This window comes from Primulina eburnea, chromosome 8 (assembly GCF_022965805.1).
Source record: "Primulina eburnea isolate SZY01 chromosome 8, ASM2296580v1, whole genome shotgun sequence".
In the NCBI taxonomy this organism is placed as follows: Eukaryota; Viridiplantae; Streptophyta; class Magnoliopsida; order Lamiales; family Gesneriaceae; genus Primulina; species Primulina eburnea.
Window position 1 is genome coordinate 10,423,933 of NC_133108.1, and position 72,089 is coordinate 10,496,021.

At 38.7% G+C, this 72,089-nt stretch overlaps 2 protein-coding genes and 1 long non-coding RNA gene across 3 annotated transcripts; 1 reads left to right on the forward strand and 2 right to left on the reverse strand.

The window, feature by feature from the left end:
- Positions 1-19,899: 19,899 nt before the first annotated feature.
- On the reverse strand, positions 19,900-20,845 carry LOC140839004 (uncharacterized). Its single transcript, XM_073205631.1, has 2 exons — positions 20,198-20,845; positions 19,900-20,103 (listed from the first exon to the last, which is right to left on the reverse strand). The coding sequence occupies exons 1-2, from the start codon at positions 20,843-20,845 to the stop codon at positions 19,900-19,902; spliced, it is 852 nt and encodes a 283-aa protein (XP_073061732.1).
- A 628-nt stretch (positions 20,846-21,473) lies between these two features.
- LOC140838872 (uncharacterized) lies at positions 21,474-27,610 on the reverse strand. The gene is made up of 3 exons (XR_012119671.1): positions 27,430-27,610; positions 22,440-27,396; positions 21,474-22,341 (listed from the first exon to the last, which is right to left on the reverse strand). It is a non-coding gene; the product is annotated as an uncharacterized lncRNA (long non-coding RNA).
- On the forward strand, positions 26,985-40,309 carry LOC140838871 (nucleolar complex-associated protein 3-like). The gene is made up of 8 exons (XM_073205482.1): positions 26,985-27,481; positions 27,606-27,744; positions 37,382-37,558; positions 37,611-37,726; positions 38,345-38,488; positions 39,191-39,330; positions 39,414-39,511; positions 39,753-40,309. The coding sequence occupies exons 1-8, from the start codon at positions 27,474-27,476 to the stop codon at positions 40,122-40,124; spliced, it is 1,194 nt and encodes a 397-aa protein (XP_073061583.1). The 5' UTR covers positions 26,985-27,473; the 3' UTR covers positions 40,125-40,309.
- Positions 40,310-72,089: the final 31,780 nt, after the last annotated feature.

The following is a 72,089-nucleotide window of genomic DNA, read 5'->3' on the forward strand; positions in this document are numbered from 1 at the left end:
CTGCAAGAACAGACGTGGACCTAAAATGTCCCGGATCACCGAAGCCCTCCCGACCCGTCGGCCACTGTGTACTCTCGGTGTCCATGCGTCCACAAGACAAGACAGGGCTGAGCGGCCCCACAAGATATATAGCTTATCTCGAAAGAGATACAGCTCAACAGTAAAGGCTATCTCGAAGGAGATACGGCTCAACATGAAATGCAACATGCATCATAAATCGTGACATAATAGCATGCATCATATGACATATAACAATGCACCACATAATCATGCAACACATATAAGAATGTATACTCGACCAGGATATCTCGGATAGTACTTTCGTACCTCTATCACAGCAATCCTAATCCACTGGAATAACCAGACAACAGGTCTAGTCCAAGCCTATTCATCAAGTGAAAACCATCACTAAAACTTATCTACCAGACTTAACTAGATAATCCTGAGATAATACTGATACAATTCCAAACCTTCGTCCGTCGCTAGCCCACTGATGCCGCTAGCTCCCAACTAGAGCACAGCTCCGCTACAAGACCAGCAGCTCCCCGCTAGTGCCCGAACCTCGGAAAAAGACTAGAATCTCACAGAAACGACTGAAATGCTATGGAACTCTCTGAATTGGCGAGTCACAAATGAAGCCTCGCGCCTCTATTTATAGCCAATGTTCGGACGATCCGAACCATTTCGGAAGCTCCGATCCGGCACACTTCGGACGGTCCGAACTCTGATCGGACGATCCGATCCTTGCATGACTTCCACGAGTACAGCCACCTGTCTCGGACGATCCGAACCCCAATCGGATGATCCGAACCTTACCACGTGTCCAGAACCCTTCCACGTGTCCAGCCACCTGTCTCGGACGGTCCGACACCTGGCTCGGACGATCCGAACTCATCGGACGATCCGAACTTGTTCGGTCCTTCCGATCCCACCGAAAATATAATTAATCCGATAATTAACTCAAATTAGGAATCGGGTTACTACATTCTCCCCCCCTTAAAAGATTTCGTCCTCGAAATCAAGTTTATAGGATGAACAAAACTGAAATAACAACATTGTTATTACATCTCAATTGTTGCCAAACACAACTGATAATTGGATTACAACGGAAAACATACATACATCCATAGTACAACTACAGTACAACTCAAAAGAGCTCTGGATGCTCCGAACGCATACGACTCTCTAGCTCCCAAGTGGCTTCTTCAGTGCCTCTACGCTGCCACTGAACTAAGACAAGAGGAATGATCTTATTCCGCAACACCTTATCTTTGCGATCGAGAATCTGAACTGGTCGCTCCACGTAAGACAAATCCGATTCAAGTTGAACTTCAGATGGATGTAAAATGTGTGATTCATCTGCCACATATCGTCGCAAAAGGGATACGTGAAACACGTCATGAATCCCAGACAGATACGGAGGTAATGCTAACCTGTAAGCCAAATCTCCCACACATTCCAGAATCTCAAAAGGACCAATAAATCTCGGAGATAGCTTACCCTTGAGACCAAATCTCAAAATCCTGCGAAAAGGCGAAACTCGGAGAAACACTTTCTCACCTGGCTGAAAATAAAGAGGTCGCCGCTTGGTGTTCGCATAACTAGCCTGTCGATCCTGGGCAATCTTAATCCGCTTCTTGATTACTGCAACTTTATCAATAGCCTGCTGGACTAACTCCGGTCCCTCAACATGTCGTTCCCCAACTTCATCCCAGAATAATGGAGTACGACAACGTCGCCCATACAACGCCTCAAATGGTGCCATACCAATACTACGATGGTAGCTGTTGTTGTACGCGAACTCAATCAAAGGCAAATGATCCTGCCAAGCGGGTCCGAAATCCATAACACAGGCTCGCAACATATCCTCAAGCGTACGGATAGTCCTCTCTGACTGACCGTCAGTCTCCGGATGATAAGCAGTACTCAGACTCAGTGAAGTGCCCAATGCTGACTGGAAACTACCCCAAAATCGTGAGGTAAAACGAGGATCCCTGTCACTAACAATACTGACTGGCACTCCATGCAAACGTACAATCTCTTGAATGTACAAGCGAGCCATCCGATCGAAAGTGAAGTCACGGTTATAAGGCAGAAAATGAGCAGACTTGGTGAGTCGATCCACCACTACCCAAATAGCATCACTATTCCTCGAAGACAATGGCAAGTGAGTAATGAAATCCATCGTGATATGCTCCCACTTCCATTCAGGAATAGGTAGATTCAACAATAATCCTCCAGGTCGACGGTGCTCTGCCTTAACCTGCTGACAAACAAGACACTTGGAAACAAACTGATAAACACTGCGCTTCATCCCTTTCCACCAAAATCGTGTCCTCAAGTCTTTATACATCTTATTGCTTCCTGGATGGACACTCAACTTGCTTCGATGAGCCTGAGACAAGATCTCTTCCCTCAAATTATCATCCTCTGGTACTACAACCCGATTAGACAAACATAGAAGACCATTAGACTGATAATGGAAACCGCTATCTCCACCCGCTAACCGAGCTAATCTCTGAGTCTTCAGATCAGACATCTGAGCATCTCGAATCCGAGCGAACAAAGCTGGCTCAGATAAAATGGTAGCAACACGAATGCTCTCCATACCTTTCCGATGTTTGAAGTTAAATCCCAACGAACAACAATCCTGAATAGTACTAATCATAGCACTGGTCTGAAGTGCAGAGGCTCTCACCTTACGACTAAGAGCATCGGCTGTGAGATTCGCAGAGCCTGGATGGTACTTGATCTCGCAGTCATAATCTTTCAGTAGATCCATCCAACGACGTTGTCTCATGTTCAACTCAGCCTGAGTGAACAGATACTTCAGACTCTTGTGATCAGTAAAGATTTCAAACTTAACCCCGTACAAGTAATGACGCCAGATCTTCAGTGCGAACACTATAGCTGCCAACTCTAGATCATGAATAGGGTACTTCTCCTCGTGAGATTTCAGCTGCCTGGAAGCGTAAGCGATCACATGACCATTCTGTGTCAACACACACCCTAAGCCTTGAAAAGAGGCATCGGTGTAAACACTGAAACCATCAGATCCTGACGGTAACGCCAAAACAGGTGCAGAAGTCAGAAGTCGACGAAGCTCTCTGAAACTATCTTCGCACTCAGATGACCACTCAAATGGAACATCCTTCCGAGTAAGTTGCGTCAAAGGTCTAGCTACCTGGGAGAAATTCACGATGAAGCGACGATAATACCCTGCCAGACCTAGAAAACTACGGATCTCGGCCACCGTCGTAGGACGTGACCAATTCAGCACTGCTTCAATCTTGCTGGGATCCACAGAAATTCCTTCCTTGGAAATCACATGACCAAGGAATACTACACGATCAATCCAGAACTCGCACTTACTCAGCTTAGCATACAATTGCTTCTCGCGAAGAATCTGCAACACAATCCTCAAGTGCTGGACATGCTCCTCCACACTGTGAGAATAAATCAAGATATCGTCGATGAAAACCACAACGAACTGATCTAGAAAATCACGAAAGACTCGGTTCATCAGATCCATGAACACCGCTGGCGCATTCGTCAATCCGAATGGCATAACTAGAAACTCGTAATGCCCGTAACGAGTACGAAATGCAGTCTTGGAAATATCATCATCTCTGACTCTCATCTGATGATAACCCGATCGCAAGTCAATCTTGGAGTAAACAGAGGTACCCTGAAGCTGATCGAACAAGTCATCGATACGAGGTAATGGATACTTGTTTTTGATCGTCACACGATTCAGCTGGCGATAATCAATACACAATCGCATCGATCCATCCTTCTTCTTGACAAACAAAACTGGAGCTCCCCAAGGTGAAACACTCGGGCGAATATAACCTTTATCAAGAAGATCCTGCAATTGCTGCTTCAGTTCCCTCATCTCTGACGGCGCAAGACGATAAGGGGCACGAGAAATCGGTGCAGTCCCTGGCATTAACTCAATGCCAAACTCCACCTCTCTAACCGGAGGAAAACCAGGAATCTCATCTGGAAAAACATCAGGAAATTCACAAACCACTGGAATATCCTCTATACCAACACTACCTGTGGACGTATCAATCGCATAGATGAGGTAGCCTTCCCCGCCCGCCTCTAAAGCACGACAGGCTTTCAGAGCAGATACCACTGGCATCGGAGGTCGCGCTCCCTCACCATAGAAAAACCAACTAGAGCTCTCAGTCGTACGGAACTGAACAAGCTTCTGGTAACAATCCACAGTAGCTCGGTAGGTAGTCAAAATGTCTATACCCAAAATACAATCAAAGTCTTCCATCTCCAGAATCATAAGATTCGCAGTCAACTCGTTACCCTCAAAATCTAAAGGACAACCCATCACTAGACGCTTGGCTAAAACCGAATGACCCATCGGGGTAGAAACAGAAAGAATAACGTCTAGAGAAACATACGGTAACTTATGACGCTTAACAAATCGTGCAGAAATGAATGAATGAGATGCTCCGGTATCTATAAGAACAAAAGCAGGAATACCGCATAAACAAAAAGTACCTGCTATGACTCTCCCGGTCTCATCTGCAGCCTGATCCTGGTTCAGCGCAAACACCTGACCTTGGGCACGAGGTCGAAGATTCGAACTACCCACTGCCTGACCCTGCCTCCTCTGCTGAACAGTCGTCTGAGATCCAGAACCGGATCCTGCTCCACCTCGCAACTGAGGACAATTCTTCTTAATATGCCCCATCTCTCCGCACTGATAACAAGCTCCTGCGGCTGCTCGGCATTGCTCCGATGGATGGTTCTTCCCACAATGCGCACAAGATTCCTTCTTCTTACCAAAACGGAAAACACCGCTAGATCGAGATCCAGATCCAGAAGAAGACGAACCAGATTTCTTGAACGACTGAGATCGAGGCCTCAAAGTACTCGGAGGTCTAGAAGAAAGAATAGCCCTACCACGCTGGAGACTGATCTCTGCCTGGCGACACCGGTTCACTAACCCATCATAAGAAGTAGGATTATCACAGACAGTGACTCGGTCAAAGATCTCCTGGTTAAGACCCTGGAGGAAATGGTCATACTTGGCCTCAGAACTGCCACTGATATGAGGAGCGAAGGGTAACAACTCGAAGAATTTCTGCTGATACTCATCAACAGACATACTCCCCTGCTTAAGGTTCAGGAGCTCAATCGTCTTCGCCTGGCGAAGGGCTGGAGGAAAATACAGCTGCATGAAAGCTGCACGGAAATCGGCCCAAGTCACCCTACCCTGGGACTGGACTATCGGCGCAGAAGTCGATCGCCACCACTTGCGCGCACGGCCCTCGAGAAGAAAGCTAAGGGTCTCTATCTTCTGCTCCTCGGTGCACTGAAATGCACGGAAACAACTCTCCATGCGCTCTAACCAGTCCTCAGCATCATCGGGAGTCTCTCCACCGACTAGAGGCTTAGGCCCCATCTGAATAAAACGATGCAACTCAAAACGCCTAGGACCATCCCGACGATGACGATGCTCACGATGACGCCTATGATCATCCTGGTCGCCCCAACGACCTACACTCCCCTGACTACTCTCGTCATCAAAGTGGTCAGCCATCGCTACAAGATAGAATGGGGTAAAATGGTCAACGAAAATCCCAAAACAGAAATCTATATCCCAAAATCGTAAGCATGCTCTGATACCATAAATGTAGTGACCCGTTCCAGAATCACCTACTAGTTGAGAACTAAGCATGCAATTAACTTAATTAATAAAAATCAGAGATAACAGCGGAAATATGGTTAACAACAATAGTTTATACAACCCAATCGAAATCCAAAATACTCAACTAACTGAAAGTATCTGCTACAATCATATCAAATCAAATGGAAAACACTGAAAACTAAACCAACCAGCTACTCAATGTCCTCCTCCTGCTCCTCCTGAGCCATCCAACCTGAGGCCTGCCCCGTGGAAATGGGGTGTCCAAGATAAACAAAACCGAGGACGTGAGCGATAAGAACGCCCAGTACAAAAGCATGAGTATACAAACCTATATGAAATGCACATGCTATGATATGATACCAGGGTAGTCAAGAAACAGGAGTCACAAAAGATCTCAAAATGCTCAGTCTAGAGGCGCCAAGTGGATAGTGCCGCGCGGTACTACCTCTGGGTCACTGCATCCACTGCAAGAACAGACGTGGACCTAAAATGTCCCGGATCACCGAAGCCCTCCCGACCCGTCGGCCACTGTGTACTCTCGGTGTCCATGCGTCCACAAGACAAGACAGGGCTGAGCGGCCCCACAAGATATATAGCTTATCTCGAAAGAGATACAGCTCAACAGTAAAGGCTATCTCGAAGGAGATACGGCTCAACATGAAATGCAACATGCATCATAAATCGTGACATAATAGCATGCATCATATGACATATAACAATGCACCACATAATCATGCAACACATATAAGAATGTATACTCGACCAGGATATCTCGGATAGTACTTTCGTACCTCTATCACAGCAATCCTAATCCACTGGAATAACCAGACAACAGGTCTAGTCCAAGCCTATTCATCAAGTGAAAACCATCACTAAAACTTATCTACCAGACTTAACTAGATAATCCTGAGATAATACTGATACAATTCCAAACCTTCGTCCGTCGCTAGCCCACTGATGCCGCTAGCTCCCAACTAGAGCACAGCTCCGCTACAAGACCAGCAGCTCCCCGCTAGTGCCCGAACCTCGGAAAAAGACTAGAATCTCACAGAAACGACTGAAATGCTATGGAACTCTCTGAATTGGCGAGTCACAAATGAAGCCTCGCGCCTCTATTTATAGCCAATGTTCGGACGATCCGAACCATTTCGGAAGCTCCGATCCGACACACTTCGGACGGTCCGAACTCTGATCGGACGATCCGATCCTTGCATGACTTCCACGAGTACAGCCACCTGTCTCGGACGATCCGAACCCCAATCGGATGATCCGAACCTTACCACGTGTCCAGAACCCTTCCACGTGTCCAGCCACCTGTCTCGGACGGTCCGACACCTGGCTCGGACGATCCGAACTCATCGGACGATCCGAACTCATCGGACGATCCGAACTTGTTCGGTCCTTCCGATCCCACCGAAAATATAATTAATCCGATAATTAACTCAAATTAGGAATCGGGTTACTACACAATAGATCGTTGTATTTGCATCGTGATGATGATAGGCGATGTGAGGAGAATAGAAGAGTGGGCAGAAGAAGTGAACGTGATGAGGATAGGGAGTCTTTGACACCTAATTGGCGGAGGAGCTTGGGAGAGAAAATCATTGCTTTGGTAAAGTTGATGAATACATAGGAAAGGCGACCGTGAAGTTGGGGTTTCCAGTGCTGATGAAGCGAGTAAATAATAGCGTCTACAATCTTGAGCTTAAAGGTAAGCATGTTGATAATATCATCCTTGTTATTACTAACTTGCTTCGCTTTTGTGCAGGTAGACAAGATTTGAGGACAAATCTTTTTGAAGAAGGGGAGTATGATATGATTCTGGTTAGGCACCGTGTGCAAATGTTTGGGGGAAGTTTTAAGATGTGTTGTTGCTTCGGACATTCAAGCTTGATTGTGATAAAAGAAGATGAATCAAGCATATTCAAGCAAGTGGTGGAGTTCAACAAAGAATGCCTGAAAGACCTATAACAAGGGGAAGAAGTAAGAAGTTTAAAGATGCACTTCAAGGACTCATGATGAGCTATCAAGGAAGTCCTACAAGTTGGATGTCTAAATTAGAGGAGGTTGGGATTCATGGGAATAATATTGGAGGTCTTTGGAATGTAATTCAAGTGAAATTGCCGAAGGTCTAGCGCACCCGCGCTCCAAACAGGGCCGCACATGCGGTCGTGCTAAAAAAAAAAAAATTTTTTTCCCGAGACTGTACCGCACCCGCGGTCCAGTCTGCACCGCACCCGCGGTCCTGAGGCGCACTTCCGTGTCAAATTTGCTAGTTATCTTATTTAAGCCTTTTCACACACCTTTCTTGTTTTGTTTTGTCTATTTTAATCATTGTAAACATTATGAACGAAAATATAATTGAATGATATGAAAATTGTTTGAGTTTTTCTCAACTTTCAAAGCTTTAAGCTTTGTTCTTCTCAAAGAAGAAAACCAAATCAAACTTATCAAATATTTCATCTTTGTGGCGTTTGTCGATTGTTTCTTCGCTCAGATTGTCAAAACAAGTTCTTTGAAGGTTCGTTCGAGATTCAATTGTTATCCTCGTTGATATTTGTTGCTAAGATTTAATATCTTAGAGGTGAATATCACAAATCTTTACTTGTTTCAAAAGATCGGGACAACATAATAGATCCTTGTTTGTTATTGAGTTGAGGGTGCGATTCTGATAATCGTGTTTGCTTCTCATTCGTACTTGGATTCTCATCATTTTGGAGAGGATGTTATAGTCAAGTTACTTTTGAAAATGTTAAAGTTAGGTTTGGTTTACGTTTTACGATTTTATGCTTTGAATTTCTTTTGTTTGGATTTTCAAATAATAGTTCGTTGTTTTATTTTTAAATTGATGCAAAGTTATTTTAATCTAATTAGTATCAGCCAATTCTGTTATAATGGCTACCTAGTTGAATTTCATGAGAAATATTTGATTAAGAATAACAACAATAAAACTTACTGTCAAGAATTAGAAAGGGCAATACCTATAATACTCACTTGAGTAGTAACTATCTATCCTCATCGGCATGCTTTGTGGAAGTTAGATAAGCAAAAGTTATGACATAGAAGGCTGAATCACCTTAATTTTAGATCCATCAACAACTTGCATAAACTGAGTTTGGTTGATGGCTTTCCTGACTCAAAATTTGTCAAGAATCATGCATGTTATGCATGTCAGTTAGGTAAACATGTATGATCTATTTTTAAAAACAAAGATAAAAAATTAACTAGATGCTTAGAACTCTTGCATATGGATTTTTTTGTCCAATTCCTATAATGAGCTTAGGGGGAATGCAATATACTATTTTAATTATTGATAATTTTTCTCGATTTACTTGGATTAAATTTTTTATGTGATAAAGATTGCATCAATACCCAACTGACAAAATTTCTTAAATGCATTCAAAATGAGAAATCAAGTTCAGTAATCAAGATCATAAGTGATCGAGAAACTGAATTTACTAACAAAACTCTTGATTCATATTTGTAAGAACATGAAATTCATCATGAATACTCAGCTGCCCGATATCCTGAAGAAAATGGAGTAGCCGAAAGAAGGAACATAACCTTGAAAGAAGCTGCCAAAACTATATTTGATGATTCAGGAATCTCACAAATATTTTGGGCAGAAGTCATCAACACCGCATGCTACACTCATAATATCAATTATCAACAAAAAAACTTGTAAAACTCCATATGAGATATGGAGTGAGAGTAATCATAGTCTGTCATATTTTCTCATTTTTGGATGCACATGTTACATTCGTAATAATGATAAAAATCATTTGACTATGTTTGTTGCTAAATCATTTGTTGGTGTTTTTCTGGGATGTTTTATAGTGTGTAAAGCCCTTAGAGTATTTAACCAAAAAACTTTAAATGTTGAAGAAATGTGCACGTTGTTTTTTATTAAACAAAGCTGACAGACAAGCAAACTGACCATCTAGATAATGCAAGTTAAGATGAGATAAATATAAACAAGAACTCTTCAGTCACCGGACCAGAGATACTAGGCCAATCAGTTAGACTAAATGACATTCTTGATAACCAAATTTATCTTAACAAAAACGATTTGAACCAAACTGATGATGTTCAGAATGCTGACAACCGGACTGATGAGAACCAAACAGAGGTAAGTTTAACTAATAGTACTCCAAACAATATTAATAATAACCCTTTGGGTCCATGCTAATGAAAGAGTAAAAATCATCCACCCTCACTGGTAATTGGCAACACCTCAACCCTACTAATGACAAGAAAACAGTTGTTAAATGAGTTCTTACATTCTGCTTTTATCTCACAATTGGAGACTAAGAAAATTGATGAAGTACTAATGGACAACAGTTGGATATAAGCATTGCAAGAAGAACTAAATTAGTTTGATCGAAACAAAGTATGGCATTTGGTTCCAAGACCAACACATCAATCATTCATTGGAACTCGATGGGTCTATAGAAACAAATTGAATGAAGATTGATCTGTGATCAGAAACAAAGCTAGCTTCGTTGCAAAGAAGACATAGATTTTGATGAGACATTTGCACCAGTAGCTAGAGGTTTGATATGTTCACTACTGTATCCAACGACTAATCGACTTGATATCATGTTTTATGTACATATGTGTACTATATTTTAGTCTGATCCTAAACAGTTTAGTTTCATAGATTCCAAATGTATTCTCAAATAGCTAAAAGGAACTCAAAATGTTGGATTAGTTTATGCTAATGACTCATCTTTCAATTTATTTGAACTTTCTGATGGAGAATACACATGATGTATGTTGGATTCAAAATTTATAAATGGATCATGTCAGTTTCTTGGAGACCGATTAATTTCTTGGTTTAGAAAAAAACAAACATATATTGCAACATCAACTGCAGATGTTGAATACTTAGATGCTGAAAGTTGAAGTGCCCATTTTCTCTGGATTAAACAACTAAGACACTATGGTATCAATGTCCAAGAGTCACCAATTTTGTGTGACAACACTAGTGTAATTGCTATCACATATAATCCGATTTTGCACTCTCGGACTAAGCATTGACATCCGTCAAGATCATGTGTTGAATAAGGACATTAGATTGGAATATGTCTTAACTGAGCAACAAGCTGCAAATATCTTCATCAAACCACTTGCAGAGAATACGTTTTCTTATTTTAGAAATGGTTTAGAACTTAGTGAATTTTCTTAACTGTGTTATTATTTCACTCGAGAAAATTAAATCTCAAAGCCTTACTGATAAGAGATTAGTCAATTACTCTTTGATTCTTGCTAAGAGTCAGTTTAGTTCTGTAGACAAACTGACATATACACTCTTGATATAACTGATCTTATCATTTAATAGTTTGTTTAGTGAATTATTTTTTCCTCATTAAATCTTTTTAGGGTGACCTAACAACTTGATTTTATTTATTTCATCTAATTCATTGGTTGGTTCATACATTTTTTTTAAAAAAATTTGTTCATAGCCAGACTGCCACTTGTATAGTCTGTGAAATTCAAAAGGTCACTCAATATAACTACTAGTTAATCTCTTTTTCTTTCTTTATCGTCTTCAAAATTTCTTAAATCTATCTGCATTGCTTGCGTTCTGTTTATCTTTTGAATCTCTAACCATTTTCTTTTGTCAAGATTATACAACAAAATGGTTGCATCTACTACTTTCTGCTTATATCATGAATACCTTTGCCATCAATTTTGAGTCAATTTACTCAATGGAAGACTCTGCTGTCACAAAAGTTTTGAATTGAATCGATTCATCTAGACTCTTACTCTTTCGAAGATCTTATCTAGAAATTTATGTTTTAGATATGAAGAATTTCTATGACAAAGGTGTTTCACTGATGATGGAAGTATTGTAGTGCTTCTAGGATAACAAAGTCTTCTTATTGGCCAATGAATTTTCTCTACTCTATTCCAATTATCCTCTGAAGGGATTTATGCCTTATCTGAAGTGTCTCAAAAGTCAATTGATGGAATGCAGGAAAAGTTTTTTGCATTCAACAAAGCTATCTAGACATCAGAATTGAAGAAATAAATGTAGTTAAAATATCAGTTGCTTGCTGACATAGTGGAAAAGTGTCTGTTGGCCAAGGCAAGTTCATTTTCTTCCATTATTGGTCAGTCATTCTCTTTTAGACTAAAATATATGATTCAATCAGAGAAGCAGTCTCCTGGTTTGTATTTCCCCTCTCAAGGTTTTTTTAAGATGCTAGAATAAATATCAGTGACACAGTCACCATTCAAAAGTTCAAGGCTCTCAATGCCTCCAATATTTTATCTTTCAGGCCGAAGGGACAAGCCATGAACATCTCTACAGCTGGGTTTTTTGTTGTTAAGAAAGAGATAAGAGAGGAACTGGTTGAAACTAAGAAGACATCAAAGAAGAAATTCATTCAGACTGAGGCCCCAAAGACAAAAAGGAAACTGGTCCTGATGACCAGTGACTTCGAGACCCACACTTCTACAACTCCTCCAAAGAAGCCAAGGACTCTTAAACCATACTGGCATCTACTCCAGTCAAGAGCCTATATGCATTCCAAGAACCAAGCGTTGAGAAAACTCGTGACAAGACAACTGGTAAGCCGTGGCTGCCCATCCAAGGGTTATTCCCATGCCATATGCCTTCCCACCTCATAATCCATGCAAAGGAGTTGTGATTAAAGAACCGGTTGAGTACACCAAGTCAAGACTGGATTCCATCTTTATGAAGAAGCCATTTTCTGGGAAAGGAAAGGAAAGTGATTGATGCTCTAGAAAATGAGTCTACATATGTAGTTCAAACTAAAATTGACTTACTAAAGGATGAAGTCAATGAGTATGTTGAGAACAAGATTGAGTTCTTTGATGAATGAGTTGAGTTCAACAGTAACCTTCGCCAAGAAACAGAGAAGAAGGATATTCTAAATAAGTTTATTTATCTTGAAAACGAAATTTTGAAACAAGTCAAGACTATGGTGATTGCATAAGAACTTCAACTCAGAAACTATCTGATGGATCTCTTGAGAATTAAGAAGCTCACTCCAATATGTGCAGAACTCAGAGCCAACTATAATCCAACCGGTCCAATTGCTTTGATGACATAGTTGTAATTAATCATCTACACATGGATTTAACCACTCTGCAGGTTAAAGTCAAAGTTTGGGAGAATGACCATCAATTATTTATACTAGTTAAAACCAATCCTAAAGAAAATTTTGATAAGGTCCATGTCAACCCAACTGAAGACACAATACAAGAGGATGGATCTTCATCTAGTCAGTCATCAAAGTCCAGCCTCTTATCCTCTAATCAAGGAAATTTTCTCTTGCTACCAGTGATTAATTTTTGCATTCTATTGCACAACAACATAATAAGGATCTGCACAATGAAGAAGTTGAAGAACAAGCCCTGGTTCATGAAGCTTTCAACATTGCTAGATCAAATATTGAAACTTTTGCAGGATTACATGAACAAGATGGAGATGTGGTTTTGAACCAATCAGCAAGGCTGAAGTGTTTATGAGTAAAGTGCACACATTAATGGCTGAGATTGTTCCAGAGTTAAGGAATCAGATATGGATTGAAGACGCAGTCACTCAGTCTGATTTGCAAAATGAACAACATTTTCAAGCTCAACTGATTCTGCTGATTGGACAAGGACCATTCTCTAGTTCAAATTCAAATCTCTTCATGGTTGTATCTCAACATATATCAGTTAAGGAAATTACAAGTGTTGCTCTGTCTCCATAACTGAACATATCTAAATAACACATTTTGGAAAACATCACTGGTAGCCTGGCTTCCATCACCTCAAGTCTCACCATTCTACGGAGAAGTCAGATCAACTCTGAAAAATCTATAGATAGCTTTCCATACAAACTGTTAGCAGAATTAGCACACCTCTCGAATGAGGTTATTGGAATTTTAACTCTCTGAACAAACTGAAAAAGGATATGATGTGTTGTCGTTGAGACACCAAATTTAAATTCCTATTTTCTAAATAAAATGAGTGTAATTTTTAGTAGGGTCGAATCCACAGGGTACGAGAGATTTATTTTTTTAAGGAAATAACTTAAAAATGGGGGAGGAAAAATAAATAAAATATCATTTTCTTCTCGTGCAAAATCAGTTGAACTGAAATCAAATACCTGTTCACTGCTTGATTCAAGTTCTGCGTCATTGGCCATTAAGCACTTTGCTTCATCTTCATCGCTCGAAATGCTTGAGCTCTCAAAGTCTAACTCATCAGTATCAGTCTCTGCCCAATTTGAATTATTTTCTTCGGCCAACAAAACTTCTTGTTTTTTCTTGAATGATCTTTTATCATTCTTATCTCTTCTTCGGTGCTCAATTGATTTCTTCCCTTTTCTTTTGAATACCGACTGTCCTTCTTTGGTTTAGGACAGTCCGCGATGAAACGCCTGTTTTTCTCCATTTGTAGCAAGAGTTTGGTTCTTCCTTAGATATGTTTTTCTGATATTGTCGTTGGAAGGACATTGATTTTTTCTCATGAATTTTCCAAATTTTTTGACAAATAATGACATGGTGTCATTACTCAGCTGTTCTACGGTCTTTTCAGTTGAACCAATTGGTTCCAGTTTCGTGGCACTGAGAGCAGCTGTAACTGTTGGCATTGAACTTTCTCCTTTTCTTGTCCGCAGTTCAAATTCATAGGCTTTAAGATATGCAAACTAGTCGTGCAGTTCAACCTTGTTTAGATATTTCGATTCTCTCATAGCCATTGTTTTAACATCCCATTCTTTGGGAAGACATCGAACAACTTTCAGCACAATTTCTTAGTTTGAGTACACTTTCTCAAGTGCATTCAGTTCATTGATGATGTCGCTGACTCGTTCATCATATTAAGTCATTGACTCTCCTATTTTCATCTTGATGTTGTCAATTTTTTCATGGCGACTGAAAGTTTGTTATAATTTGTTTGCTCATTTCCTTCGCATAGTTGAATCAAATTTTCCCAAATTTCTTTTGTTGTTATGCACATGTCGATCTTACTGAAAGTAATCTTGTCCAATGTCTTGTACAGAATGTCCTTTGCTACATTGTCCAAGTTTGTTTTCCTCTTATCTTCAGCTGTCCATTTTTCTCTAGGCTTTTCAATGCGACATGGTGCTCCATCAGTTATTGCAACAGCTGTATTTGCTTTTAATATTCTCATTGGTCTGTCAGTTATGACGTACCACATATCATCATCTTGTGCAGCTAAGTGAGCTTGCATTCTGATCTTCCAGTCATCGAACTCTTCTCTTGAGAACATGGAGATTTTATTGAAAGAAGACATAGTGAATAGACGTATGAATAGAGGGTATTCAGAAACAAGATTGAAAACCGCTTTGATACCACTTGTAAAGATCAAATATATGAGTGAAAGTGTTTCGGAGGGGGGAGTGGTGTTGAATAAACACTTTAAGTTTTTCAAATCTTTTTCAATGGGGTGAATTGGTTTAGTGATAAACTTAATTCAAAAATCTTGTTGTCTATATCAATCAGTTAACTAATGTAGTGCATAAATAAACTGACTGACAGATTGAATGCTCATAATATTAAGACAGAGAACATGAAGATTTTACAGATGTTCGGAGACTTCAAATGCTCCTACCTCACCACTTTTATCACAAGAATAAGATTTTACTAAATGAATTTGATTAATTACTGCAACTGTAATAACCTACTTTAGTTTGGTCTTAAACACTGTCAAACTGAAACTCTTAGTATCTTTACAACTTTATCAATAAACTAATGATATTCTTTTCTTAGCACAACTGATCTCAAAAGATTGAATACAATAAAGAGATGTGCTAGAATATAGCCTGAAAGCTATGAATGTATCTGATAAGTGTGAGACTTTTCGTAACTGAACTTTTGAAAGTTTGAACTCAAAAATTTTCTCAGAATGAATCTACGCAAAGTCTTTTTCTCAGCTGAACTCCTAGGCTATTTATAGGCTTTGCTTCCAATGGTAATATTGAATGCATTTTAATGATTTATATTCGTTGGTTGATCTTTTCTGATTGTGTCAACATTCTTCTGACAATAGTACACTACAACATTCTGATATGTGGCGCTCCCACTATAGAGTACAGTCTGCTATGTACAAATTGTCGGTTGTTTGATATATTTTCAGCTGATGACGTGTTCAACTGATTATTAGTTGAGTATATAGCCAATTAGGTATGCTGCGTATAACTGATCTCTCATAACTGATAGTTCAGTTGTCTTCATACATTCGATTGACTTTGATCAGTTCGGTTTGCCTTTGATTATTTAACACATTAATTATCATTTCGGATAACTTCAGTTTGACTAGATTCAGTTAAACTGATTAGTTCTGCAATCTTCAATCACTTATTTGTCCAACTCCGAAATTATGATTCCAACATCCTCCCTAAGCCATGCACGGTTCCAGCCCTCGTTTCATACCTAAACTTCTTTGTTCGCGTCCCTTAATCATACTCTAACGGCAGCGTACCCTTTGGAATCCATAACATGACTCATATATGCGTATAAACGTCAAAACTTTGAAAATTATATGACTAATCATCAAATAAGTTGATCTAAACATTTTCCATGCTAGGTAACATAAATCATGCATAATATGATTGTAATGGTGGAAAAAGAAAGTTTAGAAACGCATTTGCGTTAAAAACGCTCGAATATACGAGCATCGTTGCAGGGAAAGATGGAGGCCAATCAGAGCGACGTTTGCGGCTGTGTTTTCTTGCTCGAAAGTGACTTAAAACTTTAGGAATACATGTGGTAGTGTGATTGTTGATGGTAGAAGCCAAGATGGTCTGAAAACTCCAAGTCTCCTAAGCTTGAGAACATCACGGCTGTGTGTGTTAAGTGAATTGTGTGCGTGAGTTAGTTTAGGGTTAAAGAAATCTCTAATAAATAATCTAAAAATTAATTAGGTAATTAAATTATCCCACAAATTTTATTTAAAATTTAAATACCATGATTAAGATAAACTCTAATTTAAAGATTAATATTTATTTTAAAAATTACCATTTTAAAAAAATCCTTAATTCCATGTAAATACTAATTAAATAAATTAAGTAAGACATAAAAATCATTATAAAATATTTCACAACAATTTCGAGGATTAAATCTTTAATTTTAAAAAATTTACATTTTAAACGCTTAAAGTCTTTTAAATCATCTAATGAATTAAATTTGACTTTAAAATGCTTAAGTTATAAATCATTTAAAATAAATAATTTCTTGGCTTAAAATAAAATATAAGTTTTAATCTTAGCACATTAGTCGACTCCGATCTCCTTTCCTCAATCCGACATTGAATATTCATATGAAAATCTTTAAATTATGCAATCAAGCAAAATTACACAAGTAATCATTTAGTCACTCAAAATATATCATTCATGCACCCAAAATAAATTAATTAAAATATTTTAGAAATTTAATAATTTTCATGCATACGATATACGTGGACTGATTTTCGAGCGTTACAAGCGCTCTTCAAACGACGACGCTCTTGTGAATAGAATATTCTCTCTCGATCTCTCGTCGTGCAAAATGTTTTTCCGAAACTAATTTATCCTCTTTATAGACTATTTTTTCTGCTATAGTTTATTCAAAAATGAATCTTACAAAATATGAAAACATAAATTTTATTAGAAAAAACTTTTTTAAACAATAATATCATATGATGAAACTCTTATCATAATTATCGAAGATCTAGAGAGACAAAACCTTTAGTTAATTATTTTACAAAATCTTATTAATAAGGAAAGATAATTTAAAAATAAATTATATTTTGGAAACCAATAATTATTTTTCCTTTCATAACATAAATTGAATAAAAAGAATTCAAAGAAAATTCTTTAACATACTTACTTTCAACTAAATATAATGGCATCAATTATATTATATGTAGTTCAACAATTCATATAAATCACACAAAATATTAATTGGATATTAAGTGTACATAAACCATAAAATCTCATACAAAATGAAAATTTCTAAGACATGATGGAGGTGGTAGGTTTAAAATTGAGAAAAATACTATTTACCATAATAAAAACCAAAAAGGGTCGAGTATGAATCGGGTATTGTAAAAATTGTTACGCTGACTCATATCTTTCCGAGTACAAAATATTATCAGGTGCATACACGTCTAGCATTACTCAACCCAAACGAGTTGGGTTTGGATAACTTTTTTAGCCGTATTCAAGAGCTTTGTGTGACACAAATCCGAGCTGACCTAATTGAGTGAATCAAACCTTTTCGGCTCGTTAGTAGGTGATACGTGCAATCCCTGCGTAGAACCGTACGATATCGTCGCAGGCTTGATATCGATTATCTACAGATTGGATATGGGCCAGTCCTCAAAATAGCACAAGGACCAAATCTGTATTGGGCCGTTATTGGTTCAAGTTTAATCCTGGACAACCGAACGGGCCTTAGTTATCATTATCGCTAGCCCTTTTCGCTTGGGTTTAAACCTTTTGCCCACTCAAATCATTCTGCTGAAATGCCTCTCCCAGTTCGTGGATAATCGGCGATTAACATGGGGAAGAAGCAGCAGAAGACAAGTCTACGTTCCGGCCGAGGAAATTGAAGATGAGGACTTGTAGTTCTTCAATGAGAATTTAGAATACGCTGGTTTTGTGTCCAAATTAGACACGCATTCTATCACCAATTAAGCAATTTTTTTTTTAGTTTTTTGGTGCATTCATCCATCGTTGGGTTACGTAGGTTGTTTACAGAATTGATTATTTTTAGTAGGTTTGGTTTCGATATTGTTTTGATGAAGATAAAAAATTAGGCATGTTTCATGGGTGGCTGATGCTAATGAGGGATCTCTAGAGTCTCCGTATGAGAAACGGTTGAGGAAGAAATTGGAACATAAAGGGAAAGAGTAGAGTGCCCTCGAGGTTGATCCAGTTGATGTGCTTCCGGTGAAAACTTTAGTTGGAGAACTCTACTATCGAAGAGATATACGCTGTTTATTCAATTCTTTTTTATTTTTCTTACTTTAGCTGATTGAATTGTTGTTATTCTCGTTCTGTTTAAATGACAGTTACAAAGGATTCTAAAACAGATGAAACTGAATCAAACGTAGGTGAAGTTACTGGTGTTTTGAAGCTGACCAAAGCGGAGAAGCGTGGAAAGCTTAAGATGAAAGAGGCAAAGAAGCAATCAAAAGAGGAAGTGCCACGTTCACCCCGAGCACCCCAAGCTGAAGTATTGGTATGCAAACAGGTTTTTTATTGGGTTCTGCGGCAATGACATTGTAATATTCAGCATCTTGGTTTTACCAAAATATAGTTGCATAGAAAAGTGAAATTTATCTGAAAATGATTCTAAATCATTTCGTTTTGGATAAGTGTCTGTTTCTCTATGAGCATGGTATTCGAACTGGAATGATAGTTATAATCAGAACTTCAAGCCTTGACACTACAGAGGCTTGAAGATGCTACACAAGTTTCTGATTTAAACGATAAACTAATGGGATGGATTCTTGTTTCTTTGTTTCCGTATCCTTAAAGATTATCATATGACAACTTTTTTGCATGAAATCTGAATCATTTCTTCTTTGGGTCACATTGTATAGTTACACACTTTTATCATGTGATGATATAATATTCTGTTTTATAAGTAAACACTCAATGGTTGTTTAAGCAATATTAGGCATCATGTAAAGACTATGTTGGTTGAATAGAATAAATGGCCCACTGCCCAGCAAGATTAAATGATTGATTCAGCTAGTTGGTATAGTTCAACTGTAATCATAGGATTCGTAGCCATGCCTAACAATATAATACAAGCAAGGTTATAAAATTCGCTAGGCGTTAGTCAGACGCTAGCCCAGCGCCTAGCGCCTAGGCCGCTTAGGCGGGGACTAGGCGCCGCTAATCGGATTCTACGATATCAAAACATAATAAATCATATACTAGAACATCAACACAATAATATCAAATTTAAAATACGTTCAAAATATTCCCAACATAGTCTAATGTGTCATCTCAATAAAATAAGAAAGAATTCAGATTTCTTCCAAAATTCACAATAAAATAGTCTAATGTGTCATCACAAATTTACTCCACTTCTTCTCCGAAATCTTCAACAACTTGTTCTTCATCGGACACAAAATCAATATCATCATTTTGACAGATTCAAAATCGTCTTCGTGAAGTTCTCTAACTCTAGAGCTTCTTCAGAGCTGTAGATTTTCATCTGCCCCAGTTGTTTCATCAACTAATTGCCAAGTTAGCTCGAACCTGATTCAACTTCATTTTTTTCCCCACCATCCACAATCCAACTTTGTACATTTGAAGCATCTTTTTCAAGAAGGACGTCGACATTCCTTTCTTTCTTTTTTTTTTGGTTGTTAAACAATCTAGCATTAAATTGGACAAATACTAGATTGTTCAACCTATGGACATCCAACCTATTTCTTTTCTTTGTATGAATCTAAAATAAAACCGAGAAAGTAATTAGTATAGTCAGGAATATGAACATACACTTTAAAAATTAATAATTTATTTTAATTAAAGTTTAAACTTACTCCTTCAAATGCACTCCAATTTCTTTCACACCCAGATGAACTTGTAGTTAATAAAAGAATCCTCAATGCCACTCTTAGCAAGTTGGGTGTGTGAGCACCATAGGAACTCCACCATGTACATGGATCAAATGTGTAGTCATTTTTTTCGCATGATTTTGCAGCCAATGCTTTCCCAAATAACCCAGTTTTATCTCTATATTTTGCAAATTTCTTGTTAATAATTGTATCTTGCAGTTCAAACTCATCGGCATACAAAACTTCTATGCATTCAAAAATCCCTGCCGCGACCTCTCCATAAAGATCAGTAGAACTATCCTTGTAGTAGTAGGGATTCAACAAAAATGCTGTGGTATGCAATGTTGCATAAAGTGTATCCTTCATTTTTGACTCAAGAATCACTATGATAGGTTGATAATTTGATTCGACATTGTTAAGGGCCACCTTGATATCTTCTTTAGCTCGAAGAAGCTCCCCATATAGAAACCCCATGGATGGCTTTCTATCTCCGTCAATCAATCGGAAAACTCTTACCAAAGAAGCAAATAATTTCAAACAAAGTGTCACACCATTCCAAAAACTCATGCTCATCACAATAGAGTAAGCCAATTTCCCTTTGTTTGTCTTTGGCCATTTACAGTTTTCCCACATATCACTTGTAAACATGGCCCTTAAACTAGATTTTTTTCTCAATCAAACTTTTCAATGTGAGGAAGTTTGATGCAAACCTGGTAACTCCTGGCCGGACTATGTCTCTTTTCTTCGTAAAACTTCTCATCAATGACAAAGTCTTATGGTGAGCATAAATGAAAATTGTAAGACTTTTCTTGGTCGATAATCTTTTTAAATTTTGGAAACTTGACAATACTTTCAAGCATGAGATTGACAGTATGAGTTGCACATGAACTCCAAAATATCCCTGGCCGCTTTTCTTTCATCAATTTAGCTGCAGCCATATTGTTGGTGGTGGCATTGTCTGTTACAATCTGAACAACATTATGAGTTCCTACTTGTTCAACACACTTGTCAACATACTCAAAAATAAGTCCAGCTGTATGTGCCTTGTCTGAAGACTCCTTAAACTCTAAAAATATTGTACCCTCCTTGCAATTAACACACAAATTTGATATGCTTCTTCTTTTTCTATCACTCCATGCATCTGTCATAATCGAGCACTCATTCTTTGCCCATTCTTCTTCGTGATTCTTCAACAGTTGCTTTGTTCATTCGACTTTAGCTTTAAAAAGTGGCTCTCTGACGCACTGCCTCCATTAGTTGCTTGAAGCTATCATTATCAAGAGCATTGAATGTGATTCCATTTTCATAAGCCTGTCTCCCAACATATTGTTGAACTTGTTGAGTTCTTTATTTGAAAAGAGCCTCATTTATATTTTTTTGGCGAAGCACTTTACTCCCACTTGAACTTACATTTTTTGGAGCAATCATCGATGCATATCTATGTATGGGGCCAAGTAGAAGAGGCTTTTTAATTCCATCTATCCCTTCAATTTCAGCTTCTTCTTCTTCGTCTAGAGAAATATTCACCTCTGCTCTACAACTTTCTTCTTCCAGTATTTTGTTTTTCTTTTTGTTCCTCCCTTTTAAAATAGCCTGTTTGCACCTATTACGATCTTCTTGAGATGCGATTCGACACCCAGATACATTTCCAAGTATATCTTTTATGTGCTCCTTGATTCTATACACGCCATCGGACATCATTTTCCCACACAACTTATATTTAACTTTGTCGAGATTCTCAGGATCAATCAACATACCAAACTCCCATCCGATGTCATTCGACTTTCTCTTAAAAATCCCAGATTCAGGCTGAGTGACGGATGCGGTCAACGATGGATTGCTTGCCATTGTTACTCTCTAAATCTTGTTGAATACGAAACACTTGAACCTTTTCAGCAATAGACCTGAAAATTTGATGTGATAACACCACACAAACAAATGATAGTACTAAAAAGCTCAAAGGCACTCCATATATTTTGACAATCCACTGCCACAGAATCATAAAATCTATACAACATGATTTTTAAAGAAAAAGAATCACCATGTTGACAATGCACGATCACAGAATCGCAATATCAAAAGGTGTAGATGCCGAAATAATTAAATGCACAGGCTGATTGAACCAACAGCTCACGCTGGGGAAAAAAATTCATTTTCGACTGAATTCTTTTTCCAATAGAAATGCACGGCCACTGAATCATACAACTTTCCAAAAGTTTCAGAACACATTTCCAACGAGTAATTCAAAATTATTCTCAAAACATATCAAGTTGATAACAAAAAACACCCAATACTTATTCCAACAATATCATTCAGCCATAAAAATTTTAGTTTACTGAAATATAATACTATAGACCTTTGAACTGCAGACAAAATTGAGAACAAACACCTTGAACGAGGAGTGCTTCTGGAGCGAACGAGGAGTGCTTCTGGAAAATAACGAGAAGAAGAAATGCAGCAACCCAGAAAGAAAAACAGCATAACTAGTGGGCCAAAATTTTATTTTTTTAAATGGGCTTCTTAGCGGATCATTAAATTTTGAAGCCCAAATATTTATTTTTTTAAAAAAATCAGGCCCACCTAGGCGCCCAACCTCCGTCTAGCGCGCCCAGGCCCACCTAGCGCCTGGGCTGTCCCATATAACCTTATCGGTGCGGTCGGCCTCCGCTTAGTGCCTAGGCCGCAATTTAGAACATTGTGAAAATGGAATCTCATTCAATTCTCTTGATAATGATAGCTTCAAGCAACTAATGGTGGCAGTGGGACAATTTGGACCAGGGTTCAAACTTCCAACTCAATATCAACTTAGAGAGCCACTTTTGAAAGCTGAAGTTGAAAGAAGAAAACAACTGTTGAAGAATCACGAAGAAGAATGGGCAAAGAATGGGTGCTCGATTATGATAGATGCATAGAGTGATAGAAAAAAAAGAAGCATATTAAATTTATGTGTTAATTGCAAGGAGGGTACTGTATTTTTAGAGTATAAGGAGTCTTCAGACGAGACACATACAACTGGACTTATTTTTGAGTATGTTGACAAGTGTGTTGATCAAGTAGGAGCTCATAATGTTGTTAAGATTGTAACAGACAATGCCACCAACAATATGACTGCGGCTAAATTGATGAAAGAAATTTGGCCAGGGATATTTTGGAATTCGTGTGCAACTCATACTGTTAATCTCATCCTTGAAAGTATGGGCAAACTTCCAAAATTTAAAAAGATTATCAACCAAGCAAAGTCTTTTAAAATTTTCATTTATGCTCATCATAAGACTTTGTCATCGATCAGAAGTTTTACTAAGAAAAGAGACATAGTCCGGCCAGGAGTTACCAGGTTTGCATCATACTTCCTCACATTGCAAAGTTTGATTGAGAAAAAATATAGTTTAAGGGCCATGTTTACAAATGATATGTAAGAGAACTGTAAACGGTCAAAGACAAACAAAGGGAAATTGACTTACTCTACTGTGATGAGCATGGACTTTTGGAATGGTGTGACACTTTGTATGAAATTATTTGCTTCTTTGGTAAGAGTTTTCCGATTGGTTGACGGAGATAGAAAGCCATCCATGGGGTTTCTATATGGGGAGCTTCTTCGAGCTAAAGAAGATATCAAGGTGGCCCTTAACAATGTTGAATCAAATTATCAACCTATCATAGTGATTCTTGAGTCAAAAATGAAGGATACACTTTATGCAACATTGCATACCACAACATTTTTGTTGAATCCCTACTTCTACTACAAGGATAGTTCTACTGATTTTTATGGAGAGGTCGCGGCAGGGATTTTTGAATGCTTAAAAGTTTTGCATGCCGATGAGTTTGAACTGCAAGATACAATATTAACAAAAAATTTGCAAAATATAGAGATAAGACTGGGTTATTTGGGAAAGCATTTGCTGCAAAAGAATGGGAAAAAAATGACGATACATTTGATCCATGTACATGGTGGAGTACCTACGGTGCTCACACACCCAACTTGCTAAGAGTGGCATTGAGGATTCTTCCATTAACTACAAGTTTATCTGGGTGTGAAAGAAATTGGAGTGCATTTGAAGGAGTAAGTTTAAACTTTAATTAAAATAAATTATTAATTTTTAAAGTGTATGTTCATATTCCTAACTATACTAATTACTTTCTCGGTTTTTTTTAGATTCATACAAAGAAAAGAAATAGGTTGGATGTCCATAGGTTGAACAATCTAGTATTTGTCCAATTTAATGCTAGATTGTTTAACAACCCAAAAAGAGAGAAAGAAAGGAACCTCGACGTCCTTCTTGAAAAAGATGCTTCAAATGCACAAAGTTGGATAGTGGATGGTGGGGAAGAAAATGAAGTTGAACCAGGTTCGGGCTAACTTGGCAATTAGTTGATGAAACAACTGGGGCAGATGATAATCTACAACTCCGAAGAAGCTCTAGAGTTAGAGAACTTCACGAAGATGATTTTGAATCTGAAGAAGAAGATGATGATCAAAATGATGATATTGATTTTGTGTCCGATGAAGAACAAGTTGAAGATTTCGGAGAAGAAGTGGAGTAAATTTATGATGACACATTAGACTATTTTATTGTGAATTTTGGAAGAAATCTGAATTCTTTCTTATTTTATTGAGAAGACACATTAGACTATGTTGAAAATATTTTGAGCGTATTTTAAATTTGATGTTATTGTGTTGAAGTTCTAGTATATGATTTATTATGTTTTGATATCATAGAATCCGATTAGCGGCGCCTAGTCCCCGCCTAGGCGCTAGGCGCTGGGCTGATGCCCGACTAACGCCTAGCAAGTTTTATAACCTTGCATTTTCATAAGCCCATCTCCCAACATATTGTTGAACTTGTTGACAACAAGTTCAACAAGAGATGATGAGCTCATTCAGTTATCCGAGTTATTAGGTGTGTTAGAGAGAACTAGATTGATTGAAGGGAGAGAAGATTTCCGCGTGTGGAGAGGGGATTCTTTTGGTTTTTTTTTTCGGTCAAATCTTTCTTCGAGTCTTTTTTTCCTCATAATCGTTTTCCAGTATTTCCTCTTTACAATCAGATTTGGAAGGTTCTCGTACCAAATAAAATAAAGGTATTTTCCTGGATAACGACTCAGGGCAAGCTACCGGCCTCGGAGATGATACAAAAAAGGTGGCCCTCCATTGCTATTTGCCCAAATTGGTGTGTGTTGTGTAGAAATGAGATAGAAACTAAGGATCATATGCTCATTCATTGTATATTCACGGCTGGTTTGTGGGTTACAGCTTTGCAAGAACTTGGATTGGTCTGGGTGATGCCGAAGTCAACAGCGGATTTATTTTCTATGGATTTAGGATAGTATGGTTGGAAAGGAATAGAATAATTTTTTATGACGAGGAAGAAACTAGAGAACATTGTTGGGAAAAAATCATCATCACAGTAGCTACGTGGATCAGCACTAATGATGACTTCAAGAATATCTCCATATTAGATCTATTGCGAGATTGAGCTTTTGTGTATCATTAAAACAACTTTCATCTTATGAATTTCAGGATGTAGTGGACAACTAGTCTACATGTGTAACTTGTCCTTATTATATCATTAATTAAATAATGTTTCTTATAAAAAAAAAAGAGCCTCATCTATATTTTTTTGGCGAAACATTTTACTCCCACTTGAACTTACATTTTATGGAACAATCATCGATGCATATCTACCCATGGGGCCAAGTAGATGATCTATCCCTTCAATTTCAGCATCTTCTTGGTCTAGAGAAATATTCACTTCCGCTCTACAACTTTCTTCTTCCAGTATTTTGTTTTTCTTTTTGTTCCTCCCTTCTAAAATAGCCTGTTTGCACTTATTACGATCTTCTTGAGATGCAATTCGACACCCAGATACATTTCCAAGTATATTTCCTATGTGCTCCTTGATTCTATACACTCCACCGGACATTATTTTCCCACACAACTTGTATTTAACTTTGTCGAGGTTCTTAGGATCAATCAACATATCAAACTCCCATCCGATGTCATTCGACTTTCTCTTAAAAATCCCAGATTCAGGCTGAGTGACGGATGCAGTCGACGATGGATTGCTTGCCATTGTTACCCTATCTTGTTAAATACGAAACACTTAAACCTTTTCAGCAATAGACCTGAAAATTTGATGTGATAACACCACACAAACAAATGATAGTAGTACTTAAAAGCTCAAAGTCACTCCATATATTTTGACAATGCACTGCCACATAATCACAAAATCTATACAACATGATTTTTAAAGAGAAAGAATCACCATGTTGACAATGCAGGATCACAGAATCGCAATATCAAAAGGTGTAGATGCCGAAATAATTAAATGCACAGGCTGATTGAACCAACAGCTCACGCTGGTGAAAAAATTTCATTTTCGACTGAATTCATTTTCCAATAGAAATGCACGGCCACAGAGTCATACAACTTTCCAAAAGTTTCAGAACATATTTCCATCGAGTAATTCAATATTATTCTCAAAACATATCAAGTTGATAACAAAAGACACCCAATACTTATTCCAACGATATCATTCAGCCATAAAAATTTTAGCTTTACTGAAATATTATACTGTAGACCTTTGAACTGCAGACAAAATTGAGAACAAACACCTTGAACGAGGAGTGCTTCTGGAACGAGAAATGCTTCTGAAAAATAACGAGAAGAAAGAAATGCAGCAGCCCAGAAAGAAAAGCAGCATACCTTGTCTTCGCCTAGGCGCACATACTATAGACCTTTGAACTGCAGACAAAATTGAGAACAAACACCTTGAACGAGGAGTGCTTCTGGAACGAGGAGTGCTTCTGCCTTCTGTAACGAGGAGTGCTTCTGGAAAATAACGAGAAGAAAGAAACGCAGCAGCCCAGAAAGAAAAGCTGCATACCTTGTCTCCGCCTAGGCGCGCCTAGGCCCGCCTAGCACCTTATCGGTGCGGCCGGCCTCCGCCTAGCGCCTAGGCCGCAATTTAGTACATTGGGTCTGTCACAGTTTTTTTTACTAGTACTTTTGTTTGTCAATGTTTGATGATTTTCTCCTTGATCATTTGTCAATGTGCAGAATACTATGTTATTGCAGTGTAACATTTTGTGGTGCTCATTCACATCTCAATAGTTGCCATAGAGTTGTGTCTGTGATACCATCTTGAACTAATAAGGAGTACCAAAACCTTTTTGTTTTCTAATTTCTCTCTGATTGTTTTGTTGAGGTCAAGCATCACCTGCTAATGAATATCACAGTAGTGTTTTTTAAAGATCATGCAAAATGTTGAAGTAATGTTTCTCTTTTGCCCTCTTTACAGTGAGCAATTATTTAACCATTTAGCTTCCTAATTTTGTGCAACACACATTTCTTAATCCCTTGTCTGAAAGCATGTGCCTCTTGTTTCTGGTGCAGAAAACTTTGCTGCTCAACTGTTAAGTCACTTGTCATAAATGCTGGGAAACATGGTGGTGAGGCTACTGTGGAGGCTGTTAAATTGATTGCAGAACTTATAAAAGCTCACAACTGCCTGTTACACCCTGATTCTGTTGAAGTGAGGAATAATTCTGGGATTTACAGTTTTGCGTAGTGTTAATATTGTGTTGTGGACATTACAATAGAGCTTGAAAAATATTAGCAAGTTGAAAACATTCCTGTTTTCCTGTCTTCCCCCACCTCACCCATAGTCAAGACTTATTTACAATTCAGAATAACGTATACCTAGAGCAAGTCATCTAACTTTTGCGCGAGTTCACGAGGATTAATTCCTTCCATGAGAAGATTATGCATGTTTAGGTGTTTAACGACAAAATTATCTCCATATGTCACCTTATTTCTTTCTTTCCCTTTTGATTTTTTGCAATTAATAGTTCATAACTAGAGTGATTATGGATTATCTAGTTAAAATAGTTCAAAGTGAAACGAAGAAGAAACTAATGGACTATGTTGCATGAGTACGGGTATCGTATCGAATACGATTCGGATACGGCGTATTGAATATATATATATATATATATAAATTTAGTATTAAAAATAGTAGAAATATATATATTTATATGAATATATTGTAGAAATATATATACACAATGTACAATTTCAGAAGAGTGATTTAAAAAGAAAAGTCTCAATTTTTTTTTACCGAATCTTATCCTCGTCGTGTCTATGGCATATCCTAGGTGTGTCCAAGACGTATCCGACTGATTAAACCTACAAAAAGTCAATGATAGGTGTGGTTTTTACGCGCTTTATTGCCTTAGTTTTAGTTGTGTTTGCATTGTGCATGCATGCATTTCAGTTATATTTTGTTCATTTTAGAGTAATCATTTGCATATTATCATGTCTCACTGTTGGGTGATGAATTTGCAGGAAAAATGGTCGGAAAACCAAAAATGGAGCAAAGTGTACAAAATAAAAGGCAGTGGACATAAAGAGCGGCGCCCGAGCGGTAATTTTCTACCGCCCGGGCGTGAAAGAGGAACAGCTGCATAACTTGACAGAAAGGTCGGCGCTCGGACGGTAATTTTCCACCGCCCGGGCGCGAGAGATGTCTTAGGAAGGCCAAATTACAGAAGAGTCGGCGCTCGAGCGGTAGTTTTCTACCGCCCGAGCGCGAATGCCGCACATCCCAAGCAAGTTTACAGAAGGTGTGGCGCTCGAGCGGTACTTTTCTACCGCCCGAGCGCCACCTATTTTTGGAAAAATATCATGCGCTATTCCTTGCCTTATTGGAGGGAGATGGCTGATATGGAAGGGGGTAGGCTCCCCTTAAATCCCAACAAATATTAAAGGTTTAGCTACTAAAATTCATGATTTAAAATAAACAAAACAAAGTTCAAATGCTAAAACTAAATAAGAAATACTAGAAGTGACGAAGAACGCGAAGAAGATGCCCGGAAAACTTCAAATATTCAATCCAAGCGCGAAGTGCTCTCTAAGACTTGTGGTGCTGAATAATCATGAAGAATATCTCTGAAATCCTCCCCAAAAGTCGTCCAATCCCCCTTCCATATCAGCCATCTCCCACCAATAAGGTAAGGAATCGCGCATGATATTTTTCCAAAAATAGGTGGCGCTCGGGCGGTAGAAAAGTACCGCTCGAGCGCCACACCTTCTGTAAACTTTCTTGGGATGTGCGGCATTCGTGCTCGGGCGGTAGAAAACTACCGCTCGAGCGCCGACTCTTCTGTAATTTGGTCTTCGTAAATGCTAGACTAAAACAACTATAAGAAAGGAAACAGAAAGCGGTAAAGAGATAAAAGTACAAAGAAGGGGAAACAGTAAACTCCCCTGTTCAAGACTCGTCGTCGTCGTGCTCAGGTGGTGGCACTCCAGCAGCGTCCCCCTGCTGCTGGTAGTCGTACTGAAAATGAACGGGGGAGGGGGTGGCATAGTCGGTGGGAAGGTGCCTGGGTCAATGCCCCCGTGTAGGAGCAAAGCGCGGATCATGGAGTCCATTTGAGCCGCATGGTCAATGAGGTATGAGTTGATCTGATTTTGATGCGTCATGAAGGCGAGGGATTCATCGATTTTTTCACTTTGGGGTCGCCTCCGGGGTTGTTGTGGCAGACGTCGTGGGACGGCAGTGCTTGATCCGCCGGTTTCCTCCTCCTGAGAGGGGAATTCACTGATTCGTTTAGCACGTTTCCGCTGGAGGTCGTCCACACAAATAGGCTTCATAGGCTGCAACCACTCCTCATCATCGCGAAATACAACTCCCGCTCTAGCACACAACTCAGAGATGATGGTGGGAAAGAACAAGCCGACATGACTGTTGTGGGCGCTCAGTGTGATTTGCGAATTTATAAGTTTTCCCACATTGATGTCGTATCCCTCGGTCAAAGCATAAAGCAGCACCGCCCGCTCTTTCTGTACCTCGCTCTTATGCGAAACCGGCATCATCCTCCGAGCCACAAATAAATACCAAAGGGCAACTCCAGCTTTCAAATATTTCTCGTCAAAACAGCTGGGCGAGCCGCCCAATGGTTTCCACATCGCGCCCGGATGGCACAATGTTGCGAGAATAGTATCATAATTTGGGTTGGCGACTAATGTCTGGAAGCGAGAGTCGTCAACTTCCGCTGTCTCCAACAGTGCATTGATCGTAACCGAGTCATACGGGACATGTCTACCCCTAACAAAAACCATACCATCTCTCCTCTCCGCCGCATTGGCATAGAATTCGCGAACTACTGGGACTACCGCCCCTTAGGTTGATTACCGAATTGTTCCCATTCACGCCGTTCCAAATCGACAAGAATACCCAAGTGTCTATCCTCAAACTGTCTCCGGACTCCCCTCTCGGCTATAGGGTTTCGGTGAATTTTGGTATGCTCGTATCTAGCCCTAGCCTCCATACTAACAAAACGATGTCTATCAAAGGCGGAAGATGAAGTAGAGGAGTCGGGGTTACCTCTTTGTTTCTTGGGAGCCATGATGTTGTTGATGGAGATGATGACCGGAGTTGTAGAGGGAAAAATTGCCGGATTTGCAAGGAGGAGTGCACCCACGTACCCAAGCGGTAATTTTTTACCGCCCGGGCGCGAAAGTGGAACAGCCGCATAACTTGACAGAAAGGTCGGCGCTCGGGCGGTAATTTTCCACCGCCCGGGCGCGAGAGATGTCTTACGAAGGCCAAATTACAGAAGAGTCGGCGCTCGAGCGGTAGTTTTCTACCGCCCGAGCACGAATGCCGCACATCCCAAGCAAGTTTACAGAAGGTGTGGCGCTCGAGCGGTAGTTTTCTACCGCCCGAGCGCCACCTATTTTTGGAGTTACCTCTTTGTTTCTTGGGAGCCATGATGTTGTTGATGGAGATGATGACCGGAGTTGTAGAGGGAAAAATTGCCGGATTTGCAAGGAGGAGTGCACCCACGTACCCAAGCGGTAATTTTTTACCGCCCGGGCGCGAAAGTGGAACAGCCGCATAACTTGACAGAAAGGTCGGCGCTCGGGCGGTAATTTTCCACCGCCCGGGCGCGAGAGATGTCTTACGAAGGCCAAATTACAGAAGAGTCGGCGACCGCCCGGGCGCGAGAGATGTCTTACGAAGGCCAAATTACAGAAGAGTCGGCGCTCGAGCGGTAGTTTTCTACCGCCCGAGCACGAATGCCGCACATCCCAAGCAAGTTTACAGAAGGTGTGGCGCTCGAGCGGTAGTTTTCTACCGCCCGAGCGCCACCTATTTTTGGAAAAATATCATGCGCGATTCTTTGCCTTATTGGATCAGTGAGAAGAGTTCCGAAATCTGGCCTATGATCTAGCCATGTCATACAAAGAAAAGACGAAGAAAACTCATGATAAGCGGATCATTGAAAGAGAATTCAAAGAAGGACAAAATGTTCTGCTCTACAACTCCCGGTTGCGACTGTTTCCCGGAAAATTGAAGTCGCGATGGTCCGGTCCATTCGTGATCTCGAAAGTTTATCCAACGGGAGCTGTAGAATTGAAAGATGGGAAGGATGGGACATTTACGGTCAATGCCCAGCGCCTGAATCACTACATGGGCGGCACAATTGAGCCACAACTTGGAATCACCCGGTTCCAAAACAATTCAAACTGAGACCGGCCGACAGTCTAGCTCTCGACTGTAAATTGAGAACTTATTTTCTTTCCCTTCTCTTGCATTTTAATTTGATTTTTCTTTCTTGTCATTATCTTTTATTGTTGTTTTGTTTTTTTTTTTATTATATAAAAAAAAATGACAGAAATTTCCGGCGAGCTCGGCGCTCGGGCGGTAATTTTCTACCGCTCGAGCGCGACAACTTGTTTCAAACGCAAGCTTCCAGAGAGCTCCGCGCTCGGGCGGTAATTTTCTACCGCTGCTCTACAACTCCCGGTTGCGACTGTTTCCCGGAAAATTGAAGTCGCGATGGTCCGGTCCATTCGTGAACTCGAAAGTTTATCCATCGGGAGCTGTAGAATTGAAAGATTGGAAGGATGGGACATTTACGGTCAATGCCCAGCGCCTGAATCACTACATGGGCGGCACAATTGAGCCACAACTTGGAATCACCCGGTTCCAAGACAATTCAAACTGAGACCGGCCGACAGTCTAGCTCTCAACTGTAAATTGAGAACTTATTTTCTTTCCCTTCTCTTGCATTTTAATTTGATTTTTCTTTCTTGTCATTATCTTTTATTTTCTTTTATTGTTTTGTTTTTTTTTTAATTATATAAAAAAAAATGACAAAGAAATTTCCAGCAAGCTCGGCGCTCGGGCGGTAATTTTCTACCGCTCGAGCGCGACAACTTGTTTCAAACGCAAGCTTCCAGAGAGCTCCGTGCTCGGGCGGTAATTTTCTACCACTGCTCTACAACTCCCGGTTGCGACTGTTTCTCGGAAAATTGAAGTCGCGATGGTCCGGTCCATTCATGATCTCGAAAGTTTATCCATCAGGAGCTGTAGAATTGAAAGATGGAAAGGATGAGACATTTACGGTCAATGCCCAGCGCCTGAATCACTACATGGGCGGCACAATTGAGCCACAACTTGGAATCACCCGGTTCCAAGACAATTCAAACTGAGACCGGCCGACAGTCTAGCTCTCGACTGTAAATGGAGAACTTATTTTCTTTCCCTTCTTTTGCATTTTAATTTGATTTTTCTTTCTTGTCATTATCTTTATTTTCTTTTATTGTTGTTTTGTTTTTTTTATTATATAAAAAAAAAATGACAGAGAAATTTCCAGCGAGCTCGGCGCTCGGGCGGTAATTTTCTATCGCTCGAGCGCGACAACTTGTTTCAAACGCAAGCTTCTTGAGAGCTCCGCGCTCGGGCGGTAATTTTCTACCGCTCGAGCGCGAAAAATGATTTCCGAAAAACAAGTCCAGAGAGGCTGGCGCTCGAGCGGTAGTTTTTTACCGCTCGAGCGCGACTGCGTTTAAAACGCGATTTCCCCTTTCCCCTTCTCATTCTGCGCAGCCCCCCCCCCCCCCCCCCCCCCCAAATCCCTAAATCTAATGTGCTCCCTCTCCAATTGTGCAGTCAATCCACTCCTAACCATCAAGATTCAGGCGGCTCGGCTACTCATCTTCATAAAAGAGGAAGATTTTTCCCTCTACAGCTCCGGAACCCATCCCCATCTTCACACATCATGGCTCCCAAGAAACAAAGAGGTAACCCCGACTCCTCTACTTCATCTTCCGCCTTTGATAGACATCGTTTTGTTAGTATGGAGGCTAGGGCTAGATACGAGCATGCCAAAATTCACCGAAACCCTATAGCCGAGAGGGGAGTCCGGAGACAGTTTGAGGATAGACACTTGGGTATTCTTGTCGATTTGGAACGGCGTGAATGGGAACAATTCGGTAATCAACCTAAGGGGCGGTAGTCCCAGTAGTTCGCGAATTCTATGCCAATGCGGCGGAGAGGAGAGATGGTATGGTTTTTGTTAGGGGTAGACATGTCCCGTATGACTCGGTTACGATCAATGCACTGTTGGAGACAGCGGAAGTTGACGACTCTCGCTTCCAGACATTAGTCGCCAACCCAAATTATGATACTATTCTCGCAACATTGTGCCATCCGGGCGCGATGTGGAAACCATTGGGCGGCTCGCCCAGCTGTTTTGACGAGAAATATTTGAAAGCTGGAGTTGCCCTTTGGTATTTATTTGTGGCTCGGAGGATGATGCCGGTCTCGCATAAGAGCGAGGTACAGAAAGAGCGGGCGGTGCTGCTTTATGCTTTGACCGAGGGATACGACATCAATGTGGGAAAACTTATAAATTCGCAAATCACACTGAGCGCCCACAACAGTCATGTCGGCTTGTTCTTTCCCACCATCATCTCTGAGTTGTGTGCTAGAGCGGGAGTTGTATTTCGCGATGATGAGGAGTGGTTGCAGCCTATGAAGCCTATTTGTGTGGACGACCTCCAGCGGAAACGTGCTAAACGAATTAGTGAATTCCCCCCTTAGGAGGAGGAAGCCGGCGGATCCAGCACTGTCGTCCCACGGCGTCTGCCACAACAACCCCGGAGGCGACCCCAAAATGAAAAACTCAATGAAACCCTCGCCTTCATGACGCATCAAAATCAGATCAACTCGTACCTCATTGACCATGCGGCTCAAATGGACTCCATGATGCGCGCTTTGCTCCTACACGGGGGCATTGACCCGGGCACCTTCCCACCGACTATGCCACCCCCTCCCCCGTTCCATTTTCAATACGACTACCAGCAGCAGGGGGACGCTGCCGGAGTGCCACCACCTGATCACGACGACGACGAGTCTTGACCAGGGGAGTTTACTGTTTCCCCTTCTTTGCACTTTTATCTCTATACCGCTTTCTGTTTCCTTTCTTATCGTTGTTTCAGTCTAGCATGTTTTTAGCTTTCATATTTTTAGTCTGCATTTGTGTTTGCATTTCTGTGTTTTGAGTCTTTTGTGCAATGGAGACATTGCACACGTCTAGTATGAGGGGGTCGTCGTATGTCTTCTTATTTGTTTACGTTCGTAATTGTCCTACATGAGTGTCAGTGATGGTGAAACTAGTAAATTGGTAGCCGACGATGATTGTGGGATGAATGAACTGCATGTTACTTAGTCTTATCACTCATTATGAATACCCTAGTGAATTGAAAAGTTCCATATGCGCACATAGTGTGAATTATTAGTAGTGTAAATGACAGTCGAGTTTAGGAATCTGTGGGAGAAACTGGAAAAACATGAGATGCAAGTCGAACTTGAGTGAATTTTTGTTGACAGTCGTGACCGACCAGTGACATGAAATAGAGTTGATCACTTGAGTCCACCGGAATAACTTTCGTCCCAATTGTGCATAATACCTCAAGAGTTATCCCTAAGCCAAATAAACAAACGTTCCATATACTCAAAACCTAGGGCGTACACTTGAGAAAATTATGCACTAAAAGAAAAAAAAAATAAGAGTGTTGTGAATGAAAAAAGGGGATGTAAGGTGTGGGGGAGCCAAAAAAAAAGAAGGGATGAAATCCTATCCCAAGGCTAAATAGATGGGGATGTAAGGCGTTGAGAAATGTCAGATAAAAATTCTGACAAGTGCATAATGAAAATGATCAGTGTACGTCCTATTTTTTTTGAGCCGTTTGAAACCTCATGATATTGACTCCCTAATTCCTGTTGTACAACCTTGAAATTGTGCCGCTTTGTGTTCACTTGTTGGTCACAACTAGAAACAGAACTCAGGATAGGGAAACTTGCATTGAACTGTTGATTTGGTGACTCGCAGTATTTGCAAATAAAACTGTCTGAAGCACGAGCTAGTGAGACCCACAGCACACACACGACCACACTTTCTGGTCAAATCAAAATGCTATAAGGTGCTTTAAAAGGGGTATTGATGAATTTTGGGATTTGATTAATTGGATATGGTTCACAAACTCGCTGAGGCAGGAGATGTCAGTTTGCTACTTCACCATAAGTTTCGTTATTTTAATTCTTTCATTTTGTGTTTGTTTCGTATTTTGGTTGTGGTTTGTAACCTATTTTGCTTGAGGGCAAGCAAAAGGTTAGTATGAGTGGGTTGATAGGTGTGGTTTTTACGCGCTTTATTGCATTAGTTTTAGTTGTGTTTGCATTGTGCATGCATGCATTTCAGTTACATTTTGTTCATTTTAGAGTAATCATTTGCATATTATCATGTCTCACTGTTGGGTGATGAATTTGCAGGAAAAATGGTCGGAAAACCAAAAATGGAGCAAAGTGCACAAAATAAAAGGCAGTGGACAGAAAGAGCGGCGCCCGAGCGGGAATTTTCTACCGCCCGGGCGGGAAAAAGGAACAGCCGCATAACTTGACAGAAAGGTCGGCGCTCGGGCGGTAATTTTCCACCGCCCGGGCGCGAGAGATGTCTTAGGAAGGCCAAATTACATAAGAGTCGGCGCTCGAGCGGTAGTTTTCTACCGACCGAGCGCGAATGTCGCACATCCCAAGCAAGTTTACAGAAGGTATGGCGCTCGAGCGGTACTTTTCTGCTGCCCGAGCGCCACCTATTTTTGGAAAAATATCATGCGCGATTCCTTGGACGGAGATGGCTGATATGGAAGGGGGATTGGACGACTTTTGGGGAGGATTTCAGAGATATTCTTCATGATTATTCAGCACCACAAGCTTAGAGAGCACTTCGCGCTTGGATTGAAGATTTGAAGTTTTCCGGGATCGTTCTTCGCGTTCTTCGTCACTTCTAGTATTTCTTATTTAGTTTTAGCGTTTGAACTTTGTTTTGTTTATTTTCAATCATGAATTTTAGTAGCTAAACCTTTAATATTTGTTGGGATTTAAGGGGAGCCTACCCCAAACTTTGATCTGAATTAATTTATGTTCGATTGTTGCGTTATTCTTGATTATACTATTGTTTAATTGTGTTGTTGGAGCGTAGCTAACTTTAACAACGTTTTTATATTGCGAGTGAGTTCGAGAGAATAACTTGTGATAGGAACGGGTAGTATAATCCGTGGATCTACAATTTACATAGATATATGAAATTGGATACGCGCCGATAGTCATAGTCCTAAGGGTCGAAAATTAGGGGATTTCACAAATCGAAATGCGATTCACTCTTGATAAATAATTAAAGACATTTAATTACTTCATTGAGTCGAATTAGTTTGGCATAGCTCGAGAGAGTGTGTTCAGTAGAATAGGAAATCCTGTCGGAAGCCTATAATCACTATCGAACGAATTAATTAATTAACGAGGGGTAAGTGAACCAATATTCCCAACAAATTCATTTCTCATTGAATTTTACTCAACATTTTAGATATTAATTCTCATTCGTTATTCATTGAATTGTTTTATTTGCATATTTATTTGAGCATAGTAGTGTTAAAACAATCAAATCCATTTTCGTCGCTAAATGTTCAATAACTGAAAATAACAATTGTTAAATACAGTCTTCAGTGGAACGATACTCGTACTCACGTACACTATATTATAACTTGACATCGTGCACTTGCGATTATTTTGAGCATATAAAACATATTTTTATTGAGGATTCCACAATGCAAGTTTTGCTCGATAAGTCAACGACACAGATTTTGCCGTATCCTCGTGTCGTATCCGTCAAAGTTTTTTTAAGAGTATCTGTGCTACATAGCTGATGGATAACTCAGTCAGAATAAAGCTTGTTTTACCAAAATGCAGCATCATATTTTATCAGATCACAAACATTATTTTCCTTTCGATATTGGCCATGTTACATTTCTGCCTTTAGGTTTCTATGTCTCTGTCATTTGATGAGGATCTTGGGAAGCCAGAAAATCCAGATTCTGATAACAAAGCCAAAAGCAAAAAGTCCAGGAAAAGAAAGGGGGTTGATGAGTCAAATCAGGTACCAGATAATGAATGGAAAAATACTAGGAAGGAGATGTTGTCGAAGACAAGGAAGGAGGTAAATGGTTCCCTCAAGAACATTATGTGGAGGTTATGACAGGTTAATGCAGACTTTAAAGCTGCTTCATTTGCTCAAGATCCTCAAGAAAAAGAAGGATGCATCGGAGACACTATCAGCTGTATTTCAAATATTCTTCTGCATCTTAAAGCATGCTGCGTACCCAGTGTAAGCATATATTTTGAGAGACATGGAAGCAACAGCGTGCTAGTTTTTTTATTTGCGTTGAGATTTGGTATTTTATTATCTGATTTTCTATATAGCCACCTATGTGGTTGACAGAGATTTGTTTGAAGTTTAATTTTTTTGCACTTCTAAAATTAGTTTATTGTGGCATATTTAATGTTACTTGAGCTATGCTTCTTGTTAAGTTGATTGGCTTCAAATTTTACCTAGTTTTCATTAATGTCGGTTTTATAATTCCTATAGCAGAATTGCTTAAATGTGAAATATGTACAATTTACTACACTAAACATAAAACCATATGTATCATAGTTTGGGATGCCGTAAAATGGATATGTTTTATATGCGAAAGTTTAGTGTGTACCCAAGAGGCTAGAATAGAGTTTTATTCAGTATATTGTTTTTAAGTACGGGGCCAAATAGCTTTTTCTGTGTGAGTCCTGTTTTTCTTATGTTTATATGTTTTGCTTCTCGTGCCTGGTGCATCGGGGAGCCATCCCTTGCTTGCTTCATGTTTGAATGGGATTGGAAAATTTTCCATTTAATTGATTTGGACTTGATGTTTGATCTCATGAATTTTCTGAGAAAACTGGCTGGAAACAGCAGTAAGATTGTAGATTCGTCAAAGAGTTCTTGTCAATTATCAGTTTCTGAATGGCTGCGTTGCTGCATTGTTGCTTTCAAAGTGATGAGGAACAATTTAGATGCCCTATTTTACAATTTGCTGCTAGAGTACCGACCAGGAAGGTATATACTTGCGATATTTTGATTTGAACACAACATCCCTTACTGTAAAAGAACATTGTCTGATTCTTGAGTATTGCCATATAGTCCTTCCCACCCTTTGTTGGTTTTATTTATTATGTGTTTCAAGTTACAAATTCAGTTAACTTTGTAGAGGAGAGGGGGGAGAATCATAGATAGGTAAGCTTAGTCATCTACCTTAAGCATATAAATAATTGAAAACTATAAAGATCTCAATGTCATTGAGACATGAAAAGAAGTTTAACAATGCAAACATGTGTTCCTGATTATTTTTTTGTTCTTGCTATATATTACCGCTTGATTTTTTTTTGCTGTTGCCTCCTTTTTTTGAAAATTAATTCAAGTTTTTTAAATGAGTTTGACAATTCAAATGAAATGTGCATGCACTTTCATCTTCTATCCTATTATCACCTCTAATAATGCGGTGGCTGTTTCTGATTGATCATTTTTTATCTCTTTCTTGAAATGATTTTTTCATGTGAATTCTGCTATTTTTCTGATCACGGTGTTGGCCGTACCTTAGGCCTTTTTCACCTTTTTTTTGGTTTTTAATTTCATCTTGTCTGAAAATTGGATGGAGAAAGAGACTGGATATTCATTCTGGCGCGAAGAGCATAATTTCTTTGTTTTCAGTTTGTCGGGCAACATGCTTATTTGTTCAATATTCTTAATTTGTTTTGACAGGGATGAGGGAGAAGTTCTTGCTGAAGCTCTAAAAATAATGCTGTGTGATGATAGACAGCATGATATGCAAAGGGCTGCAGCCTTCATTAAGCACTTGGTCACATTTTCTTTGTGCTTTGGATCAGCTGAGTCTATGGCTGGTCAGTTGTAACTGTGAACTTATACATCAATCATCAAAGTGATAGTGTATATGATGACGTTTTCTTGTTTGTTTAAATTTCAGCTTTAGTTACGACAAAGCATCCTCTCCAAAAAAATGTCAAATGCCGTAATTTGTTGGAAAATGACGCCGGAGGTGGTTCTGTTGCTGGTGCAATAGCTGTAAGCCCTTGTTTTCTCCTATTCTGGTAGAAATCACCTCTCCTGGACAAAGGCAGAACCTGCGCATTTTTTCCTACATGGGTTTGGGGATGAATTTGAATATTAACTGCTGCTTTTAGGAGCAACAATTTCTCCCAGTCCTATATGGCACAGCAATTAAAGCTGTTATGTCAAGTGTATTCTAATTTCGGACATGGAGTCACATTTTCTTGTTTTGTCCTCAATTTTATGTTTCTTGCAGAAATATCTACCTCATGCAACAGACCCTAACCGTAGTGATGCTCTTGCTTCAGTTCTTTGGGAGCTGAACCTTCTAACAAAACATTGCTATCCAGCCGTGGCAGCAATGGCTTTGAATGTCTCAACTACGAGCACTTCAAATAACCAGGTTTATCATTCCCATGTATCTCCTCAACAAGCTTATGCAGAATTATCTCTTGAAAACAAATCCAATCTGCCCTCTGGTGATGTAAAACAAGCTAACGGTAAGAAAAGGAAGGCAAACGTTCACGTTCCTGTTAAATCTGTTTCTTTCCCTGATCTGATGGATCAAACTGCTGAGAATGAGGTTATCAGGGACATTTTTTTATTGTTTTACGATCTTTTCTGTTGAGATACGATGCTTTTTAGTAGAGAATTAACATCAGTCATTCACCATGGACTGGTTTTACAGTTTCAGACTTCTTTTGTTTTGTTTTAGATGACATTAGAAGATGGATGACATCGCCTTACTCTTGTGTTAAACTTTGTGTATTCTACCAACTCTGGAAGTTTATGTTCGGGAAAAGAACAATTGAATGATGCTATTTATTATTATTATTTTTATTTTTGACGTATATACAATGGTATGGTGACCTAATATAACATATATTCCATTACTCTCGTGTCTTTGTTTCAAGTTGTCACGACTCTTTACCTGAGCATGTTCTGTTATCATCGAAACCAACAAAATTTGCCAGCACAAAAACACACAACATTTGAGACCATGGCTTTTTCGTCGGCTAACTTCACAGTTTCATGTTCTCTGATATAATTGGATACAAAAAAAAGAGGATTTTCATATCAATTTTGCAGTTAAAAGCTGTGTTTTTTTGTCCGTAGCAGGTGATGTCTATCCCTATCTCATAATTTTTCATTTCACCATTTTATGATTCCACCCACCAGGGTAAACTTCTCTCTTTTTAGTTAAATTTTCAGGATGATTTTAGTTAATTATCGAGTCAAAGGAATTTCAACTAGATCCCCCCCTCCAAAATAAAAAAAGAAACATTTTTTTTTATGAAGAATCAAGAGATGGACATGTGGATCGTATAAGCCTGCTACGCGAAGCAGTCTCTCTTTTCATAGTTTTATGTCGAATCAAAATCCTATCAATGGTAATTTCTTTGTGATTTCAGACATGCTGGTAACAATTTTTATAATCAATCCATATATTTTATACATGTTGATTGTGGATGCATGATACCACGTGTTGGATATTCAATAAGGTTTTTTTGATTTGACGTAACAACAAAGACTACATATTCAAAATTGGGAATCCATTCTATAGAGAAATGATGGAAGATTAATTGTTGGCATGTGGCTTCTGCATTAATAAGGCCACGCTTTTCAATCAAACTAACAAAGTCGCCTCATCCAAAGGTTGATTGGAGGTTTGGTCTCTTATTTAATTTTATTTAATATGGTTGAATCCACAAATGCACCTAATACCTTATATATTGCAGTACTAGTTCCTTCTTAAAGTAAATTGCATGTACTCTATTTATATATATACAACAGTGAAAATACTTTTACGTAAAATAACATTTTCATAATCATGCATAAACTTAAACATTTTCTATATCAATATAAACATATTCATATTCATATTCATATCATCATAAAACATATTTATATTCATCATATACGTATACTTATTTTTTTTCGTTGAATTCAGATAGTTAATTATGACTTTCTTATTCGTATTAGGGATCGATGGATCCATCTACATGTAATCATAATACTGGGCGACGGGGAAATCAGCGATACTCTCACCCGTCAATTGAGCATTGACCTTACATATTCACATATCATCGTACTCGCATTAGTCACAATTACTTCACATCCTTCAACATTTCATATTTACATCACTTTATAAAATCCATGCATATAAATATAGTTTTTCTTTTAAACCAAGCATGCAACATATCTTTTAGCGTCAACATTATAACATAAAATTCATAAGCATTTAAAATAATCGTTTCAACATATAAAACATCATTCATAGCACTGCCATGACATTTACTATATTCTAGGTGTAAAATGACTGTTTTATCCCTAGACGTAAGATTCTTTGAATTTGACTTTTTCTTACTTTCATTTACTCTAGACCATCCCAAATAATTAATTAAGCTTAGGTTAAATTTCCCATAATTTTATTTAGTTTAGGCTTTCCAATTTTTCTTTAATTATTAATTCGCGGAGCGTTTAGGTCCCTAATTAATTCAAACTTTAATATAAAATTCCCAAATTTGAAACTTAGACTTTTTATACTTAATTAGCCCTCGTGGACCATGACTATACCCTCGTTGAACCATGTTTCAAACCCTAGTTTCGAACCAACTTAGCATACCTCGAACCATCTTACGTTTTCATCGAGCCATGCCCGAACCAGCCCAAGACATCTTCGGACCAGACCTCCCATAGAACCTCATCAGCCCACTGGACCCTTAGGACTCAACTGTAGCCGAAACCGAAGCCATCTGTGTGAGCCATGCGTTGTGGTCGAGAATCATGCAAGCACTAGGACTCCTCAAAACCTTTTAGGACTCTAACCACCGAGCCAGCCCCTGACCCAGACCATTGTGCACCCTCTCAGGACCCTAGAGACCTAGCCTAGCCAGCCCAAAGCCCCTTGTCAGAGCCACAATTCCCTGCGCACAGCTGCGTCCTCTTGCTAACCCGCAAGCTAGGACTCCTTCCCAGCCATTGTGCTCGAGTACTAGCATGGCTAGGACTCCTATCCTGACCCAACTATGACCACCCAGCCATGGTCGCACCCAGAGCCCTATGACACAAAACGTGCAAGTTTTGGTTCCATCTTGTTCAATTCTCGTGTGCAGCTTATTTCATGTAACTTAGGACCCTTAAATCGTGTAAAAGTGTTGACTTTTTAATCCTATAACATGGCAGCCCCTTCATGTATGAAATTATCAAGTTTTTGGATCAATAACATGCTTCAAAACCCATGTTTATGAATAAAACGAAAATAAATAAAAGAGTAACTTGTTTTTCATGCAATTCATATTCAAATACTTAGTAGGGTGTGATAGATGAGAAAGTGAAAGAAATATAGCGTACATTTATGTATTTAACGCACGAAAATCCGTTGACGATGCGAAGAATGGCGACGAGAAAACCTTGGCTGAAAATACTCAAGGATTTCGAAGCTTTTTCCTTGAAATTTACGTGTGTGCCGTGAGTTGTGTGATGCTAGGAGTCTTGAGAATATTTTAAGGGAAGGAGGCGTGTACTATTATAGAGTTTGTGGTATGGTTTGGGTTTTATTTTGTTAAAATAATAAGTGTGCAAGCTTGGGCCCATTAGCAAACTATACTAGGCCCAATAAGCCCAATTGTGTATTTAAAAATTATTTCGTTTAAGACAGTTTGTGAAATTATTAGTCGGGTTGTCAAAATGTTGATGTTTTTGTTGAAACTCGAACACCGATAAAATTTACGTCTCGGCATATAAAATCACCTCAAAACTCCTTATTTTCAAAAATAATAAAAAACATGAACCTTATTTTAAATAATTAAAAACAATTATTTAATAAAAAAAATTCTATTTTTCAGCAATTGGTCTTCGTTCCTTTATCACATCTCGATTATCCTTTAAAAATACATTTTAATGCCTTCAAGTAGAAAAATACTTTAAAATCATATAAACATATCAACATAATCAATTTAGCAATTAAAATCAATTAATTAGCTATTTTTCATTTTCCCTAGATTTGCATGCAGTTGGATTACGTCATCTTAATTTTGGACCTTACAATTCCTCCCCCCTTAAATAAAATTTCGTCCTCGAAATTAGAACTTACTGAATAGCTCCGGGTAGCAACTCCTTGAGTCCCTCTCGGTTTCCCAAGTAGTTTCTTCTTCCGAGTGATTCACCCACTTGACCTTGACCATTAGAATGACTTTGTTTTGAATTCTTCTTTCTTGCCTTCTCAAGATTTGGATAGGCCTTTCCTCATAAGTCATATTTGGATTCAATTACAGAGGTTCATGATTTATTACATGTGAAGGGTTTGACATGTACTCTCGCAGCATCGAGATATGAAACACATTGTGTACTCCAGATAGCATCGGCGACAGTGCCACTCTATAGGCTAGTGTTCCAATCCTCGCCGAAATCTCAAATGGCCTTATGAATCTTGGACTAAGTTTGTCTTTCTTGCCAAAATGCAAAACACCCTTCACATGTGCTATTTTCACAAATACGTGGCCTCTCACTACAAATTCTAGCTCTCTTCGTCGCTTGTCGGCATAACTCTTCTGTCGACTTTGTGCAGTCATCATTCTCTCTCGAATTTTGACTAATAGCTCGGCACTCTCTTCGATCAAATCAGGACCAATTTCCATTCTTTCACCAACCTCATTCCAATGAATAGGAGATCTACAATTCCTTCTAAAAAGTGCCTAAAAAGGAGCCATCCCAATAGATGATTGATAGCTATTATTGTAGGTGAACTACACTTGTTACGTCCCGGGACGGGGGTTGGTTGACACCGGCGTTGCTCTCAAATTTACATTCGAAAACAACAAGCCTCAGAAGTACAAAATCCAGAAACCATTCTTTTATTCATAATATTCATTGTCTGATACAACTCAAAGAACAAATATTTTATGGAGGAAATGTAAAATCAAACATAACATCATCTTAACAGTTACAACGGAAACATAATTTAGAACAGTCTTCTTCACCAGCCCCAGAATTAAGTCTGCTCTTCCTCTTCTAACAATTCTTCCTCATTCTTATCTGAGATGGGTTTGGTGGGTGAGTGATATGGTTGTCACTCAGTAAGCGGGGGCGGGAATAACTCCCAGTTTTCGAAAACATTTTTAAACAGAAACAGTAATACGAATGACATACCAAAATTCTTATTTTTAGAACAAAAATCAGTATTCAGTAATCAAAAATCAGAAATTTATCAAGTAAGCACTGAGCACGTTCGTGAATTTCATGGCTAAACTGATATCAGTCCCCTATATGTTCTCTCCTCTAAGGGGTGAGACCAGTAATCAGTAATCAGTATTGTCCAGAATAAATATTCCTACCATTAGTTCACTAAGTTTCAGTACTTAAAAAATCAGAGATCAGAAATGCTTAAAACAGGAATTATCAAACTGGTTTCAAGATATTTATACATAGCCCACTTACAAAAATTTGATAGAAGTCTCGGTTGTTGAAGTCTGGAATTTGCTTGTCTCGTTACTGGATTCTACTGCTCTAAAGTAAGCTGTAACGCCCCAGATTTGACGACTGTCCTCACTATACCAAGACGAGTCTTTCCAGCGTGCTTATGTCCTCACTCACACGCACCCTGGGAAACTTCCCAGGAGGTCACCCATCCCAAAATTGCCCCAAGTCAAGCACGCTTAACTTTAGAGTTCTTATGTGATGAGCTACCGAAAAGAAGATGCACCTTCGTGATATGAGTAGTACCAATCAAATCTTTTAAGCCCTCTTCAACTGTTCAGTCCATTACATTGCCCAGTCTCGGAATCCCTCTCATTCCCGTGTGGGTCGGTTCATTCATGTTCCCTTCACCTAGAAGCCTGCCAGGAGCCGCTCATTGTCCGTGCAACTGATGGCACCGGCGTTCACCCCCCGCCCTCTTCGGCCCCGGGCCTCACATAACCTGGCTCTGATACCACTTGTAACGCCCCAGATTTGACGACTGTCCTCACTATACCAAGACGAGTCTTTCCAGCGTGCTTATGTCCTCACTCACACGCACCCTGGGAAACTTCTCAGGAGGTCACCCATCCCAAAATTGCCCCAAGTCAAGCACGCTTAACTTTAGAGTTCTTATGTGATGAGCTACCGAAAAGAAGATGCACCTTCGTGATATGAGTAGTACCAATCAAATCTTTTAAGCCCTCTTCAACTGTTCAGTCCATTACATTGCCCAGTCTCGGAATCCCTCTCATTCCCGTGTGGGTCGGTTCATTCATGTTCCCTTCACCTAGAATCCTGCCAGGAGCCCCTCATTGTCCGTGCAACTGATGGCACCGGCGTTCACCCCCCGCCCTCTTCGGCCCCGGGCCTCACATAAGCATTCTCTTAACTCAAATTTTCAAGTGATAACTCAGGATTTGTGTAACACCATTTCAGAGATCTGAGGGTGTCATTTATAGGAAATTTTCTGACTATTAGCCTCCCCATTAATGGTCATAATCTGACATTAACAGCCTTTATTCTATGTTAAATGCTTTGGTTACAAGTCATAAGCTGATTCAGTAACTTTCTGCTGGAATCTCGCGCTACTGAACTCTTCTGCTGCTGGATTCTGTCTGCTAGAAAACACCATCTTCTGAAACATTAGCTGCTGCTGGAATTGTTATTTTCTGCTGGAATTTTCCATTGCTACTGAATATTGCTAGCTGCTGCAAAAATGCTAGCTGTTGGAAATTCGGGTTCTCACATCCCTCCCTCCTTATGAGAAGTTTTGTCCTCGAAACTTGGCTACACCTGATTCTCAGAGAGGTAAGGGTGTTGTTCTCGCATCTTTTCTTCCAACTCCCAGGTAGCTTCTCTTTCGGTGTGATTGGACCACTGTACCTTGACATATGGAATAGTTCGTCGTCTCAGTACTCGGTCTTTGTTATCCACAATCCGAATTGGAATTTCCTCATACTTCAGTTCCTCATTTAGATTTCTCTCAACCAGAAGTAGTCCAGCTTCCAGAATATGACTTGGATCCTAAATATATATCCTCAGCTGCGAAACGTGGAATACATTGTGAATTCTTGACATGTCGGGTGGGAGTGCTAATCTATAAGCAAGTGTTCCCACTTTCTCCAGAACTTCAAATGGTCCGACGTATTTGGGATTCAGTTTCCCAGCCTTATTGAATCGGATTACACCCTTCATGGGTGACACTTTAACATATGCCTTCTCTCCAACTTCAAATTCCACGGATCTTCTTTTCAGGTCAGCCCAACTTTTCTGTCGATCTTGTGCGCTTTTTAGTCTTTCCTTGATGATAGCAACTTTATCCACTGTTTCTTGGATCAGTTCGGATCCAACGATGGATTTTTCCCCTACTTCATCCCAATACAGTGGTGATCGACACTTTCGTCCATACAAAGCTTCGTATGGTGCCATTTTAATACTGATGTGGTAACTATTATTGTACGCGAACTCAATTAAGGACAGATGTTAGCTCCAATTACCACTGAAGTCTAGAGCACATGCTCTCAGCATATCTTCTAGAGTTTGTATTGTCCTCTCAGTTTGACTATCAGTTTGAGGGTGATACGCTGTACTAAGAGTAACTTTTGTCCCCATAGCTTGTTGAAAGCTCTTCCAATATCGGGATGTAAACCTCGGATCTCTGTCTGATAGTATGCTAGTTGGAACTCCATGTAGTCGTACGATCTCATTCATGTACAATGTGTCTAGCTTGTCCAAATTATAGTTCATGCGGACAGGTAAGAAATGCGCAGATTTCGTGAGTCTATCTACGATTACCCAGATGCCATCATGACCTTGTCTCGACTTGGGCAAACCAACTAAAAAATCCATGGAAATATGTTCCCATTTCCATTCCGGGTTTTCTAATGGTTGAAGAAGTCCACCAAGTCTCTGGTGTTCTGCTTTGACTTGTTGGCAAACGTGACACTTAGAAACAAACGTTGCCACGTCCTTCTTCATTCCACTCCACCAGAAATTTTTCTTCAAATCTCTGTACATCTTGGTATTGCCAAGATGGACTGAAAATTTCGACTTATGTGCTTCAGACATTACTTATTGTTGAAGGTTATCGATGTTTGGTACGCACAATCGTCCTTTCATCCACAAATTCCTTTGTTATCCGTCTCAAAATCTGGTGATTTCCCTTCTTTAGCTTACTTTTTTAGTTTCACCAAAGTGGAATCTCTATCTTGACTTATTTTGATTGTCTCTCGAAGGCATGGTTGTGCTGAAAGTATTGTTAGGATCACCTTACTCATATTCTTTCGACTTAAAGCATCTGCTACCTTGTTGGCTTTGCCTGGGTGGTAGCTTATCGTCAAGTCGTAATCTTTCATGAGTTCAATCTACCGTCTCTGCCTCATGTTTAACTCTTTTTGAGTGAACAAATACTTGAGGCTTTGGTGATCAGTGAAAATTTCACACTTGGCTCCATAAAGATAATGTATCCAAATTTTTAGTGTAAACACCACTGCTGCTAGCTTGAGATCATTCATTGGGTAATTCTGTTCATACGGCTTCAACTGTCTCGACGCGTATGCAATCACTCTTCTCTCTTGCATGAGTACACATCCTAAACCTCATTTAGATGCATCACTGTAGATGGGGAAGTCTTTGCCTTCCATAGGTAATACCAGCACTGGTGTGGATGTAAGATTCTTCTTCAAAGTCTCGAAGCTTTTCTCACAATCTTCACTCCATTGAAATTTAGTGTTCTTCTGTGTGAGTTTGGTGAGAGGTATTGCTATTGAATAGAATCCCTCAACAAAATTTCGGTAATAGCCCGCTAATCCCGAGAAGCTTCGAATTTCTGTCACGGTCTTTGGTCTAGGCCAATATGCGATTGCTTCTATTTTCTTAGGATCCACAGATACTCATGCTGCTGATATTATGTGTCTCAAGAATGTGACGCTCTCTAGCCAGAATTCACATTTCTTGAATTTGGCGTAAAGTTATTTTTCTCTCAGCATCTGGAGGGTGAGACGAAGATTTTATTCGTGGTCTTCCTCACTTGACGAATATACCAGAATATCGTCGATGAATACCACAACAAATTTGTAATGCCCAAGATTTTGATTATTGTAATCCGGAATAATTTGAGATTATTGATTTTGGAATTGATATGATTATAGGTGCATTATGCTGAGACTTAAAGCATCTGCTACCTTGTTGGCTTTGCCTGGGTGGTAGCTTATCGTCAAGTCGTAATCTTTCATGAGTTCAATCTACCGTCTCTGCCTCATGTTTAACTCTTTTTGAGTGAACAAATACTTGAGGCTTTGGTGATCAGTGAAAATTTCACACTTGGCTCCATAAAGATAATGTATCCAAATTTTTAGTGTAAACACCACTGCTGCTAGCTTGAGATCATTCATTGGATAATTCTGTTCATACGGCTTCAACTGTCTCGACGCGTATGCAATCACTCTTCTCTCTTGCATGAGTACACATCCTAAACCTCATTTAGATGCATCACTGTAGATGGGGAAGTCTTTGCCTTCCATAGGTAATACCAGCACTGGTGTGGATGTAAGCTTCTTCTTCAAAGTCTCGAAGCTTTTCTCACAATCTTCACTCCATTGAAATTTAGTGTTTTTCTGTGTGAGTTTGGTGAGAGGTATTGCTATTGAATAGAATCCCTCAACAAAATTTCGGTAATAGCCCGCTAATCCCGAGAAGCTTCGAATTTCTGTCACGGTCTTTGGTCTAGGCCAATATGCGATTGCTTCTATTTTCTTAGGATCCACAGATACTCATGCTGCTGATATTATGTGTCTCAAGAATGTGACGCTCTTTAGCCAGAATTCACATTTCTTGAATTTGGCGTAAAGTTATTTTTCTCTCAGCATCTGGAGGGTGAGACGAAGATGTTATTCGTGGTCTTCCTCACTTGACGAATATACCAGAATATCGTCGATGAATACCACAACAAATTTGTAATGCCCAAGATTTTGATTATTGTAATCCGGAATAATTTGAGATTATTGATTTTGGAATTGATATGATTATAGGTGCATTATGCTGAGACCGAACGGGGCCAAGTAGATGAATTATACAAAATTGGACAGAACTAGTGGCGCCCGAGCGGTAGTTTTGACCGCCCGAGCACCAATGCATGATAAGTTTCGAAATCGGGCAGAACATTCGGCGCCCGAGCGGTACTTTCTTACCGCCCGAGCGCCGACGGGGATTCAAGAAAATAGGACACGTTTCTTCAGCATGCAAGTTGAAGTATAAATAGATATACATTAAGTGCATTATTTCAGAAGAAACGATAAGAATCGAGAAAAGGTTTCTAGAAAAAAGTGAAAAATCCTTACGCCTTTTGTGAGAAATCCGCCCGTCCGATTTTGAATCCGACTTCGGTATTGAGTTTCTATCGACGTAGGCTACAACTGGACATTGAGTATTGACAGGCTTTGAGTTCGAGACTCCGACAGAGTCAGAGTAACAGAAAGAAAGGTATAAATTAATGTCGAGTCGGGATTGCACAAATCGAGTGAGGTTTGACTCGAGTTTCTCTAAATCACATACTTAGTTTATTACATTGATATTTGTAATTGATGAGATTGATGTTTGTAGTCTATCGATTTATAGCAACTGCATGTATTGACTACTGAGTCGTTTAGTCATTGGCTGATTCGCCTAGTCACCAGCTGATTCGTCTAGTTATTGACTGATTCGTCTAGTTATCGACTGATTCGTCTAAACTTTGGCTGATTCGCTTAATTACTGGCTGATTCGTCTAGTTATTGGCTGATTCGCTTAATTCTTGACTTATTCGTCAATTCTGCGGTTGTTTCGCCCAAACACTGGATATATTAATTATATCGATGCCGTGTAGGAATTGATTCATTCCTATCGACTGAGATTCAATATAATTATCAATATCCAGAAATCGGGATCCCTAGGTTAGGGTTGAGTCGAGTTTGAGTCTGAGTATGATTCATTGCTTGATATTGATTTATGTTTCTGATTTGATACATGTTATGAATTTTTGTTATTATGCTTTTATATATGTTTTTATATGACTGCATATATATATTGTTTATACTGGGATTTATTCTCACCGGAGTTATCCGGCTGTTGTCTTGTTTCGTATGTGTGCATGACAACAGGTGAGACAGGTTCAGGGTCAAGAAGAGGATGAGAGAAGACAGTTAGCGTGGAGATCCGGACTTAGGAGTATATCTGTTACATCACCTGAGATATAGTAAAGAAACAGTAGATATTATGATTTACGTTTGTACAGGATTTGTACTTAGATCTGAATAGTGATCTTATAAATGAGATAAGACTTATTTCATATGCTGCGTACTCTTGTATTTTAAAAAAAAAATTTAGACCCTGTTTATTTTAATTGATTAATTATTCCTTGAAAGTGAATAAGATTTGAATTAAGTTCAGGTCCCCACAAAACTTGTCAAGAAACGGCTCAAACACCCTGTTCATTAGATCCATGAATACTGCCAGAGCATTTGTTAACACGAACGGCATTACCATGAACGCATAGTGTCCATAACTTGTTCCGAAGGTTGTCTTCTGAATATCGTCTGCTTTGACCTTTAATTGGTGGTAGCCTGACCTTAAGTCGAGCTTGGAAAAGACCGTAGCCCCTTTGAGTTGGTCAAACAAGTCATCTATCCTTGGAAGTGGGTACTTATTCTTGATTGTGATCTTATTCAGTTCCTTGTAATCAATACACAATCTCATGCTTCTGTCCTTCTTCTTTACAAATAGGACATGAGCTCCCCACGGAGATGAGCTTGGTCGGATTTGCTTCTTATCCAAAAATTCTTGAATTTGCTCTTTGAGTTCTTTCAACTTTGCCGGAGCTATTCGGTACGGTGTTTTTGAGATTGGTGTAGCATTGGGTACTGAATTAATCTCAAATTCCATTGCGCGGTCGGGAAGTTTGCCAGGGAGTTCTTCAGGAAAGACATCCTGAAATTCTTGTACTACCGGAATCTCTTCTAGTGTAAGTGTGGTTTCTTTCTTTACCTCGCTTAGCATAGCTAGGTAAACTTCTTCGCCACTTTTCATGGCTTTCCAAATCTGGAAAGCAGAAAGAAAATTCTTTCGTTCTTTGGTCTTGCCATGAAATAAAAGTTTCTCTTAGTGGGGAGCTTGGATGGTTACCGTCTTTCCATTACAGTCTACTAAAGCATGGTTCTTGACTAACCAATCCATTCCAAGAATTATATCGAATTCCACCTTGTTCAGTTGGATTAGTTTTGGCTTGAAATTCTGATTTTCTATGAGAACATCAATATCCCGATATAGATTGCGAGGTTCTAAAATCCGGTTTGCAGGAGTTGCTACTCTATATGGTTCTTCTAATTTATCAGGCTTAGTTCCTAACTTCTTGGCAAATCTCTTATACATGAATGAATGCGTAGCACCACAATCAAATAACACATAAGCAGGTATATTATTGATTGGAATGGTACCGGATACGACATCATTTGAGTTGTCAGCCTCTTCCTGAGTGATAGCATAGACTCGAGCATTTGGTTTGTTCTCCTTAGGCTTGTTTGGAGTTGTTCCTCTTGCTGGACCATTCCTTGGATCTGAAAAAAGGCATTGAGCAATGCGATGGCCCATCTTTCCACAAACGAAACAAGCTCCAGAATTCTTACGACATTCACCAGTGTGAGTGAATCCACAATTTTGGCACTTGACTCCTTCTCCTTTTCTGCTTGATTGGGAAGAAGTGGTTCCTTTGGCTGGAGTATTGATAAACAGGTTGCTTGTGAACCTAGGCTTCTTGAATTTCTGGTCCGGTTGATACTGGCTTGACTGAGGACGTTTTAGTTTGTTCTCACCTTCATGCCTCTTGATGTCATTCTCACCCCTGATGGCAGGCTCCCATCAATTCATCAAAATTATTGGGCTTGATAACGGCAAGGGCAGGTTGAATGCAGCCGTTCAATCTTTTCTTGAAGCGATGAATCTTCAAGGCCTCGTCTTCCATGATGGTTTGGGAGTAAGTTCCTAATTAATGGAACTTGGATGAATACTCCACCACTAATATGTTTGGTTCTTAAACCAAGCTTTTAAATTCTGACAGCTTCTGCACTCGAACTGCTGTTGGGAAGTAGTGCTTCAGAAATGCCCCTCGGAACCTTTGCCAAGTGATAGGTCCCGCCCTTACCAAAGCTGGTGAGACTCCTTCCCACCATTTGGCTACTTTATCCACAAGAAAAGGTGTAATCCAATCTACTCTGATCCCTTGTCGAACCTCAAATAGTCAAAGATGATTCTCCACCTCTTTCATCCAATTTTGTCCGACCTCGGGATCGGAGCTTCCATCGAAGTTCGGGACTCTTGCTCTTCGGAGGGACTCATAATACTGCTTAGTCTCATTCTGAGATGGAGGTGGTGGTGGTGGCGGTGGCTGGTTAGCATTAGGTTGACCAACCTTTGTAGCGTGGTTGCCACAATCGTGGCTATAGCCATCAAGTCCACCTGACTGAGGCCAATTGCTGGTGGTTGTTGTGGGTGTTGTTGTGCATCTTCATCATTTCGGTTGTCATTCTGGTTTCCATATCGAGGGTTGCGGTTGTTTCTCACTGGTCGTCCGTCTATTTCTTGCAATTATGTAAGTTCTAAGTTTGATGGCAGAAAAAGGAACTAAGCAAAGGAATCATAATGATCGAGTAATTGCTCCAAAAATTAAATATGAAACCAATCTATAGAAATAAATTTTTATTGATTTTCCAAGAAAGTGCAATTACAAATAACCTTTGAAAATGCTAACAAAATGCAAATAGAACAAGTGTTATTACAAAAAGCTACTACTGAATGTCTAATCTATCACTTCTCCTAAACCCAAATCCATAGGATCCTCATCAACTTCTGCTTCTTCTTCGGGGTCCTCCTCGGGTTCGTCTTGATGGTTGGCAATCATTGTTTCCAGATGTTCAATATGACCATGCAGAACTGCATTCTGGTTGCTAAGAACTTCAACAGTTTCCTGCAACTCTTGAATCTGAGCATCGGTTTGTTCACTATACTGATTATGCTGGTGCACGAGTTGGTGATTTTGATACTTAAGTATTTGGATCTTCGGAACTAATGTATCACATAACTCGACGAACTCTGCAATAGTCTCTTGGGAGGTTTCAAACTCTTCTTGAGCCTTCCTATTCCTCTCTTCTGCTTCATGCAGATAGTGAGCATAACGTTGAAGATCACTTTCTAAGTGTTCTGCTCTACGCTGTAACTCATCTTTGTCTAACTCCAAGCAGTAGTTATGTTCCTTGAGTTTCTCTCGCTTCCTCTCTAATCCCTTAATGTAGCTGCTTTTGTCAGCCATATCCTACATCCAAAAATGATAGTGAAGGTTCAGAAATGATCTCAAGAATACAGGTCGAGTTATACACAATTACTGGAATGAACAAAATCAGTACTGCCTATACATTTAATAGAAGAAATAGCTCAAAATTTTTCGATCTCAGAATTCCGTGAAAAATTTACTAAAAATCCTTCACATCATGAACATGAAGCGTACCAAATTTGGAGCAAAAATACTGAGACGTTTGGAAATGACAATTCCTCAAAGTTTCGAAAAATTGGAAAATTTTACGGAAATGATGATATCACTATCTTAACGAAGGATTTTGGGGTTCGTCGGCTGATGATAGAACGAAAGCTTCATTCTAAGTTAGGTTATCCTTGTCCAGAGCTTTTTAATCGTATATTTTAATACTCAACATTCCTCTTAGATCAAAAGTTATGGCCGTTTGAAGTTTGCGCGAAAAACACCTCAACGTCCATGCCATTTGCAAGGTCTACTGCATGCGCTTGCTGAAATTCACTTCCTACTGAAATTCTGCTGCTACTGCAACCAAGTCTGCTACTTTCCAGCATTGTCTGCTGCTTTCCAACACTATTAGAACCAGTCTGCTGCATTCCGAGTCTACTGACCCAGTCTTCTGCATTCAGATCTATTGGTTTCCTTCTGTTGGTTCTGGTTTCAGACTACTGGTCTGATCCTACTGTTTTTCGTCTACTGGTTTTGGTCTACTGATTTTATTTTTATTTTTTTTCGACTGTTTTCAGACATGTCTACTGATTCCCACTTGTACATCTATCGTTTCAGTAGTCTATTACAGTAATTTATTTTCAGTAGTCTATTACAGTAGTTTATTTTCAGTTTTCTTTCAGAACTTATTATTTCTAGTTCCTCCTCCCCAGATTATGAAACCTGGTTTTTTTTTTGCTCTGATACCACTTCAATGTCACACCCTGGGACGGGGGTTGGTTGACACCGGCGTTGCTCTCAAATTACATTCGAAAACAACAAGCCTCAGAAGTACAAAATTCAGAAACCAGTCTTTTGTTCATAATATTCATTGTCTGATACAACTCAATGAACAAATGTTTTACATCGAAAATGTAAAACCAAACATAACATCATCTTAATAGATACAGCGGAAACATAATTTAGAACAGTCTTCTTCACCAGCCCCGGAATTTAGTCCGCTCTTCCTCTTCTAACAATTCTTCCTCGTTCTTATCTGAGATGGGTTTGGTGGGTGAGTGATATGGTTGTCACTCAGTAAGCGAGGGCGGGAATAACTCCGAGTTTTCGAACCATTTTTAAACATAAATAGTAATACGAATAATATACCGAAATTCTTATTTTTAGAATAGAAATCAGTAATCAGTATTTAGTAATCAGTAATCAGAAATTTATAAAGTAAGCACTGAGCACGTTCATGAATTTCATGGCTAAACTGATATCAGTCATCTATATGTTCTCTCCTCTAAGAGGAGAGGCCAGTAATCAGTAATCAGTAATGTTCAGAATATATATTCCTACCATTAGTTCACTAAGTTTCAGTGCTTCAAAAATCAGATATCAGAAATACTTAAAACAGGAATTATCAAACTGGTTTCAAGATATTTATACATAGCCCACTTACAGAAATTTTCTAGAAGTTTCGGTTGTTGAAGTCTGGAATCTGCTAGTCTCGCTACTGGATTCTACTGCTCTAAAATAAGCACTCTCTTTAACTCAAATTTTCAAGTGATAACGCAGGATTTGTGTAACACCATTTCAGAGATCTGAGGGTGTTATTTATAGGAAATTTTCTGACTGTTAGCCTTTCCATTAATGGTCATAATCTGACATTAACAGTCTTTATTCCATGTTAAATGCTTCGGTTACAAGTCATAAGCTGAATCAGTAACTATCTGCTGGAATCTCGCGCTACTGAACTCTTCTGCTGCTGGATTATATCATGCTGGAAAATACCATCTTCTGAAACATTAGCTGCTGCTGGAATTGTTAGTTTCTACTGGAATTTTCCATTGCTACTGAATATTGCTAGCTGCTGCAAAAATTCTAGCTGTTGGAAATTCGGGTTCTCACACCACTAGAATTAATTTCAGTTTTCAACTTCCTTGGAAATCGATCACATATGCTCGAAGTAGATTCTTTAAGATTTTAATAACTCTTTTTGACTGACCATCGGTTTGAGGGTGCAATGTTATACGGAACAACAATTTGGTCCCCATCGCTGCATGCAAACTCTTCCAGAAAGACGATGTAAATCTCGAATCTCTGTCAGATATAATAGATATGGGAATCCCATGCAGATGAACTATCTCTTGAATATACAGATCAGCATACTGTATCATGGTGAATGTCATCTTGATAGGTAGAAAATGCGCTGATTTCGTAAGACGATCAACTATCACCCATATAGCATTAAACCCTTGATAGTCCTCGGAAATCCCACGACAAAGTCCATAGTAATATTTTCTCATTTCCACTCGAGAATAGGAAGTGGCTTAAGCTTCCCCGCTATCCTTTGATGCTCTGCTTTTACTTGTTGACATGTCAAACACTCGGTCACAAAACGCAGGATATCACGCTTCATGCCCGACCACCAATATAACAACTGAAGATCTTTGCACATCTTCGTGCTTCTAGGATGAATGGAATATGGTGTGTCATGAGCTTCCTTCATAATGAGCTACCTCAAAGAGTCGTCACTAGGAACCCATAAACGATCTCGATAGCGAACTATACCATCCACTTCAAAATACAACTTCCGGCCCTTGGCTTCATATCTAACTCTCCACTTTTACAATTGCTAATCAAATGACTGTCCCTCGCGGATTCTATCTCTCAAAGTCGACTGTCCTGTCAAGGTGGAAAGATTAGGGGCCTCGCTCCTAGCATATACTGTAAGCTCAAACCGCTGCATCTCGGACCGCAGTGGTCTTTGAAGAGATAAATGAGTAATAACTACTACTTTTCGACTCAATGCGTCCGCCACTACACTAGCTTTTCTCGGATGGTAGCTAATCTCAAAATCATAGTCTTTCACCAACTTAAGCCATCTTTGTTGTCTCATATTCAACTCTTTTTGGGTGAAGAAGCATTTCAAACTTTTATGGTCGCTGAAAATCCTGCACTTCTCCCCATACAAGTAATGTCTCCAAATCTTTAATACATAAACTACCGCTGCTAGCTCAAGATCATAAGTGGGGTAGTTTTTCTCGTGAACTTTCTACTGTCTCGACGCATAGGCTATAACTCGGTCATTTTGCATCAGAACTGTGCCCAAACCAAGTTTAGAAGCATCGTTATAAAGAACATACTCTCCTTGTGCCAATGGCATAGATAACACTAGCACTGAAATCAAGCTTGCTTCAACTTGTCAAAATTGTCTAGAAACTCAGATCCCCATATAAACTTTGCATTCTTCTTTGTCAAGGCGGTCATGGATACCGCAATAGATGAGAATCCCTGAATGAACTTTCGATAATAGCTAGCTAGTCCCAATAAACTACGAATCTCGGTTACGCTTTTCGGTACTAGCCACTCTCTCACTTCCTCAACTTTGCTTGGATCAACCTCAACTCCATCGCTAGAAATGATTTGGCCTAAGAATGCCACTCTATCAAGCCAAAACTCCCACTTGCTGAATTTTGCAAATAACTTCATATCTTACAGTACTTGCAGTATTGTCTTCAAATGACGACTATGCTCCTCTTTATTCTTCAAATAGGTCAAAATGTCATCAACGAAGACTATGACGAATTGATTCATATACGGCTGAAATACGTGATTCATGATATCCTTGAAGATCGCTGGCGCATTGGTCAACCCAAATGGCATGACCATAAATTCTTTGTGCCTATATCAGTGCGAAACACTGTCTTGTGAACATCGGACTCTTTCACCTTCAACTGATGGTATCCAGAACGAAGATCAATCTTTGAGAATATCGATACTCCTTGCAATTGATCAAATAAATCTTCAATTCTTGGCAGATGATACTTATTCTTGACAGTGACTCTATTCAGCTCTCGATAATCGATACAGAGTCGCATACTGCCATCTTTTTTCTTCAAAAATAATATCGGTGCTCCCCATGGAGAATAACTAGGGTGAATAAAACCCTTGTCTAGAAATTCTTGAAATTTATCTTTTAATTCTTTCATTTCAGCGGGTGCTAGACGATAAGGTGCTTTAGATATAGGTAATGTGACCGGCATCAAATCAATAGAAAATTCCATCTCACGGTCAGGTCCAATGCTAGAAACGTCCTCAGGAAAGATACTGACAATCTCAACATCCTCCAGCTTCTGACTGACAGGAGCATGTGCGGTAGTGACACATGCTAGAAATGCTTGACATCCTCTTCTCATAAACTTCATCATACACAGACAAGAGATAATGTGCGGCATTTTCTTGTTCCTAACCGCCTCAAAAACAAAAGATTTCTCACTAGGCGTTCGAATAGACACAAATCTCTGGAGAAAATCTATCAAAGCTCCATTCACTGATAACCAATTCATACTGAGTATCATGTCAAATTCAGGCATAAGGAGTACAATAGATTTGCCCGAACCACATCTCTAAATAAACGAAGCTCCAGATTCTTCACAATACTAGACATGATCATTTGTTCACCGGAAGGAATATAAACTTTGAAACTCAATCCCATATCCTCAGTGTTAGGATCGATTTGGGTGAAATTGATGAGCTACAATAGCTCGGTTCTTGAAATATTGAACACCGATGAATTAAATCGAGTTTGGTTTTCAAAAAAAGCAGAAGACACTCGAAATAATCCTTCGTAGAAACCAATTTAATATTTTTTTAAATCATTTAAAATATATGCAAGTTGAATGAGTAAAAATATTTTGGTTGAAGAATTTTACTAAACACTTGATATGAAAAATTTTGATATTTGAAGAACACAATGCTTCTTTTAAAACAGTGGAAATGAACATTAATGCAATAAAAAATAACCACGAATTTTTTTATGGATGTTCAGAGACTTTAAATGCTCATATGTCACCTATTCTTCCCCTTAGGAAGGATTCACTAGAAGACTTTGATTTATATAAATCTTTGTACAAACCCACTCCAGAAGGGCAGCACCCGACTAGAACTCCTAGCACTTAAGATTATAGGCAGCACCTCACAATCATCATATTGTTAATGTCTCATATGCAAAGACTAGAAACACAATGTTTTACGTCTTTATGTAAAGACTCACTCAACTAATATTAGAAGTTCAACTCTCTTGTATATGTGTGAGTGATTGTGTGTGAGTAATTTATACTTTAAAGTGTAAATCTCAAATGTATTCTCACACAAAGGCTTGTGCTCTCAACTAACTGATTTCTTAATGATAACTGCCCGTGCTTTAAATCCTCTTCATAAGCTCTTGTTTGATCTTGAAGATGTTGTATTTATAAGCTCCAACAATGATATATACGTTAGAAACAAGAATATGACTGTTTGTATTTCAACTGGTCAACTGGTTCAGTTCTGCTGGTCTGGTTCATTTTCAGCTGGTTCAACTTCAGTTGGTCAGCAGCTGGTTCAGTTCAATTAGTCAGCTACTGGTTCAGTTCCGTTCAGTTCAGTTGGTCAGCTGCTGGTTCAGTTTAGTTCAGTTGGTCAGCTGCTGGTTTAGTTCAGTTCAACAGGTGTGCTGAAATCAGCCAAGCTGATTTCTGTTTTTGTACAAAACCAGTAGCTTCATCGTTATTATCAGCATCTTAAACTTCGATTCAGACTTTGACTTCTGAAGATGATTTGTATATCATTGTCTTATCTTTCAAACGCATATTGAATCACTTCATTCCAATAACCGAGCTGAGAGCTATGACCAAAATACCGCAACTGCTCATACCCGACTGATTGTTGTTTTCGTGCAATCAGTTTTGTAATTCAGCGATCTGTTAAACCTTGATAACATCCGAATTTTCCCAGCATACGTGAAATACAACTTGTTAGAAATTGGGTTTTCTGATCAGTCAAGTTGACGAATTTTCATTTGAATCATCCAGTTGAGAGATAACATCAAAATACCGAAACTTGTCAGAAATTCAGTTTGTGCAGAATTCAGTTTCAGTTTGATTCTTGTGTTAATAACTTCACACTTGAGTAAATATGTTAGAAACACAATAACATGTTTTGCTAACATCAAAATCAAGATTGCGAACATGAAATGTCCAACAATCTCCCTCTTTTTTATGATCACAACTTGGATAAACAATCGATTCAACTAATATATTTCTCTCCCTTTTTGTGTGAATCAAAAAATCATATTTTCAAAATATTTTAAGCACAAAATTTTCTCCCCCTCAATATTTATAAATAATCTCTCCATTAAAATTTTAATGAGTTATCCCCCTATATTGCTGAAATTAAATTATAAAAGAAGAGGGATAACTAACCAATTTTCTTAATTGCTCATTTTCTACTGCAGCACATATGCTATGTCTTCAACGAATATGCTGCTTTTTCTCGAGCATAATTTGAAACTTCTACTCGTTTTAAAAATGCGGAAATATTTTTTTTTTAAAAGATCGTCATTACAAAATAACATTTAAAATAATCGTCTTTATTTGACAATAAAAATCTCACAGTTTAAAATGACCATCCTCAAACATAAACGTAACGGAGTAAAAATCGTAATATCCTCAGGGTACATAAAATGTTCATCTCCTCTCAAATCTCATAAAACATAATGCGGAAAGCATGTGGTCCTCGGGTCTGTCACCGCACCAGATCTACCTACTCAAGGTTCAGCACCTCCAGTCTCCTCATCATTAAGCTCACCTGCATCACACACGCCTAGTGAGTCTAAGGACTCAACACACCTGTACCAGGAATAACAAGTACATATATATAGCACACAGCAGTGAAAAATATCATATTCAACATATATTTCATGAACTTAAAATTATAACGTAAACGTGTTGTGTGAAATCATATCGTGTCAAAGCATGTCATCTCATATCATCATATTCGTAAATGTGTCGTGTCAAATCATGTCATCTCATATCATCGTATACGTGTCAAGACCGCACATTGTGTCATCAAAAACTTAAACATTTTCTTTTAATTGAATTCAGTTCATTTGTTGTGACTTTCATATCAGCTCTATCGGATCCATCTACGTATAACCACAGTATCGGGCGGCGAGAGACATCAGCGACAGCATTACCCGTCCACTGAGCCCGGGCCTTAGCTCATCATATCATCTTATACATATACATCGTCGATCACAACCAAATCCCATCCTTCAAAAATAGCATCATAATCATCACTTAATAAAATATGCATAAACATAACTTTTTTCCCCCTAAAATCAAGCATGCAACGTATTTATTATAATTGCGTAAAAATCGTAAAATGATGCATAAACATTTACATTATCATGTATTTGTGCTCAGGGCGCTGCCAGGACCAAAATCTCCCCCTGGGTGAAAAATGACCATTTTGCCCCTGGGAACCCAAAAATTATTGTTCCGCCCCTGGACCTCTAAAATTGACCCGAAGCTTACCAACTCCTTAAAATATACCAAAAAATATTTAAAAGCATTCCTAGACGTAAACTCTAGCCTATATTGTGGCCTAATCGATTCGTTTTAAAAACTTGGACCGGAGTCCCGGTCTTATCCCGAATCGACTCAAAACTAAACCAAATTTCTTCCAACTTTTTACCATACTTAATACACCCTCTAACAGCCTCTAAACTCTTCAAAATTAGTCCCCTAACTCACGGATAAACCTATTGCCTTATTGCAAATCCTCGACCACTCACATTATCCAACTACAAACCAACACATGTCCCCACCTCCCTCTACCTTCGGTTCACTCTCCTACCCCCACATGTCCAACCTTATGACTCACCAAGGGACTAAATGAACTCCCTAAACCAAGCTAATCCTATAAACTTGCTGCTGCACACGCCATTTCCCGAAGGATACTCGGTTCTCGCCTCAACCGCATTTCACGAGCTACCCTTCACAAGATCGAGCTTCACTCTCAACAACACACCCCATGGCTCCCTCTTAGCATATTACTAGACCCTACTGGACCCATAAAACTCACAGCTATACTCCCATACACACCACATCTCAACCCCTTTCGCAAATGCTCAAGAGGAGCCAATCCCAAAGGCACACTACTCTCGGCCCTTCTCCTGCACAAACCAGCAACCAACGAAACCCCCAAGACCTCCCCTTGACACTATATACAGCCCTTAATCAACCAAAATCGCAGGCCCTTGCGTACCATAAATAAAACGTGATTAGTGAGTCAAAAGTCCAAGGGTTTATGTAAATATTTCAACTAAAACGTGCACACATGATAGTTCGAAGGGTTTCCATGCATTTACACAAACTTTAACATAAGGCATGAATGATGCAAGTGTGCCTTGGTGATTTGGAGTGCAAGAATGAAACAAGGGAACCCGGATGACTTTTCCTTTGCAAGAGCAAGATCAAACCGAAACTTCTCCAATGAAATGCTCTGAAATTGAGGGAGAATGTAGTTGGGGAAAGGGTGACGGATAATATGTGTTTAGTTGGCTGAAGGGTTGGTGCTTAATTAGATATTTAATAATTATTTAATGGTCACAAATTTCATTTAAAAGCCTAAAAAAAGTTTAAGCCCATTAAACTCAAAGTGGGCTCGTTAAATACAAACACAACCTCGAAAAATATTTCGAGTTGGAAAGATATTGAAAATAATAGCCGAACTATTAAAAATTCCTCGGATTGGATAAAATTTGCGTACAGATAAAAATAAAGTCATGCGGGTAAATATACCCAATAAAACCCCATTTAAGAAAAATACACTTAAAACGCTTTAAATAGATTTATAAAAATAAATTGTTTAATAAAATAATTTTCCTGATTTTCCCGTCTCCTATCCTCGTTCGAACGTGAAATGTACCTAGAAACCCTAATGCGTGAACTTTTAAAATTTCATGAATTAAATCCTATCATGCATGAATTATGTATAAAATACATAAAATAATTAAATATAAATTAATGAAATGAACATGCATTTTAGGCTTTAAAACAATTTAATAAAATACCAAAGAAATGTAATAACTTGCAAGCACGTGGTTTACGTGGACATTCAAATTTTTGGGACGTTACATAATTAGGCTGCAAATTTTATACCGTTGTAATCCCTACGAGTCTAGTTTACAACGCAAAAAGTGGTTTGTCGTTTGGACACTCGAGCAAAGAAATATGTCATTTTTCCCACAGTCGCTTCAAACTGCACGAAAATTCAGTTTCTCATATAAATGTTCTAAAAAGTATGAAATTTTACAATTTTAAACATCAAAATCAGTTTCAAAGTTCTTTCAAGAACAACTCGTCCTGATATCAATTATTAGGATCGATTTGGGGAAAAATCGATGAGCTACAATAGCTCGGTTCTTGAAATATTGAACACCGATGAATTAAATCGAGTTTGGTTTTCAAACTAAGCGGAAAACACTCGAAATAATCATTCGTAGAAACCAATTAAACATTTTGTAAATCATTTAAAATATAGGCAAGTTGAATGAGTAAAAATATTTTTGTTGAAGAATTTTATCAAACACTTGATATGCAATATTTTGGTATTTGAAGAACACAAAAAATGCTTCAACAATGTTTTTTTTTTAAAGAAGTGGAAATGAACATTAATGCAATAAACAAATAACCAGAAATTTGTTTATGGATGTTCGGAGAAAATACTCCTACGTCACCCCTTCTTCCCCTTGGGAAGGATTCACTAGAAAACTTTGATTTATACGCCTCTTTGTACAAACCCACTCCGGAAGGGCAGCACCTAACTAGAACTCCTAGCACTTAAAATTGTAGGCAGCACCTCACAATCAGCATATTGTTTAATGTCTCATATACAAAGACTACAAACACAATGTTTTATGTCTTTGTGTAAAGACTCACTCAATTAATATTTGAAGTTCAACTCTCTTGTATATGTATGAGTGATTGTGTATGAGAAATTTATCATTTACAGTGTACATCTCAAATGTATTCTCACACAAGAGCTTGTGCTCTCAACTAACTAATTTCTTCATGCTAACTGCTCATGCTTTAAATCCTCTTCAAAAGCTCTCGTTTGATCTTCAAGATGTTGTATTTATAAGCTCTAACAATGATATATACGTTAGACACAAGAATATGTGTAACATCTACTATTTCAAAGATGTGGAAGTATTTTTTTTTAATTAAAGCTCACTTTTTGAAAATAAGCATTTGAATAAATTACATGCATGCAGTCCTACTGAAAATATCATTTAAAAATAATTGTAAGTACTTACCAATAAAATATCATTGAAATAAGTGAGTAAAAATCCTAACATCCGACAGTGAAAACAACAGCGTATAAAAATACTCATATCCTCTTAATATCATAAAATCATAAATGTGTGGAAAAACATGAGGTCATCGGGTCGTGTCACCCATCAGATCTGCCTACTCAAAGTTCAACACCTCCAGTCCCTTCGATATTGAACTCACCTGCATCACATATGCCTAGTGAGTCTAAAACTCAACACGCTTGTACCAGAAATAACAAGTACATATACATGGCACAGAGCAGTGAAAAATACAATAATAAACATACCTTTCATGAACTTTAAAAGCGTAACATAAACGTGTAGTGTAAAATCATAACGTGTCAAAACAGCTCATCGTTAATCATCATTCATCGTTATCATATCCTTTGGTGTATTCAGTTCATTAGAGGTGACTATCTTACATCATCATCATTTACGATGGATTCATAATACATAGAACCGCGTTACCCAGCGGTTGTCGGACATAAGTGACAGGATTACCAATCCACTGTGTCTAGGCCTCATCATCATCATTTACATATATGTCTTAAGCATTTACATATACTTCGATAGCCACAACTAATTCCCATTATTCAACACATCATCATTTTCATCACTTATCAAAATCATGCACATATGAAATTTTTCTTAAAATCAAGAATGCAACGTATAATTTCATAAAATCTTAAGAATCGTGATCATTATGGATAATCATTTAAAATCATGATAAATTGTGCTCAGAATGCTGCCAGGACTAAAATCTCACCCCGGGTGCAAAATAACCATTTTTCCCCTGTAAACCCAAAATTACCGTTTTAACCATGGACCACTAAAATTTGACCCGAAGCTTACCACAGTCCCCAAAATGTCCCAAAACATATTTATAAGCATTCCTAGACATAAACTTCAGCCCATTATACAACTTAACCGATTCATTTTAAAACTTGGACCGGAGTTCCGGTTTTAACCCGAATCGACTCGAAACCTGACCAATTTTTTCTCAAATTTCTAACATACTTAGCATAAATTTAAAAGGCCATAAAACCTCAAAAAAACAGACCCCTAAATGTTTGTAAATTAGGACATCCAGCTGCTGAATTTTCGTGGCATCCTATTTCTACAAACCCTAATGCACTACTTCTCATTTTTGCACTCTAGCCTACATCGATCGATCCAGCCTGGACTCAACCCTTCTTAGACCACCCTAGGACGTCCCTGAACCTATTGAACCCACGCAATCAACCCCATGCACTCTATCATCTGCTAAAAGCCGAGAACCACCAAGAGCTCCTACCGCGGCCTACCCTACTCCACCTTGCTCGATCGATCTATCCCACAACTCTAGCAAGGTTCAAGTCATCCCAGACAACAACAAGAAAAATCGATCGATTTTCTATCCCAGACAACAACAAGAAAAATCGATCGATCGGAATGACCCTCGCATAGCCGGAGCAATAGAATTTTCTATCGAGCCCCCACACAAGCCTCTACACCAATCGGCCCTCAACATTCTCAACAAACTCGATCAAGCTTCGACTCCATCATCTAAACCTCATCACCCTCGACCTTAAAAGCTCCCTATCAACCTATTACAGCATCCCCTTACATCACAAACCAGAAAAATCGTGAGTGAACAACAAAATAATGCAAGAAATACATATAATCAACGAAATCTTTCATGCACAAGGAAGGATAGAAAGTTTTCTTGCATATACACACTCAACAACATATAAAACGTGAGTGATGAGTAAATGAGTGATACAAAGCATGCTTTGATGATTTCTACGTAAGAACGTCGAAGAAGATAGCGTCAGGGAAGCGCCGGAGAATTTTATTTTGCAAGAAAAGCTATGGCTGAAGCCATTCAGCTGATGGAGGTGCTGAAAACGAGAGGAAAAATTCTGAATGGAGGGGGTGTCAGCTGGTGGGTTTAAGGTTAATTAGGTGTTATTTAAATAGATAAAAAAATAAGCTAATGGGCCCTAACTTTAAATTATAAGGGATTAAAAGAGTTTTGAGTTCAATAAGCTCAAAAATAGGCCCATTAAGTCCAAACACTTACCAGAAAAATATTTCGTTTTGATAAGTTTTTGAAAATATTATATGTACCCTCAGAAAGTCCTCCGTTTCGATATACTTTGCGTACCGCTGAAAAATATGCTCTGGGGGTAAAAATACCCAACAAAGCCTATTTCTTGAAAAATACCTTTTAAAAATCATATATTAATTAATAAAAATAAATCATGTAATAAAAATAATTTTCCTGATAATTCCCTGGTTCGTTCCTCGTTTGAGCGCGAAATGCATCTAGAAACCCTAATGCATGAACTTTTAAAATTTCATGAAATAAATTCTATCATGCAATAAATATGCTTAAAATGCATAAAATAATTAAACGCGTAATTTAAAATAAAACTCTAGTGTTGGAAACTAAATTTCAGTGATTTGACAAACTAAGTTTCGACCTTATTGGAATAATTGATCAAAGGCAAATGATCTTAACTGACTAAAATCTTACAACAGTTAGTTGTCAATAGCTGAAAATTAATGCGTACCAGCTAAATCTTATCTACGTCGAGCTGATCAGTTGGAAATTGATCAGTTGAAGCATAATATAATTGACTGATCAGTAAGGAACTGATCTGTTGAAAACAATCAGTTATGAGTTTTCCAACAAAGTATCCTTCAGCTGATCCCTCAGCTTACACGTCATCAGTTGAGAACGAAAATCGACAAATAGTACAATAGACTGCAACTAATAGTGGAAAGCCGCATTTCAGAGATTGCAGTGTACAAATGTCAGAGAATATCGACGTGGCAATCAATGGATATAAAGATTCAAATGTTATTTAATATTACCGTTGAGAGAGAAGCCTACAAATAAGTGAAGAGGGCAGCTGAGAAATAAACACGCGAACTACTATTCTATTCAAGATTGTTGTTACTCTGCTAAAATATCCACTCGTATTCGAATATCAAGAGCTCACTCTTATCAGATATATCAGTAGCAATCAAGGCTATATTTACAAGCTTGTTAGCACTTTGAAATCTTGTTAGATTCATTCAGTTGTGTTATATTCAGTCATGCACTGTAAAAGTTATTGTGAACTAAGAGTTTCAGTTTGGCAGTGTTAAGTCCAAACTGAAGTGGGTCAGTACAACGTGTGTATTCGATCAAAGTCTTTTAGTGAAAATCCTATCTTCGTGATAAAAGGAGTGACATAGAAGTTACTCTATTCTCCGAACATCCAGAAATAAATCGTGTGCTTTTTACTTAAATTACTATCTGTTATTCTATCTTTCAGTCAGTTTACTTCTACAACTGTTTTTCAGTTAAACTGATTTTTATCGACTGACGAGATACTGAGTGTCAGTTTGTCACTAAACTGAACCCAATATTCGAAAAGAATTTATTATTCGTGAGTGTTTATTCAACCTCCCCCCTTCTAAACACTTATGACCTACTAACCAATCCTTTCAAGTGGTATAAGAGCGGTTGTATCTCGTCTCAGAATATTTCTACTCAAACTATTCATTATGTATTCCTTCAACAAGATCCCAATGTTTTTCAGAGAAGACTTTGATGATTGGAAAATCAGGATGCAGGCTCACTTAGCTGCACAAGACGATGATATGTGGTACGTCATCACTGATGGACCAATGAAGATTTTGAAAGCCAACACAGCAAATGCAATCACCGATGGAGCACCTCATAGAATTGAAAAGCCCAGAGATGAGTGGACTGCTGAGGACAAAAGAAAAGCAAATTTGGATAATGTGGCAAAGGATATATTGTACTATAACAACAAGCCAGTTCAGAAAAGATATCGGCTGAAGAATCAGTTGAACAAAGCTAAATCTCATGTTGTCTCATCTGCACACCACACACCAAGCACACACAAATCGAGAAAGACCATCTGGAATACAGCAACTGGACAATCAGTTAGACTAATCCAAGTCTGGATTCCTAAAGGACTAATCAATTTTGGACCCAAATAGAAAAGGGTACCTATTATATTTTGTGTGTGATTGCAGGTAACAGGTACAAGCAAGGAATCTATCTGGTACTTGGATAGTGGATGCTTACGACACATGACAGAAGATGCAAATTTGTTATCTCAACTGATCAAGTACACTGGTCCAAACATCAGTTTTGGAGATAATACCAAAGGTAAAACTGCAGGTAAGGATAAGCTTAGCCATGGTAACTTTATCATTAATGATGTTTTATTAGTTGAGAATCTCAAGTATAATCTGATTAGCATTAGTCAGTTATGCGATAATGGATTCTCAGTTTAGTTTGACAAACATTCTTGTTCAGTCAGAGATACAACTGATGAGGTCATACTAACTGGCAAACAGTGTGGAAACACTTACAAGTCAGTTGGAATGATCAACTTTATGCACCAGTATGTTTTATTGCTTCAAAATCTTCTAAAAACTGGTTGTGGCATAAGAGATTAAACCACCTGAACTTTAAATCTATTGCATATCTGAGTAATCACGATCTTGTCATTGGTTTGCCCAAAATGGATTTTACCAAAGATAAAATTTGCTCAGCATGTCAATTTGGTAAACAAGTTAAATCTTCTTTTAAAAACAAGGGTCGTAAATCTTCTTCCCGATTCTTAGAGCTGTTACATATGGATCTATTTGTTCCAATACCAGTCATGAGCTTAGGAGGAATGAAATAAACTTTGGTGGTTGTAGATGATTTTTCAAGATTTACTTGGGTTATTTTTCTCAAATTCAAAGACCAAACTGTTGCACAACTGATCAAACTTTTCAAAAGAATATTAAACGAGAAATCCGTTGGAATTGATAGAATCAGATCCGATTACTTGGGTTATTTTTCTCAAGTTCAAAGACCAAACTGCTGCACAACTGATCAAACTTTTCAAAAGAATATTAAACGAGAAATCCGTTGGAATTGATAGAATCAGATCCGATTGAGGAACTGAATTCATCAATCAAATTCTTTCAAATTTTTTAAGAAAATGCTGGAATTAAGCATGACCTCTCAGCAGCTAGAACTCCTCAGCAAAATGGTGTACCTGGGAGGAGAAATCGGACCCTTAAAGAAGCTGCTAGAACAATACTTGCTGATTCTGGTATTTCTTAAAGATTTTGGGCAGAGGCAGTAAACACTGGGTGTTATACTCAGAATAGATCGATGATTAATAAAAATTATTTGAAAACACCTTATGAGATCTGGCATGGACGAAAAAGTGTGCTTTCTTACTTCAAAATATTCGGCTGCAGATGTTTTATTCTTGACAATGGCAAAATCATTTAAAAGCCTTTGATGCTAAATCTGCAGAGGGAATATTTCTGGGATATTCATCAGTTAGCAAAGCTTATAGAGTCTTTAACAAGAGCACATTAAAATGTTGAAGAATCTATACATGTTGTTTTTGATGAAACTGCATTAACTGATAAGCCAACTGATCCAGTTGAGCTAGTTGATCGATTTACAGATATCAGTTTGGAGGATGATCATGAAGAAGAGAATCACATCAAACGAAACATCCTTCAAACACCTGAACCTGAAATTGTGGATCAATCAGTTGAACAGGAAGTAGTTCATGAAAATCAGTTGGAAGAGCAAAGAAATGATATTCAGTTACCAACTGAAATAGCTCCAAGTGAAACTGAAAACATTCAGTTGTCTACTGAAGAAATTGCTGATACAGAAGCAACAAACGCTGAACTCACATGGAAAAAATCAAATCCTCCAGAATTGATGATAGGTAATCCATCTGACCCGGTAAGAACAAGGAATCAAATGCTCAATTTATTCATTCATTCAGCTTTTGTATCGCAATTGGAACCGAAGAAAACTGATGAAGCCCTTGCTGATCCAAACTGGACAAATTCAATGCAAGAGCAGCTGAATCAGTTTACCCATAACAATGTCTGGAACTTAGTTCCAAGACCAGTTTCAAAAACTGTTATAGGTACAAAATGGGTGTACAGAAATAAACTGAACGAAGATGGTTCAGTTGTTCGCAACAAGGCGAGACTTGTAGCACAAAGATATAGGCAAGAAGAAGAAACTGATTATGATGAAACATATACACCAGTTGCAAGACTGGAAGCTATCATAATATTCTTTGCCTATGCATCATTCAAGAACTTCAAAGTCTACCAGATGGATGTAAAGAGTGCTTTCCTGAATGGCCAGTTGCAAGAAGAAGTCTATGTTAAACAACCTCCAGGTTTTATCAATCATCATTTTCCTGATCATGTCTACCATTTGAACAAAGCTTTATATGGTCTTAAACAAGCTCCAAGAGCTTGATATGAAACTCTTTCAAAATTTCTAACTGATCACGATTTTTCTGTTGGATCAGTTGATAAAAACATTATTCAAATTTTCAAAAAATGATCACATTTTACTCGTTCAAATTTATGTTAATAACATCATATTTGGGTCAACTAACCCCAAATTATGCGAGAAATTTGCTAAGTTGATGCAGGAGAACTTTGAAATGAGCATGATGGGTGAACTAACATTATTTCTTGGACTGCAAGTGAAGGAACTGGAGACATGCACTTTTATTAATCAAACTAAATACACGAAGGAGTTGCTGAAGAAATTTGGCATGGAATCGTGTTCAGCTGCAAGTACTCTCATGAGCTCATCAGTGAAACTAGACACTGATCAAGGGGAAATATCAGTTGAGGCGACACTTTACAGAGGTTTAATAGGTTCATTATTGTACCTAACTGCTAGTCGTCCTGATATTGTATTTGATGTCTGTATGTGTGCTAGATTTCAGGCAAACCCTAAGCAATCACATTTTTCAGCTGCCAAGCGTATTTTAAAATATCTTAAGGGCACAAAAAATGTTGGGTTATGGTATTCTAAAGACTCCCCTTTCAATTTAGTTGGATATTCAGATGCAGATTATGCAGAATGTAAGCTTGATCGTAAAAGTACAAGTGGATCATGTTAGTTTCTAGAAGACAGACTGATCTCTTGGTTCAACAAGAAGCAAACATCCATAGCAACTTCCACAACTGAAGCAAAATACCTTGCTGCTGGAAGCTGCTGTGCTCAACTGCTCTGGGTTCAGCAACAACTGAGAGGAGTTGACGCTAAAGAAACGCCCATATTCTGTGACAATACAAGCACGATTGCTATTACCTACAATCCAATTCTTCACTCAAGGACCAAGCACATAGATGTCAGGCATCACTTTATCAGAGATCATGCCTTGAAGAAGGACATCATACTAGAATATGTCTCAACTGAACAACAAGCAGCTGATATCTTTACCAAATCATTGCCCGAGACTAAGTTTTCTCACTTTCAAAATATACTTGGATTAATTGATTTATCCTAATCAGCTTTGCTGTTGATATATCAGTTGTTAATTAATTTGTGTCATCCATCAGTTCTATTGTCATTTACTGGTCATTCAGCTCGTTTTTATCCATTTAAATTTCAACAGATGTTAGTTAATTTTTTTTAGTTATTATGTTCAGTTCGTGATTACTTATCAACTGATGAGATTAACTCTTGCAGGAAAATAAAAGACAAAAATAAACAAAATAAACATTTAATTTATTTGAAGAAATTAGTACGGATTACATCGAAAAATTCTTCTTCTACAAAAGACCTTCACTTGTTCAACCAACGGGTTAAATCTCCATTGGAAGTCTTAAGGAAGCTATCGGAGTCAGCTATTCGCTCAAGGATCTTCCTTTCCTTCTGGAGCATCAGCTGGTAGACATAGTCATCTTCGAAGATGTCCACCATATCAGCAACGTGCAAGCGTTCCCGATACTTCTCCAGTTTTGCCACCAGTTTGGGGGTGGTAGCCATTCCACACTCCTGGAGGAACTGGAGTTGTAGAACCCGTAACTTAGACTACGTATAAGCCATGCATAATTCTAGTATTTAAAATTAAAATGATTTTATTTCATGAATATTTAAATGCTTTTCCTTAAGTTAATTATTTTATGCAGTATTTTGA

What these genes read in the sequence shown, in the direction of transcription:
- LOC140838871 (XM_073205482.1), top strand. An exon ending in TGTCGAAGACAAGGAAGGAG is followed by an intron (nt 37,559 to 37,610) that starts GTAAATGGTTCC and finishes AGGTTAATGCAG; the next exon opens with ACTTTAAAGCTGCTTCATTT. An exon ending in CTAGAGTACCGACCAGGAAG is followed by an intron (nt 38,489 to 39,190) that starts GTATATACTTGC and finishes TTGTTTTGACAG; the next exon opens with GGATGAGGGAGAAGTTCTTG.
- LOC140839004 (XM_073205631.1), bottom strand. Translation starts at nt 20,845, where the DNA reads ATGTGGGAAAACTGTAAATGGCCAAAGACAAACAAAGGGAAATTGGCT. An exon ending in ATTGGAGTGCATTTGAAGGA is followed by an intron (nt 20,104 to 20,197) that starts GTAAGTTTAAAC and finishes GTTTTATTTTAG; the next exon opens with ATTCATACAAAGAAAAGAAA.